The sequence below is a fragment of the Pinus tabuliformis genome, chromosome Q (assembly GCF_031772625.1).
Source record: "Pinus tabuliformis cultivar Carrire ecotype Pingquan chromosome Q, CPIR1, whole genome shotgun sequence".
Taxonomy (NCBI): Eukaryota; Viridiplantae; Streptophyta; class Pinopsida; order Pinales; family Pinaceae; genus Pinus; species Pinus tabuliformis.
Window position 1 is genome coordinate 1386429089 of NC_142296.1, and position 72089 is coordinate 1386501177.

Sequence of the window (72089 nt, forward strand, 5' to 3'; positions counted from 1 at the left end):
ATTATTTTGAATATTGTATTATAAAATATATTTAATGTGTGTATATAATTATTTAATAATATTAATATATAAATATAGGTTTTTATAATTATTTATGTTGTTGTATAAATATATGTTTTTACATTTATATATATTTTATTATTGTATTTGGATATAAATGGTGTGTGGACAAAAACAAAACCTAATATTTTGGGGGAACACTCTAGTAGTCATCCTCTAAGAAAAATAATAACATTAATATATAGATGCATGTTTCTACAATTATTCATGTTGGATTATTGCTTCTCCATGTAAACGGCATGTAGACCAAACACAATTTATATATATCTATATATGAATTATGTTGAAAATTGTTAATATAATTGAATTTTAAATTTATTTATTTTTCATAAGAATATATAATTATATTAATATTAAATAATAAATAACAATTATTTTTAAAAAATAATTATTTTCTTTTCCAATAAAATATTAAGTAGAATCTTAATTTTTAAGAAAAAATACTTAAAAAAAAATAATTAACTTTTTTTCAAATAAAATATTAAATAGAATCTTAATTTTTAGAAAAATATTTTAATTTAATTTCATAATTATGTTAGTGTTCACTAATAAATCATTATATGTATACTTAAGATAGAAATAATTTTTTATTTAACAAATTGACACACTTAAATTATTAATTAGCCTTTTACACTACATTACTAATAATTGGTTTTGGATCTCTAGTTATCAATCCATTATACTTATATTGTGTTTAAATATATATAAAAAGGTGTTTGAAACATATGAATAAATAAATGTAAAAAATATTTGAAGCAACTTCATAACTGCGGGGTTTCGTTTGGGGAAACATGGTCTAAAACCTTATAGGAGCGTTTTGAGGCATCAAATGACGTTTTTTGTGGTAAAACTTTGTTGCTTTAATGTCACGCATTTTCATGCTAGTCTACACACATAGACCTTTTCAATGACGCGAGAAGCATGTCAATAGAGTCTATATGAAAATTTTATGTCACTCAGAAGTTGACCTTCATGTTTTCACACCTATAGTTCAGGAGGATGTCGCATCAGCTCCCATTATTCATGGAAAATGGGCTAGCCATGTGTTTGTGATGTAAAAGGCTCTAGAAGAGTCTATATTGCAACTCTAGTTAAGAATTGATGTAGTCAAACTTATATACTAGTAGGTTATCGAGTTGTGTTATAGCTAGGCCACTAGGAGGAAGAGACATTCCATTCTTTCAAGAGACTTTTGTTCCATAGCTGAGAAAAGATAGTTAGTAGAGATAGGAGGTAGAGCACATAGAGAGGATATGTGCACTGTAGCAGCCCACAGGCCACAAACATTACTTCTTTCTACCTGCAGCCATATTTCTAGACAGAGAAAGAAAGTGAAATGACCTCACCTTTTAGTTAGGTTTTCTCCCGAAAGGGTTTCCCAGAGAACATATCTTGTGTCTTATGTGTGTGTGAACTTATTTTGTCATTCTCTACTTTTATGCATAATTTCCATTCGCATGCATGCACTAATTACAGTTAAATCCATAGATCTTAAAGTTTAATAAACTGTAATAGTGTAAAATTTTAGTATTTTAATATATTATTATTAGATTTATTGTGACGAACTGTCTAGTGGAATATCCATGGCAGTTTAAAGATCAATTAGTATCAGAGCGGGTTTCTTTGGGTATTTGTGGATATTTGCAGGGGATCTAGGTCGGCAGGGTCGAAAATCATAAAACCCTAATCATGGCCGACGAATCTGTAAATGAACCTTGTGATCCTGCAGAGGTGAGGTTTTCACAGATCGAACAACAAGTCGTAAATATAAAGTTCAATATAAACCTCCTCATGGTGGTCCTAAACAATAAGTTGGGGATATTTGGAGAAGATAAGGGTTTGAATGCAAAGGAAAAATCAAAATGGAGATTAGAGGATCGGGGATAAAGGAAGAACCAGTCGAAGAAAGGAGTGTCATTAATTCTCGAATCCTCCAGGATCCCAAACTTCGTTTTGTAGTTGTCCATTATTTGCTTTGTGTTGTTGTCTTACTGCTGCAGTTGTCTTCAAACTTCTGAGCTTCCAAATCTTATGTTGAGTCTCCCAATAATTTTGTTGATGTACAATCAATTGTATCATGTTGATGAGTGTCTCCTTCTTCCTACAATACCTCTTTTTATGTCTCTTCTTCATCAACATCCTTATTTATTCAATTTCAATGTCCAACTTATGCCTTTGCTAGAACACACTACTAACATTGCTTACTTGCATCGGTATTTTGGAATTTAAATTTTTTATGGCTGCCATTCCCATTTGATTATCTCCATAATCACACATTTTTTCAAAGATGTGTAAGACACTTGAATGCCTTCTCCATAACTACTTTATGAAAGACTGACTTCCATTTTCCAAACATTCACTACAACAAATACTTTGCTCATTAAATTCTTCTTGATCTTCCTATTTACCTTTTGTATCCTACTGATTATCCTCTTGATTGTCCTCCAAAACAATTTCCTAGTTTGTATCTTCTTATTGAAAATAAAATAAAATTTCATTTTCATGAGACAAACTTGCCTCATCTTCTCTCATCTCATCTTCTTTTGATTACCATTGTTGTCCTTTGTCTTCATCTCTAGGAAATAGCATAGATTCTATCTCCTTTATTACAACTTCATGTTCATCATCTTTCTTTGTACCTGCAAGCATATAATTAGTTTGAAAACTAAAATTCACCCTTGTTTCCTTAGATGTAATAGGCACTTCTTCCTTGCTAGACATTATATGAACACTTCTCCTTTGTCGTTGTAATATTAGGTTCTCTTAATAACCTTTCCAACAATTTTATTTCCTCCTCAAATTTCATGAGAATTTCATCTGAATGCTTCTCTTTGTCCTTGCTTTGACTATCTCCATGAACCAAATTTTCCCTGTTCTCTTCACTAACAAGTTCTTGCAATTGTGCACCATCAACTGTATTTACCCACCGTGAATTATTTCCATTCTAACTATCCTTATGAAACAATGATGTTTTATGTTCCTCCATAATAGAAATATGTTTATGTTCTTCTCTTGTGCTTTTTCTCTTGTTGGTCTAACTCACAGGGATTTGAACTTTAAATCTCATGCTTTACATATTACTTCATAACAAGGCAATTGGCAATTGAGCTACACCATGCAGGCTTCTTCTCTCATGCTTTCAAAAAGCATACCTCCACCTTATTTATCCTATATGATAGTTTGAGTGACTTTCCAACTTCATCAACACCTGTAACCATACAAAAATCATTAGTTTTAAAATTGTAAGACTTTATTGTCTCATTCGATGACTAAGTCATCAATGCTTCATACTCCTATGAATTTTCCACATAGTTGTAAAGATCATCTACATATCTCTTCTCATCATCCTCATCACATTCATCTTGATTTCCTTGACCTCCTCGCTCCTTTGTTGACTACTTAACCTATGTTTCATCTTCACTTGTAACTTGTGCCACTTCACCTTTTTATGTAGCACCCATATGAATCTTTGTTCTTCAACATCTTGTTGTAGTAGCTCCATAAGGATATTCAATTGTGCCTTCATCTCAACGAGTTCCTTATCAAACTCTTCATCACTCATCTTCCTCTTGATGTCTTTCACCTTGAAATATTATTTCCTTCTGTTGTGGATTTCCCATGAACCTTCTTTATGAACTTTTATAGTCATCTTCTCTTTCTCTTGTCTTTTGTGAATTTCTCCTTGTCCACTAAGCCTCTACAATAGCAAGTTTGTTTCACCCTGCTACAAGTACCTCACCAAGTTTCCTCCTCTGAACTTGGACTTTTGGTAACTTTAAGGTCCTTTCTCTAAAACATTCTCTCTGAGCTTCCTCTGCTCTAGGCTTCTGCACTTCTCTTGAGAATTTTCCTTTTTCTACCTCTTTCCAACCTCAACTAGAATTATCACAACTCTCTGTTGTAAGGTTCTTCTACCATAATATCCTTCCTGTTGAAATATGGCAACAAGATTATTCCAATTTAATTTGTCCTTGAATTAAATTGTGAATTAAGATCGAATTTAGTCTTAACAACTACTTGGAAATAATTGATTAATTCATTTTGAATTAATTAGTTGGAGAAATTCAAGTTAGAAGTCTTTCTGAAGTCATGCAAGAGTTATCCCTTAAATTAAGGAGATAAGCCTTAAATTAAGGAGATAAGATTGAGCTATATTTGAGTTGTAATTAGTTAACTCAGTTTACTGAGTTAAGTCCAGTTAAATTAGTTCCAAACTGGTTGAGGAACTAATAGAGAGTTCATAGTCAATTGATGCATGCATGCACTCAACTAATGCTACTCCAGTTAACAGAAGATTCCCTCATCAAAAACTCATGCATGTCTATTCTGAGAAAGACCCAGTTAAGTTAAATGTCAAGGACAATGTACTATCAGTTACATGTGTTTTCTTATAAAGAAAACTTATGCATGCAGTCAAGGATCATTCCTTGAGGATTGCACAGTTCTGACAGTGTGTGAGATCAGTGTTCCACTTGGTTGAAGGAGAATCATCCCAGAGGAATAGCGCAAGGAAATAGGAGCTTGGAGGGCAGAGAGGAAGGCTTGAGAGAAGCCAAGATTTCCTAGGAGCATCTGTGAGGATTGTACTGAGAGTTGTCTAGCTGTGAGAGCTAAGGATTTGTATAATTCCTATGTATTTCCACCTTGTATGATAATACAGAGAGTGGGGTTTTTAGCTGAGGCTTTCCCCAAAGTATTTTCATGTGTATTGTGCATTGATTCTTCTTCTTTTGGTTATATTGTTTAGCTTGATCTTTAAGCTTCCGCAAATTGATAGTAGAAGTAGGTTATAGTATTCTGCTTTGATTTATATTGCATTATCAGGTTAACCTGTACCAAATTTTCTACATGGTATTAGAGCTGTTTTTGTAGAGATTTTTCTACATGGTATCAGAGCCAAGTTTATCAGAGCTGTGAACAGTATACTGACAAGAGAATTGGAAGTTTGAAGTTCGGGGTTGCAGGTGAAAATCAAATTCATATCATACTTCAAGGTTGGCCAATGACATTCTATGGCTTGAGACTCGAGTATGCCTTGGAAGGTAGCTCGAATTACATAGCATGGAAAGATAGAATGGAGGCTGTATTAGAAGACAATGACTTGAAGGATTTCATTGATCAAGAAATCCCAAAGCTAGCTTCAACTAATGCACAAGATTTGGCTGAATGGAAGAAGTGTGTGGAGAAGGTGAGATAGATCATCCTTGAGGGAGTTTGAGACCATATTTTCTTAAGTCTCCATGGGAAGGATACTCCATTTTCAATGTGGAAGACATTGAAGGACCTCTACTAGAACAGTAGCGACCAGAGGAAATTGGCGCTCAAGGATAAGCTTCGAAGAATCAAGATGGATAAGGGTGATACTATTTCCACATATTTGAATAAGCTCACCACCTGCAAAGATGAGCTTAGTAGTGTGGGAATAACTACTGGCGATGATGATATGGTGAGCCTCACTCTCCTTGGCCTTCTAAAGAGTTGGAATAACTACCAAGACTCTGTGAATGGAAGGGAGAAACTGCCGAATTGGGAATGACTGTGGTCGGATCTCATGCAGGAGGAGATCAGGAGGAGCACACGAGATGGTTATTCATCCAAGGATGATGATGAAGAAAATCTGGCCTTAGCAAGTAAGGCAAGGAAGGGAAGGGGAAGGCTTCCCATTCCAAAGCCAATTCTTCTCATGGAGGGAAGAAGGGTGACAAGTCTAAAGTGAGATGCTTTAATTGTCACAAGATGGGACATTATGCGACTAATTTCCCATCGAAGAAGTCCAAGAAGGGATCCTCGGAAGGATCAGAAGGTGAGGCATTAGCCTCTTATTTCAAAATGGACTTTACCCTCATCGCATGCATGGTGTCATCGATGATGGGTTGTGTCTGGTATCTTGACAATGGAGCCTCATTCCACTTACCGGTAATAAAAGTTTATTCAGTGCCTTGGAGGAGAAAGACCTCAAGATGCGCATAGAGATGGGTGATGATGGAAAGTATAGTTTTTCAGGTGTGGGCACGGTTGCTTTTTAGAGGGAGCATGGAGCTCCTATCACCTTGATAGATGTGAAGTATGTGCCTAGACTGAAGAAGAACTTGGTATCGGTCGTGATGTTGGAGGACAAAGGCTACGATGTTGTCTTCAGTAAAGGAAAGGCATTCCTAAGACACATAGCCATAGGTCAGACCATGAGGATAGGGATTCGGGTGAAGAACCTCTATAAACTAGAGGTAGATGATTGTGCAACATTGAGTACGAAAGCAAAATTGGTGCAAAGCCAAGACATTGGCGAGTTGTGGCACAGGCAGTTGGTCCATTTGCATCATGGAGCTTTGAAGATAATGCAGTAGATATCTACAGGACTTCCCAAAGGTAAACTTGAGCAAGTTGACACATGTAAAGGTTGTACCTTGGGAAATTACACCAAGTCTTCCTTTCATGATCGAGACAGTCGAGCGAAGACTATCTTAGAGTGAGTTCATACTGATGTGTGTGGACCATTCTCGATGGCATCCACAACGAAGCAAATGTATTATGTGATTTTCATTGATGACTATTCTCATAAATGCTGGATTTATTTCATGCAAAAGAAGGACCAAATTTTCACAATTTTTGTGAGTTCAAAGCTTTGGTCAAGAAAGAGTCAGGGAAGAAGATCAAGGCCTTGAGAAGCGACAATGGTGGAGAATATGTCTCTCAAGAGTTTAAGGACTTCTGTGCAGCGGAAGGAATTAAATGAGAGTTGACGACACCTCATAACCCATAGCAGAATGGGGTGCCCGAGAGGAAGAACAGAACTGTTGTAAGGGTAGCACGAGCAATGTTGCATGACCAAGGCCTACTACTTCACTTGTGGGTTGAGGCATGCAACATAACAGTCTATTTGCATAATAGAAGCCCACATCGCATACTTGGGATGAAGACACCAGAGGAAGCTTTCTCCGGTAAGAGACCAAATGTGGGTCACTTCAAGATCTTTGGCTCATCGGTATATTTCCATGTGACAAAGGATGCACGGAAGAAGCTTGAGCTGACATTAGAGTTGGGGATATTTGTACGGTACACTGATACACCTCACAACTATTGGGTGTACTTGCCTACCAGTAGGAGGACAGTGGTTCGCAGAGATCTCAAGTTTGATGAGCAGAAGGCCATGTGAGTTTCCCTTGAGAGGGAGCTCCAACTACAGGCTATGGAGGAACTGTTGGTTCCTAAGGAGGAGGAGCCTCAGACTGATGCAGAGCAGCCGCATGCAAAGGTTCCAGGAGTGAAGACATCCACTCAAGTAGAGTCTTCCAGAGATGGACGAAAGCACACAAGAGAAGATAAAAGATTGTTGGAGGATGCGAGAGAGAATGTGGGAGAACCATTTTCTCAGCGTAGACAGAGGAGGTCACCTAAGAGGTACACTAGATACATGGTCCTTGCTGGGGAATGTGTTGAGACTAAGCCATCCTCCTTTGAGGAAGCAATTCAGCAGTCGATTTGGGTTGATGCTATGGTGGAGGAGTATGACTTCATAGTTCGTAACAGTGTTTGGGACATGGTTTCGAGACCATAGAACAAGTCAATTGTGAGTTCCCGTTGGCTTTACAAGGTAAAGCAAGCTGCTGATTATGGAAGGATCATGTTGCTACAATATATTTTGAGAGAGGAGAAAGATACTCACATTTTGACAAAGGCATTGTCAAAGTGTAAATTCAAGTTCCATAGAGACAGGATCGGGGTGGCAGATAATCCCTTTCTTGTTGAGAGGGAGTGTTGAAATATGGCAACAAGAATATTCCAATTTAATTTGTCCTTGAATTAAATTGTGAATTAAAATCAAATTTAGTCTTAACTGCTACTTGGAAATAATTGATTAATTCATTTTGAATTAATTAGTTGGATAGATTCAAGTCAGAAGTCTTTCTGAAATCATGCAAGAGTTATCCCTTAAATTAAGGAGATAAGTCTTAAATTAAGGGGATAAGATTGAGTTATATTTGAGTTGTAATTAGTTAACTCAGTTTACTGAGTTAAGTCCAATTAAATTAGTTCCAAACTGGTTGAGGAACTAATAGAGAGTTAACAATCAGTTAATGCATGCATGCACTCAACTAATGCTACTCCAGTTAGCTGAAGATTCCCTCACCAGAAACTCATGCATGTCTATTTTGAGAGAGACCCAGTTAAGTTAAATGTCAAGGACAATGTACTATCAGTTGCATGTGTTTTCTTATAAAGAAAACTCATGCATGCAGTCAAGGATCATTCATTGAGGATTGCACAGTTCTGACAGTGTGTGAGATCAATGTTCCACTTGGTTGAAGGAGAATCATCCTAGAGGAACAGTGCAAGGAAATAGGAACTTGGAGGGTAGAGAGGAAGGGTTGAGAGAAGCCAAGATTTCCTGTGAGCATCTATGAGGATTGTACTAAGAATTGGCTAGCTGTGAGAGCTAAGGCTTTGTATAATTCCTAGGTATTTCCACCTTGTATGATAATACAGATAGTGGGGTTTTTAGCTAAGGCTTTCCCCAAAGTATTTTCATATGTATTGTGCATTGATTCTTCTTCTTTTGGTTATATTGTTCAACTCAATCTTTAAGTTTCCGCAAATTGATAGTAGAAGTAGGTTATAGTACTCTGCTTTGATTTATATTGCATTATCAGGTTAACCTGCACCAGATTTTCTACATGGTATCATAGGTGTTTTTGTAGAGATTTTTCTACACTTTTGCCAATTGCTTCTATCTGCAAATTAATATTTGACAAAGTTATTTAAAAAAAAACATAGAGATCTTACATTATTAGACAATATATGATCTACACTTCTTTCAATTCTACCAAATTCACTCCTGGGATTGTTTCTTGTCTCTCTATAAATTTCATTTTGCAGAATTCACCGTCTTTCACATGTTTCTACTCCCAAAGTAGAAAAAATCCTTTCCCTGTAAAATTTTAAAGAACATAAGTGTTCTTATTCCTCTTAAAAAATGAGCAACTTGCAAATATCATCGCCTGCTCAAATTAATTACAACATCAAAACTTTACTTGTCATATCTCACCAATTCATATCCTATGCAAGTTTTGCAAGCTTTATCTTTCTTCGATCTTCCCACCAAGAGATTTCTAGCTCTGATACCACTTAATGCAAGAAAATTCACTTTTCATGCCAATTCTGACTCTCTATTTCTGGGATTTCAATGCAATACAGACATCAAGGTGCCCATACACCTTTAAACACTTTTTGATCTTGTTCTTTGTTCATGCAATAAAAAAACGCATAAAATATCTATGCACCCTCACTTGTGATATTTAAATCTCATATCATTTAATAACTTTGTACATACATATTCAAACTTTGGCTTCTCTCTTGGCCTAATTCTACATTCATTTGGCCATTCGCTTTGCCCTTCGGATTACAATGATTAAATACAAAGTTACAAGAAAAGTATATTTTTTATACATCCATAAATCCCTCGATTTATTCCCTAAAGGTCTCATGATTTATTTCCTAAAGCTCTCATGCTTTTCAAGGTAAATTAGTTTTTTCCTTATGGAAAAAATCTTACCTATCCATATATTTTCTAAACCTATGACTCATACATCCTATAATAATAAAATAAACAAAGATTATTTACAAATAAGGAATCCATATTCATTTTAAATGTTGAATCCCATTTTTGAGCTTTTTTTCAAAAAGCTTGATGGATTTGGGAAGCTTTAATGTTCTTGCATCACCTTGATAAAGATTGTTGTAATGACTTTGTGCCTATTAATATTGTTGTATTGAATTCAAGCCTTGTGAACTCTTAAGTGAGTATACCTGTGGGATGACCTTAAGTGAATATACATGAGTTAGCTTTAAGTGAGTATACCTATGAGTTAGCTGATGAGCCTCAGTATTGCAACAAGGATGATGCAACTCCTAGTGCTACCAACTTTACTTTATCAACTCGGCGTTTCATACAAACTTGGAGGTGACAGTGCTATATACAGAGTAGATGCATCATTCTACTCATGTCACTTCTCAACTGGGGCACTTGACCATTAGGGTTCCATACCAGTCCTCTATTGACTAAAAGGAGTCTGACTATTGACAATGAATGTAAAGCTAGTTCTAATGTAGGAAAGTAAATGATTGTCTATTCAAGAAATGAAAGCAACCAAATGGTAAATGCTATGTAATGGTATAAATCATCTGGCTATGGAATGACACAACTCGCTTTGCAGAAAGGAAACTATGCTAAGCTTGCAATTGATCATCTAACTATTAGGACTCCTTAGAAATGGAAAGTTACTCTATCGTCTCAGAATTCACACATGCATGCATTAACTATCTCATTTACATCTTCAAAGAAGAAGAGTCTTTAAGTGCTAACTTTAGAAATATAAATGCCAATGTTATCTGTTCTTTCATGAGGGAAAGGAATGGGAAGGCTGGTCTAGGGGGCACTCATGGGCATGGAATCCAAGCTGAGGGGTTAAACTACTCCTATACTAGGTTATCCTATCATTTCTAGTCAAAATAGGGTCAAAACAGTCTTCTAAAGGAGACCCTATAACCGCTACAAGAAACTGCTACAGGATGTCCTAATCTGCTACAAGATGTCCTGAACTACTAATGTTATGCTCTTAACCTGCAAAGTAATACCCAGACACAGAATATGCGAAGAAAAGATACCCAGAACATAGAATATGCAAAGAAAAGATACCCAGAACACATAATAGCAATGATTTTATTATTCAGAGAGAAATGTTCACAGGCCTCTTCGAGGGGAAACCTCCAATAGAGCAGAGCTCGATTACAAAAACAAGACATGATACTCCTCGCAGGGAGTCTCTATCCTTTATATATGACTCATACATGCAATACCACGGGCCAATACCGTGGGTTTTATTAATACCATCTATCTAATACTACCGCCCATTTGCAACTAACTGTGGTCCCGTCATTAATTGCGGGTTAACCACTTACAAATATTAATATGGGCTTTATTGACTCTTGACTATGACGTGATCCCATGACATAAATAAGGGGGTTATGGTGGGACCCTAACATGCCCTCCCCCTTAAGACTAGCCTTGTCCTCAAGGCTGAAGCTGCGGAAACTGCTGAAGAATAGTGGCTGGTTCCCAAGTTGCATCTTCCGGAGAGGTGTCTTTCCATTTGACTAGGACTTCCTTAATCATGCGGCCGCAGGTGCTTGTCTCGTGTGTCTAGAACCTGTTCGGGTTGAAGCCAGATTGACCCTTCTTCGTCTAATTCAGGTAGACTGGTTTGAACTCGGCAATTGTTCCCAATCACTTTCTTGAGGCACGATACATGGAAAACTGGATGGATTTTTGCTGTAGGTGGCAAAGCCAACTTGTAAGCCACTTCTCCAATGCGTTGAAGTACTTGGTATGGTCTGTAGAATTTTGGAGAGAGCTTTTGACAACCCTTATCTTTGAGTGATGTTTGCTTATATGGTTGCAGCCTCAAAAAGACCTGATCCCCTTCTTGAAATTGGCGCTCTGAGCGATGTTGGTCGGCCTGTTGCTTCATGCGGTTCTGAGCTTGATGAAGATTCTCGCGAAGATGGGCGAGCGTGGTTGCGCGGTGTTGTAGGAGTTGATCCACTGCTTGTACTTTGGAGCATCCCTTGAGATAAGAAGTAGGGGAAGGCGGAAGTTGACCATAGACTGCTTCATAGGGAGTCATTTTGGTGGTGGCATGATAGTTGGTGTTATACCACCATTCAGCCAGAGGTAACCACTGTGCCCAAAGGTGTTGCTTTTCTGAAGTGAAACACCTAAGGTAGGTTTCTAGACATTTGTTGACGGCTTCGGTTTGACCATCTGTTTGCGGATGATATGAAGTACTGAGTTTGAGTTGAGTGCCTTGTATTCTGAAGAGTTCTTGCCAAAAAATGCTGGTGAAGATCGGGTCGCGGTCGGACACTATAGAAGTGGGCATGCCATGTAATTTGAAGATCTGATCCATGAAAGTTTGAGCAACCAAGGTTGGTGTAAACGTGTGGGGTAGGGCGCAGAAATGAGCATACTTCGACAGTCGGTCCACAACCACCATGATGACTGACTTGTTCCCTGATTTTGAAAGACCTGTAATGAAATCCATAGAAACCTCCGTCCAAATTGAGGCCGGAATGGGCAATGGTTGTAAGGTGCCTGGTGTCTTGACGGTTTCTCCTTTGTGGCGTTGACAGACATCACATTCGGTTACGAAAGTAAGGACGTCCTTTTTCATGCCTGTCCAAAAGAATGATCTTCTGGTGCGAGCATACATCTTCTGGAAGCCCGAATGTCCTGCAATGGGAGATGAGTGCAATTCTGCCAAAAGGCGACTTTTGAGGGTAGATGTTGGTGATATTACGACTCTGTCCTTGTAGCGAAGAATATCATTCTGCCACGAGTAGCCCTTGCTGGAATTAGGATCTACCTGCAATTGAGAAGTGACTTGGGAGAGCCCTGGGTGTGAAAACCATTCCCTGCGAGCCTCTTCAATCCAGTCTGGAATGGGAAGGGAAATTGCGAGCAGAGTACTTTCCTCCTCAAATTGGCACGATAATGCATCTGCTACACTGTTGTCTTTCCCTTTCTTGTAAATGATCTCATAATCATATCCCAACATCTTGGCTAACCATTTATTTTGTTGTGGGGAGGAGAGGCGTTGCTCCAAAAAATATTTAAGACTGTGATGATATGTGCAGATTTGGAAACGTCGCCCCAATAAGTAAGGTCGCCAGGTCTCCACTGCATATAAGATGGCCATCATCTCCTTATCGTAGGTAGATTGGCCCAGATTCCTCCCACTGAGTTGTTGGCTTGTGAAGGCCAATGGTCGTCCTTCCTGCATTAAGACCGCCTCAATACCTGTACCTGAAGCATCACATTTAATGACAAAGGATTTGGTGAAGTCAGGTAGTGCTAAGACTGGAGTGGTACACATGGCATTTTTGAGAGCGGTAAATGCCTGTTGTGCTTCCTCGGTCCAAAAGAAGGAATTTTTCTTTAGGAGTTGAGTGAGGGGCTTCGCTATGCGGCCATAGTTGCGGACAAATTTACGATAATAGCCTGTGAGACCCAAAAATCCTCTCAAGCTCTTCAAAGTCTTAGGTTGAGGCCATTCTTGCATTGCCTGGATCCTTTTGGGGTCCACCTTGACACCTTCACGCCCCACAATGTGGCCCAAATACTCAACTTCTTCCATGCCAAACGAACACTTAGACATCTTGACAAATAATTTGTGCTTTTGCAAGAGTAGATCTACATGCTGAAGATGTGCCGCCCAAGTGCCACTATAGATGAGAATGTCATCGAAGAAGACAAGGACAAATTTTCTGAGATATGGTTTGAGGATGTGATTCATAAGACTCTCAAAAGTAGAAGGGGCATTACAGAGACCAAATGGCATGACCAGGAACTCATAATGGCCTTCATGAGTTCTGAAAGCCGTCTTGGGAATGTCGACTTCCTTCATGCGAATTTGGTGGTAGCCGGAGCGAAGATCCAACTTAGTGAAGAATTGAGCCCCATTGAGTTCGTCCAGCAAATCGTCAACCACCGGAATGGGAACTTTATCTTTGATTGTCAACTTGTTGAGGGCCCTGAAGTCGGGACACATACGCCACTCCCCATCTTTCTTGAGGACCATGACCACTGGGGATGAATAAGGACTAATGCTGGGACGAATGACACCTGCTTCCAACAATTCCTTGATGATTTTTTCTATTTCATTCTTTTGAGTGAACGGATATCTGTATGGCCGCACATTTGGGGGTTGGGCCCCTGGAACCAAGGTGATGTTATGATCATGTTCCCCTCGCGAGGGTGGAAGCTCATGAGGCTTGTCAAAGACCGTCCGATGGTTATTTAAAATCTGCTGCATCTCAGGATGAATTGGCAGAGACCTGGTTTCGACTACCTGGATGGCATTAAATTGAGCTACCACTCCATGATGGCCCTTTTTTAACAATTTTTCCATCCGATGCGAGCTGATGACGGAGGGGGCTCCCGCCTAGAGGCCACGGAGGGTATGTGTGGAGTTGTTCTACTTAAAACTCATATATAACTCCTGGAAATCCATTGTGATTGGCCCAAGGGTGCGGAGCCATTCAGCGCCTAGGACAATGTCGCATCCCCCCATGTGTATGGCAAACATGTGGGTTTTCAACTGATAATCCCCCATTTGAAGTTTGACATTTTCACAGTGGCCTTCACATTTCATTGTGCCCCCATCTGCAATTTGGACTTGGAAGTTAGAAACTGCCCGTACAAAACAATGCGCTGCTTCGGCGATTTTTTGATGGATGAAATTATGGGTACTTCCACTATCAATCAAGACTATTACTGGGCGATGTTTAAGAAAACCCCTGATTTTGAGAGTTTGAGGGGAAGAGATTCCTGCCAACGCATTGAGCGAAATAATTGGTTCGTCAGATACAATCTCCTTTTGGTTGTCTTCTTCGATCGCCTCCGGTTCCTCAAGAGGTGGATCTTCCTCGGTGGAGCTGTAGTCAGTGGCATCTATTTGAAAAAACTTGGGCTCCTTGCATTTATGACCAGGGGAATATTTTTCATCACAGTAGTAACATAGTCCTTGCTTCCTTCTTTCGGCCATTTCCTGAGGTGACACCTTTTGGACCTTAAGTGTCTGAGTTGTGTTGTGAGCTTGTGGGGGACGACCTTTAGTGGGGAAATTGGGGCGGCTATATTGGGCTGTTATGGCACGTTCCACCTTACGGGCTACCTGGAAAGCCTCCGTCCATGTGGGAGGGTGGTGGAGTAGAACTTGAGCTTTGATGGCTTCTTTAAGACCACTGATAAAACATTCCGTGTAGAACTCATCTGAGAGATGCTGAGTGCGGAAGGCTAAGGCTTCAAAAGCGGTGATATATTCATCCACTGTACCTGTCTGTCGGAGCTTAGTGAGACGGCCCAAAAAGGAGTCTCCCTGTTCAAAGCGATCTCGAAGAGCTTTGGCAAATTGGGCCCAACTCGGAAAAGGTCCATTGCGACGTTGATGCCATTCCGCCCATTGCCATCGTTCATTGTCCAAGTACATGGTCCCCACTCCAAGCTTAGTCCAATCATCTTGGAGACGATTCAATTTGAAATACTGGTCCATTTGTGCTAGCCATGTGGACGGGTGAGAACCGTCATATTTCTGCATATCCAACTTGGGAGGTCTCTGACTGGGTGGTGAATGGGTGTGCCAGACGTGAGGAGAGTGGCTAGACTCACCCTCATGGTGTTCATGGTCATTATACGGTTCCTCGAGAGCTGGCTCCTTGCCCTTATCGAGTGCTTGCCGCACTTGGCTAGTTAGTCCGCTAATCATAGTTTTGAGCTCGTTCATATCTGTTTCAAGTTTGTCTAGCCTTTCATTGGCCATTGCTTGAGCTCTAGTTTCTACCATACACCAACTTGATGAAAAATTGGGACCGCCAAATTTTTTTTCTTCTAATAAATTGAATGGTACCACCGTGCTCAGCTCGTCATCCTGATGCTGATGGGCTAGATCACAAATAAGCGCTTCGGAAGATCTCAGATTTTTTTTTTTTTGGAAAACTCCTAATGGAGTTTTACTCCTTCTTGATCAATACTGCAGTCGCCAAATCCTCAAAATGTCAATGCTGCCAAAAGTCCTGCGAAAATTATATTCAGGTACAGGAACCCTTCACAACTACTCCGATCTGGTGGATCTGAGAGATCTGAATGGTGGAACAACTGCTGCTGCTGATCTGATGGAGCTGCGGGACTGATGTCTGCTGCTGCTGCACTTGCTGATCTGGAATAGATGATGTGTGATCCCCAGATAGAAAGGGAACTATGGTCTTGAGGAGTGTCAGGTGCTACATATCGCAATATACATAAGGGTCTGACAGTATTACTCGGCCCAATGTTTCAGGGCTCTAACTAAGGAGGATCGACCGTACCCTTAGCCGTACAACCCGACTACCCTATCGTACGGGCGAGTAATCTCTCCGAGTGTTGTTCTCGGTGTACTGTAGCCACAAGACGACCGAAGGTTTATCTATGGCGAAGTTTCAAGGGAGCTAGGGGCTTCCTATATACCCAGAGGGTACGTGGAAGACAGTCCGTGCGCGGTTCTGTCTAATGCGCTACTACTCGAAGGGGTACCCACAGGGGTTACAAGGGAGTCCAACAGACGTGACCACCTCTTGTATTTCCTGCGTGCATGCCTCCCCAAATCTGCAGGTTTATGCGCTTAACGACAGATCCCGTGGTTTAAAGACGTCGGAACACGTCTCTAGCCAAATTTTTTTTTGCTAAAAATTGATGATCCCACCGAGCCCTGGAAAGTGCTCTGATACCATTTGTTATGCTCTTAACCTGCAAAGTAATACCCAGACACAGAATATGCGAAGAAAAGATACCCAGAACATAGAATATGCGAAGAAAAGATACCCAGAACACAGAATAGCAATGATTTTATTATTCAGAGAGAAATGTTCACAGGCCTCTTCGAGGGGGCAACCTCCAATAGAGCAGAGCTCGATTACAAAAACAAGACACGATACTCCTCGCAGGGAGTCTCTATCCTTTATATATGACTCATACATGCAATACCACGGGTCAATACGGTGGGTTTTATTAATACCATCTATCTAATACTACCGCCCATTTGTAACTAACTGTGGTCCCGTCATTAATTGCGGGTTAACCACTTACAAATATTAATATGGGCATTATTGAATCTTGACTATGGCGTGATCCCATGACATAAATAAGGGGGTTAGGGTGGGACCCTAACAACTAAAGGAAGTTAGTTGAAGGGTTTTGGAGGGCAAGAATAGTGCGATGAGGTGTTGGAGGGGTGTATGACAACTATAGAAGGTGTAGGGAAGGTGCACATTACGCAAGGCTAAGCCCATCACTCCAAGGAGGTTAGATTTGCCTAAGGTGGTTGCTCACGGTGGTGGCGTCTACACTGTTAAATTTCTATGAATATCTGGAAGATTTTTCGGTCTCCATTCTCCTTTTTCCGAGTCAAGATCAATAGGCCCATTTTTCCTTGCGTGTCTACACGGTTAAATTTCTTTAATGGAAATTTCTATTAAATTTCCATTGATATCTGGAATATTTTCCCGTGTCAAAGTCGAATGGCCCATTTTCCAGTTTCCCGCTGTCTTTTTTGCCAAAATCAAATCAATCAATACATCCATTTCTCTCTGTTTTCACGGTTAAATTTCTATCTCTGTTTTTCCTTGCGTGCCTTTGGCTTTGAAAGATATCTGGAAGATTTTTCGGTCTCCTTTTTCCGCGTCTACACTCCGTTGCCCCACTGAGTCAAGTCTTTACAATTTTCCAACTCGAATCATTTCATTTTTGTTGGCTTTTCCATCCGTCAATTTATCTTTTTGCATTTTGTCTCTCCCCTCAATTTGCAGTTCCATACTCTGTTTACCCTCAACTCAAGTTAAGTCAATAAATTTATGTTTCTCACCCTTTTCTCTTCTTTGTTTTAGAATTAGAATTTTATATGAATGGTTATTTCTTTATATGAATTTATATTTCTCACCCTTTTCTCTTCATTTACATGTTCATTTGGTAAAAAAAAATCTCGAAACTTTTTGGTGGAGTTTTGGGTTTGTTTTAATAGATGAACATTCAACTCTGAGACTTTCAGTATATCAAAACCTCGATGAATGCTCCATGATTTGAGATATATATAAAAATGTTCAAAGCTTCCTACATTAAAGTTGATTTTTGACCAATTAAATTCATACAAGTTTTCCCAACACCAAATGACCATGTTTTTTTACTTACTTGATATCTGGGTTCTAAAGACTCATGGGATTGATGTAAAGTTTGTAGAAATTCTCTAAAAAATGAATAGTTGATACATGTAATCTTCGTCTCTGGATTATTTAGACATACCCTAGGCCATTGGGTGATTTAATTTTCTGTCTTTACTCAATGGTAGATGGTCACATTTATTATTCTAAACTTGACTCTTATTTCTTAAGAGAATAAAAATGATGATTTAATATTTTAAAAAATAAAAATCTATGTACAGTGATATTGATTTTCTATTTATAAAATATGATAGATTTTGTTTCAAATGTAAACTATACTTTTATAATGTTTTAATTACAAGATTGACATAGCAAATGCTCATAAAATGATTTGATATTATTATTTTAGTAGTTTAATTGGTTTATATTTTTACTTTTGGATGAAAAAAAAAAAAAAAAAAAAAACTTATTTAAAATGTACAAATAAATTAAGTATTTTGCTTTTTTTCTTTCATATTCAACATATTCAATTTTTTGTTAGATGTTTTGAACTATGAAGTTTAATTGATTTCCAATATAAAATGACAACATTAGAATTTATTTTAATTAATTGTAAAAAATAGAATTCAAAGAAAAAGTTCCACTCATTATTCTTTTGCGTTTTCAACTATAAAGTTCGATTCATCTTCAATATGGAAAAAACAAAATTAGAATTTGTTTTAGTTAACTGTAAACTAGAGTATTCAAAGAGAGTTTCCCCTCATTATTTCAAAATTATGTGATTTGTAATGACTTAGAGCTTCTTCTAGGATTCATGATATTGAAATTAAAAGAGTTCAAAAAGATGAACCTTGTAAAGTGTTTATTTTCAGTATAAGGTTAGTGTTTCAAAATTCAGGTTTTGTGATTTAGAATAATTTGAAATTCTTTTTCTCAATTCAAATTAAAGGGTTCAAAAAGATGAGCCTTATAAAATGTTTATTTTAAGTGTTATAAGGTTAGTGTTTCAAAATTGAAGCCTTGTGATTTCAAATAATTTGAACTTCTTCTTCCCCATTCAATGTTTCCAAAATCTTTTCAATAAAAATATTTGTAATACATTCAAATTATATTAACTCCATAATTCAAATTAGCAATTTTCATGCATGCATATTGAGAATAACAACCGAAAATTAATTATATGGAGAAGATTGTTCATAAAAGTTGATGGGACCAGCCCGTGCTGTGTGATTTAATCAACCCAATAATTGTTGATTAACAATGATTTAAAATAATTAATTTATTAAACAGAGCTTAGCGCTGATATTTTGATTTGGCATTGATTGTTGTGTTAATGAGCCTGTACGCCGAGAGGACAGTTGTCCTGGCCTCGGGCTTCCGTCCCGCGTTTGGCTAAACCCTAGGTTATTGGTTTCTCCCAGTCATTTTCACTATGCTCTGTTTGGGTTGTGAGCTCTGCGGTTCTGTGGGTGACTGTCGCTGTTGTGTAACAATGTTCTGCTTGCACCGACTGTGGCTTCTCCATTGGTAAGTGATAGCTGTGCTTCAACCTTTCTCTTGGTTTACGCTCTTGCTGGCTTGGCTCTGTTATTCGTTGGTTGAACTGTTGTGAGGTTCTCTGCTCCTTTGGCGGCTCGAAGCTCACTGTCTCATCTTCATTGCTCGCTCGGTCTTTTGGGTTTGCTTATGGTTGCTCTGCTACTTGGATGGTTATATAATCGATTGATTTTGTATGCATGCGTTTGTGCTCAGGTTGCGGCCTCAACAGGACCCTTCCATTCGGCATTTGCTCACTCTGGCAAGGTAAGATTTCACTCCCTGAATAAGGTTATGCTCTCAGTTTTTCTGTGCACTAATAGGCTCGGCTCCTTGCGAGCAGGGTTTTATTTCGCGATGGCTGCGGTCAGTTATGAGTCCCCTTGTCCAACATTGCTGTCGAGTGGGTAAGTTCTTTCAGCGTTCTCTTCCCTTTCTGTTACTCTTCATTGTCTTTCTTGTTTTGCTTTAAATCGATGGTTCTAACATTGTATTGTATTGTCTATGCAGGTCTTTGGTCTCTAGCTGGAGTATCCCTTGGCTCCTACTTTGAATGGAACCGGTAGGGTCTTTCCTTGTTGTAACTGTTTGGTCGAAGGGTTTTTGGTTGTCTTTTCTTGTAGTCGACTTGAGTTCCGGTTGCAATGCCGTTCGGTTGTGAGCAATTTAGTTTTTTGGTTCGGTTGACTGAATGTTGTTGGTTCTCCTATGAACTGTAATGAATTTTGTTTAAGGGTTTAAACCCTAACCCTCTTCTCGCTGCTATGCTCCTGAAGGAGGGTTTTCTCACCTTCAGGGCTGCTGGACTTTGGACTTGTAATTGTATAGTTGGAAACACAATGTTTGCTACTGTAATTATTTTGAAAAATCAATGAAAATAATTTTGTATTAGTGCGCACAGGGTTACCTCTTGCTCGAATTTTGTTCTGTGACTGTATTTGTTAATGATGGCTCGCTGTAGCATACTCTCGTGCCTCTGTAGCTTCTTAATGTGCAAAGGAACTGCGTGCTCGGTCTTCGTTGTTTATATCTATGTTTGTCTTGTAGCTATGCTTCTGCTTGTCGTTTATTTTGGAAATTCGCCTCTGTTTTACAAGGAAGGATGTTGACAGATTGTTTAACTATCTTTTTATTACATATGGCAAGAATTAGATAATAAGAACATAATAGCTAGGTAGATGGATTCCAAAAAATGAAAAGAAAATATCTCTTTCTTGTATTATTCTTCTCTGCTCAGAATTGTCAAACCCCATCCATGCTGTGTACATCTGTTTTATAATCTTACAATATAGTTAAGCAAACTGTTGGCAGTTGCTTGTTTAGTTATGCAGATCTTGCTGTTTTGATTCTTTCGTTACGTAGAATATAAAGATAATATATTCTTTCCTGTTATTTTGTTTTTTTTCAAAAGTAAATAACTATGAAAATAAACTAAAACAAAAGACTAGACAACCATGTGTCTGCAACTACTTCTACCTGACTGTACTGTCCCTAACTACCTATTAACAGACAAAGACATAAAACAGGCTCCTAATACTGTTCTTAATTAACAAACACAAATGAAATTCAAATTATTGATGAACCTCTCCTCCTTAGCTGAGACCAACACCCGATCATGGCGCCCTTAGCTGGATGCTCTTGCATTAGGCTCCCGGGGTAAGAAAAATTCATGACTCTGGTCCATGAGCTTCTTGATTGAATAATCCACCTGCTCTATCTGTCTATTTGTCCACTTGTTCATCCTCCTTCTCTCTATTTGGACACTGTCCCACCACAAGGTTGCGTGTCCCTTCAGCTTTGTTGCAACGAACTTAACTCTCCGATATTCACTGACCTCTTCACACTCAAAATATTTGTCCAGTTTGCTGATCTAGTCCAACAGGACTTCTGTAGACAAGCTGCCATCATAATTTGGGATTTCTGGTTTAGGCTTGCTGCTCGCCAATAGGACCGACCTCAATAGTCTCATTTCCGGCCCTTCTTCATCCGATCCATATGTTGTCACTATGGATTCTTCTTCGTTGTCATCTCCTACCTCTGGATCCCTTCTCCTTCCTACTTCAACTGCCTCCAAATGGGCAATAAGGATCCCGATCTCCTCCCACAATCCTTCCTTTTCTATCCTCCGAGCACCTCTTCCATGACCTTGCCTTCCTACCTCCATTTCTCAAGCCAATTCAAAATCCTGGCTCTGATACCACTATGATGGGACTAGCCCATGCTGTATGATTTAATCAACCCAATAACTGTTGATTAACAATGATTTAAAAATAATTGTGTTATTAACCAGGGCTTAACACTGATGTTTTTGATTTGGCATTGATTTTTGTGTTAATGAGCCTGTATGCCGAGAGGACAGTTGTCCTAGCCTCCATGTTGCGTTTGGCTAAACCCTAGGTTATTGGTTTCTCGGGCTTCCATGCTGCGTTTGGCTAAACCCTAGGTTATTGGTTTCTCCAGGTCATTTTCACTACGCTCCGTTTGGGTTGTGAGCTCTGCGGCTCTGTGGGTGACTATCTCCTTTATGTAACAATATTTTGCTTGTACCGACTGTGGCTTCTCTGTTGGTAAGTGGCAGCTGTGCCTCAACCTTTTTCTGGTTTTACACTCTTGCTGGCTTGGCTCTGTTATTTGTTAGTTGAAATGTTGTGAGGTTCTTTGCTCCTTTGGTGGCTCGACACTCACTATCTCATCTTCCTTGCTCGCTCGGTCTTTTAGGTTTGCTTATGGTTCCTCTGCTACTTGTATGGTTATATAATCAATTGATTTTGTATACACGCGTTTGTGTTCAAATCGCGGCCTCAACAGGACTCTTCCATTCGGCGTTTGCTAACTCTGGCAAGGTAAGATTTCACTCCCTGATGAAGGTTATGCTCTCAGTTTTGTTGTGCACTAATAGGCTCGGCTCCTTGCGAGCAAGGTTTTGTTTCGCGATGGCCGTGGTCAGTTATGAGTCCCCTTGTCCAGCATTGTTGTCGAGTGGGTAAGTTCTTTCGCCGTTCTCTTCCCTTTATATTAGTCTTCACTATATTTCTCGTTTTGCTTTCAATCCACGGTTCTAATGTTGCATTGTATTGTCTATGTAGGTTGCTGGTCTCTGGCTGGAGTAGCCCTCAGCTCCTTCTTCGAATGGAACTAGTAGGGTCTTTCCTTGTTGTAACTATTTGGTCGAAAAGTTTTTGGTTGTCTTTTCTTGTAGTTGACCTGAGTTCTGATTGCAATGCCATTCGGTTGTGAGCAATTTAGTTTTTTGGTTCGGTTGACTGAATATTGTTGGTTCTGCCGTGAACTGTAATGAATTTTGTTTAAGTGTTTAAACCCTAACCCTCTTCTCGCTGCTCTGCTCCTGAAGGAGGGTTTTCTCGCCTTCAAAATTACTGGACTTTCGACTTGTAATTGTATGGTTGGAAACACAATGTTTGCTACTATAATTATTGTGAAAAATCAATGAAAAGGATTTTGTATTAGTGCGCACAGGGTTACCTCTTGCTTGAATTCGGTTCTGTGACTGTATTTGTTACTGATGGCTCGCTGTAGCATACTCTCGTGCCTCTGTAGCTTCTTAATGTGCAAAGGAACTGTGTGCTCGGACTTTGTTGTTTATGTCCATGTTTGTCTTGTAGCTATGCTTCTGCTTGTCGTTTATTTTGGAAACTCACCTCTGTTTTATAAGGAAGGATGTTGGCAGATTGTTTAACCGTATTTTTATTACATATGACAAGAATTAGATAATAAGAACATAATAGCTAGGCAGATGGATTCTGGAAAATGAAAAGAAAATATCTCTTTCTTGTATTATTCTTCTCTGCTTAGAATTGTCGAACCCCGTCCATGCTGTGTACATTTGTTTTATAATCTTACAATATAGTTAAGCAAACTGTTGGCAGTTGCTTGTTTAGTTATGTAGTTGTTAACTATCTTGCTGTTTTGATTCTTTCGTTCTGTAGAATACAAAGATAATATGTTCTTTCCTATTTTTTTTTTTTTCAAAAGTAAATAACTATGAAAATAAACTAAAACAAAAGACTAGACAACCATGTGTCTGCAACTACTTCTACCTGACTATACTGTCCCTAACTACCTATTAATAGACAAAGACATAAAACAGGCTCCTAATACTATTCTTAATTAACAAACACAAATGAAACTCAAATTACTGATGAACCTCTCCTCCTTAGCTAAGACCAACACCCGGTCATGGCGCCCTTAGTTGGATGCTCTTGCATCAAAAGTAGAGGTAGAAAATTTTGAATAAGCTTCAATTTGATTAGTGAGATTGCTAAATTCAATGCATTCTCAATTTATGATGTTAAGTGAATGGATGATTCAATATTTGACTTTGTCCATAGAAACTTTAGTAGACATTACTCATCATCTGTCTTTGTTTATAAATGTAAAAGTATTAGGGAAAAATATACTCTTAAATATCATAAAATTGTTTATTCTAAAAGTACTTCCATAATTTAATGGTTTCACTGTTGGTATAATGAAAGAAATTGAATTTCAATGCCTTTATTTTCTTTTTTCAATCGATATGACTAACATTTATTAGTCATATTAGTGATATTCATTGAAAATAAAATCAAAGTATCGATTCATTTTTCATTATACCAATATCTTAAAATTATTTAATATTAGTCATATTAGTGATAGTGATTGAAAATAAAATCAAGGTATCAAATTTTTATTATTATACCAATATCTTAAAATTATATAAAATATCCTTACTGAAAATGAAATGGATGATAACTCATATGCAAAACTTTGAACAACTAAGTATTTTGGGAATAAGAAATTTATGATATGTAAGTATATATTTTTAGTTAGTTATTATTTTATATTTATTGGAAAAAAAAAACCTAAATGATAAATAATCTTTTAATTAGCATTTTTTTTTTTTTTATTATTTAAAAGAAAAAAGAAAGTATAAACACTTTATTTTTTATTTTTATTTATTTTTTTAAATTTTATGCTTTTTTTTTTTTTTTAAATTATATTTTTGATATAAAAAGTGATTAATATGAAAACAAAATTCAACATTTTGAACCAATTATATAACATTAAAATTTCTTTAAAATTATATATATATATATATATATATATATATATATATATATATATAATAAAATAAGTAAAGCATTAACTAAATTTATTATTTTAATTTTAAGATATATTTTTCATGTATTTTATTAAAAATACTAAGTGAAAATATTGATGACGGGATATAGATATTTAATATATATCTATATATATATATATATATATATATATATATATATATATATATATATACTTTAAAATAAAAAAAATAGATTTCAAACACTTATAAATTTCTATATCATCAACACGTGTCAAATTTTATATCACTCGTCTTTTGTGTCACATATTTATTTCTCATTTTTTTTGTCATTTTGAGATTTCATAAATACAATCCTTCTCAAGTTTACATAACTGATAAGGGAAAGCTAGGCTTTGAAGTAGCCAAGAATATCTCTTTGTCTTACCTTCTTGCTTTTCAGTTTTCTTTTACATTCATATGCAAAAAAAACCATCAATTATTATTTATTATGGGATGTAAACATTTGCTTTTTTTTCTTTATTAAATTTTATGATACTATTTTTGTTAAAGCTATTTGAATAATATTTTTAATATAAATTTTAATGATAATGAGATTTGATTAGCTCCCTTTTTCATGACAGCAAAAAGAAAAAGGAAAATGTAAACACTTTATTTTTTTATTTTTATTTTTATTTAAATTTTATGATATTTTATTTTAATTATATATATTTTTTTGACAAATTCGGTTGCTATTATAAATCTAAAAAAAAAGAGGGAGATTGAGCTCCTGAAATACATGCTGAGGTGCCAAGAAGAGCTAGGGAAGAAGGAGTTACAGCTTAAACAAAATTCCTCCTTAATCCTGCCTTTTGGGCTTCTAAAAACCAAAGACCAAAGGTAAATCCTAACAAACTGTAGTAATAAATAACAACATTTACATATCATCAATCTATATTATTGTGGCTGATGTGCCGAGCAGTGGACTCTTCAGGTTTGTCATCAGTGCCGACTTGCTTCAAGCTTGACGACCTTGTTGGAGCTGCGTTTTTCTTTTCTGTTGTTCCTTTTCTGCGGTATTTTCTGCTGTTCCTTTAGATCGACAGAAGAGAAAACCAACGGGAGGAAAGCTCTGGAAGACCTGAGAACAAAATGATTAGGATAAGAGAGGAGTGTGAATAAATAAGATGGGAAGCGCAGAGGATTAAACAGGGAGGAGGAGTCACGGGAGGATGATAGCGAGTGCGGAACAGGAGTCATGAAATGAGATAAGCGGCGGGTTTCATGATTGCAAAAGAGGGGAATGTATTTTCTGAAAGAAGATGGATCATCAAGCAGATAGAGTCTTGGACATGGATCATGAGGATCTTGAACCAGTTCCAAGTGTCAGGGATTTCTGATTTGAGGACTATGATGATGGGCAACAGGATTGTTATCTGATCCTGGGCTAGACAGAGGCAAGACGCCTGAAGTAAAGGAATGAGGGGCCGCAGAGAGCTCACAGGCAAGCAAGCGGTGTGTGAAATCGGAAGAGCGGAGCAGGGAACTGAAAGATGCGGATAGGGATGAGAAAAGCGGCATAAACAAAATTCGAGAGGGAGATTGCTGAGCATGGGAGGAGAACTGAAAAGGGATAAGGAGAATCAGGGGAGCTATTCAGAAGCACAGAGGGGGGATGGCCAGGAGGTAGAAGGACGATTGGTCCACTGACAAGAGGTGAGGGAATGATGATTCCAATAAACTGCCAAATCCCTATGCGGATCTTAGTCACAGGCGGAATGAGGACGATTTTTGATCAAACTATCATATCGGATGTGCTGAGGTATTGATCGGATCCAGGAGGTCTCTTCATCAAGGTAAATACTGGAATGATTCCACACCATTGCAGACAAGGCAGCCCAATGGCCTGGCACAAGCTTTGTTGGCTTGACTGTGAGTAATTTTATTGAGCGAGCGCAAAATATGATAATAGCGCACGTCTTTTATGCTGCGTCCTATGATTTGGCACCATCTGATAATCTACTGAAGGAGAGCATTGGGAAGATCCCTGTTCTGAACCACTGCACTGACGACTATCGCCGAGTCTCCCAATATCGTGACTGTGTCTATACCAAGCTTCCCAAGTTGGATAAGGCCTTGGAAAAGGGCTGATGAGCCCAAAATTTGGTAACATTTTGGGCTCATTTGGCCTAATTACCCTTGCTCAATCCTTCATTTTTCATAACTTATGCATCATTTTTTAGTATGTTTATGTCATTTGTACGAATAAGGGTAGTCACTATTCCTAGGTGGCTAACACGTGCTCATTTCAGGTTTTTTGACACATGTTGGAGCAAAACCGAGCAGATAAGGGCTAGGAGACAGCCAAGATGGGGTTGAGGATTGGTAGGAGGGTTGTCCACGACATTAAATAGCCTTCCTCGGGATCTTCACCCCCCAACTCCGAGCTCCAAAAGCCACCACAACCAGATCTAGAAGGCAGCCAAACAGATTTTGTGGAAGCAGCTGTTCACTCCCAGTTTGGTCAGCCAAGTCCCATAGATTTAGGAGGCCAGCTTGGGGCCTCGTGATGTATAAATGATAAGGCTTTAGCCTTCGAAAAGGACTTTTGAAAAACTGTTGCACATTCTGCACTACGGGCTGCCAGCTCTGTTTTTGCTCTTTTGTAGCCATCATTGGCATACCTCTTGACTTATGATTATTATTTTTTAATGAGAAGCAGTCAGATTTGACCTCAGCTCTGAGTTTCTAGAGGAGCCATAGCTCTCGGGGTTGGGCCCAACTTGAGAGCCTAGGGCCTCCTTCTTTGTATTGATATCTTTTCTTTCAGCATTATGATTTTCTTTACATGCATGTGAAACGCAGTTTGTTGAGTTAGATTTCGTGGTGTGGTTAATTAGGTCATTGTTAAAAGATAGAGTTGCTTCGATGTCTAGAATAGAGTAAAGAGATAAGAATTGATAAGAGTTCCAGAAAAGGGTTGCCTGCACTCTCATTTTCACCTCTTTCTAGGGGCTGGAATTGCAGACAGTGCTACCCAACAAAAACACTAGTTTGCGTACTCATGCAATCTTTGGTGCAATGTTTTCATTCGTAAAAGTTATCCATGCGCTCAGACCTCTTGGAATGTTTCTTTGCTTCAGTACCATACATGGTTCTCTTTAGAAATAACGTTGCTGGTCATTGGTTTCATTAACAGTTAGGATAGATTAGTAATATTTTGATTATGTGCAGGACGTAGATGATTTGGTTCAGTTGACACTGTGCAGTGCATCTCCAACACTCTCTCGTCCATCTAAGCTTTGTCCAGGCCAACTGCTCATCTCCAAATTAGATCTCTCGTCTCACAACTCCTCTTCTGCCCACGTCACCCTACCTTCTTGGCTTTCCATTCCCTCTACCCTTTTTAGAAAAGCTAGCCTTCCACACCCTCTCATCACTTCATCTCTCCGTCACGAAGTCATTACAAATACTTATCCTACCTCCCTATCCATCCATGCATCCTCTTCCACTCATCCATCACCCAAAATCCAATCGTAGGACATCCTGTAGGAACTTCTGAACATCCTATAGAAATTCTGAAACATCCTGTAGAACCCCTGCAGAATTCTTGTAGAAGCTCATAAACGCGGTTTCTTGGCAGCCAAACTTTGTGAAACTCTCTGGAAGGATGTTAGGGACTCCTTAGACCCTCTCTGAACCTTCCCAACCTCTTCCAAGAATCTCTCCTCCGTGGTCCGCCTCTGCACAGTAAGAAGCCAGTTGCAAGCACATGCATGATAATTCTAAACAACTTATTCAAAAATACAAAAAGATGTGTTCTTCAGGTAGAAGTAGTCTAGACACATGCATCTTACCTTCATAGAAGTAATGGCATCTCTTTCAGTAGTTTGCATTCCCATCTTTGCATCAGTAGGACTAGCTGGTAGAATTAGGGTTTGCTAGGGTTTGCGTTTCTTTTTAGCTTTCAGTTTCTTCCCACAAGTAGATTAGCTTCCTTTGAGTTAGCTTTCGTCCATCAGTTAAAAAGCTTCTTCTAAGAGCTCATAGAAATTGGCTTAAGCCCCTAGCGGACTTGTGCCAGCTGACCAAGTGACAACTGCGGCAAGAGCTAGTACTTGTGCATACAGCACCGTCGTTTCCAAGTTTGTTACGAACTACCGGGTTGATAAAATTAAAGAAGGAAGTTCCAGGAGTTGTAGCATTATTGCTACAATACTGGAGCCCACCATCTTTTTGGCGCCGTTTCCGGGGAAGCGTCAGAGTATTGGTGATTGTTGCTTTTCTTCTATTTTCCTACTCTCGCCTTCTGCTAAGTAGTTTATTTCATTTCCATTCTGCAATTTCCTTTCCGCAAAAGTAGCATAGACATTTCCTGCTTTCATAGATTAGCATTTCAATTCCGCAATTTCATTTCTGCAAGCGTAGATTAGCATTTCAATTCCGCAAGCGTAGCCTAGCATTTCATTCCTGCAATTTCATTTGAGCAAAATAGATTAGTTCTTTCATGCTTTCATTTCAATTCCGCATTTCCATTTCAGCAAGATAGTTAGTTGCAGTTCAATCTATTTTAGTTTTGCAGGTACCAGAAAAAAGAACAAAAGCAATCAAAAGTCTTTCCATTTCATGCCTCGTAGAAATCGAGATAAAACAGGAAAATTCTTACCCCACACCCCCACCACGTCACTGAGTCACCCTTCTCTCTTCTTTAGTGACAGTGATCCAGAAGAACCTATAGGTGAGCCTCCTAAGATATACGAAGATCCTATAACAGAAGAAGAGTTAGAGAACACTCCATCTGAAGCCATGGTTGACAATGGGAGAGAAGATGAGAGAATAGAAGGTGCCTTCCCCATCCGAGAGACCAATGGAGACATGAAAATGAAAAACATAAGCCCCTCCGCTTTACCTCACTTCCATGGACTGACTACTGAAGACCCTGATACCTTCCTGTTTGAGTTTTCCATCCTTTTTCGAACCTATGACTATATCGAAGATGAGCAAAAACTGAAACTCTTCCCCTCTACCCTTAAGGATGCAGCATTACGCTGGTTCATGGGCTTACCTGGGAACAGTATCACCACTTGGGCCCAGATGCAGCAAGCTTTCAATACCAAATACCGGGACTACTGTAGGTCCAAGGAAGCCAAGGGAGAAATCTTTCGGATGACCATGGGGAATGATGAGTCCTTAGAAGATTACGAGGAAAGGTTCCAACTTAGCTATAAACGGGCCAGGTGCACACTTGACCTTGAATCTCTCAAGTTGGTCCTGCTCCGAGGAGTCCCTGAAGACCTCTTAGATACCCTTCACATGCTAGCTGGAGGAGATATTTACCAACTACCTTATGAGGATATAAAGACTGTGTTTAGAAACCACTCTAGGGCAGCCCGGAAAAGAGGTAGAGGAAACCTCCTCTCAGCTAGTATTCCTTTCTCCAAACATGAGTTTGCAAATCAATTAGAGGACCTCAAGAGTGAGGTGAGACAGACCATTGCCATGCAACTTGATACATTCCGAATCCAGCAGAAGAAAGAGGAAGCTGAGAGGGCTTTGGCTATCTTCTGCCCTAAGTGCACAAGGAAGCACCCTAAGAACGAGTGCCCACTACATTCGGTTGAGGTATGTTTCGTTTGTGAGGAGGACCACCCCACAAACCAATGTCCAACCTTACCTGGGCTTAAAGCCATGTACCAAGGGACAAAAGCGCCCACTGAACCTCTCTATTTCCTCAACCAAAGGAGGCCACATGGACCTAGACCTTACCAACAGGGGATGCAAGGGACACCCCAAGCTTATTATAGCCCCAACCAATCTGCTCCTATGCCTTCCTGGGGTCCCCCTGCTCATCCTTCCTGGTTTGTGCCTCCTCCATGGTCTTACCCACCTCAGTACCATACTCAGCCCACTACTCATTCGTTTCACTCACATGCCCAGCCGCAGCCTTAGTGGAATGCACCTCAACCGGGGTGGAGGCCCCAGTACAATACTCCTCCCGCCATTTTGCCTCCACCACCAGCTCAACCACAACCATTACCTCCTGCTCCTCCAAGACAACCCCAAAAGCCTGCTCAACCGAACCCGAACCCCAACAACCGACAGGCCCAACAGGTATATACTGGGAAAACAACATGCCCTACCTATGCTGTGGAGATCCAGGAGATCAACCTGCGATCTGGAAAGACTCTTCCGGATCGTCAACCTCCTCCCCCAGAGGACGAGGAAGATAAACAGGAAAGTGAACCAAAAGCCATTCCACCCTTTCCTGAGAGACTAACAGCAACCACACAACCCAACCCAGAGGAGGATGAGCTTCTGGGAGAACTCAAACAGTTGTGTGTGAGAATACCACTTCTCCAAGCCATCAAAGATGTACCGATATACAACAAACTGGTTAAGGAAAAGTGTTTCAGACACCCAGGCATGCGAAAAAGAGACGCCTCAACCATCAATGTCATAGGACAACTGTCTGATCTTATGTTGGGGCAAGTAATATGCCCAAAGTAATTGGATCCTGGGAGTCTGGTAGTTGATGTCCACATCAATGGCACCATCATACCACACACATTGATTGATCTGGGGGCTGCCATTAATGTGATGACCAGAGATACCATGCTCAAACTCAACCTTTAGGGTTCCTTGAGAAAGACCTCGATAGTCCTGCAACTAGAAGATCACTCCACTGTGACTCCCGAAGGGATTGTAGAGGATGTCTTGGTCTCTGTTGACTCTTGGGAATACCCTGCAGACTTCTTGGTTCTTCAACCAAAGGCAAAGCTTACTGGATACCCCCTTATTTTGGGAAGGCCTTGGTTAGCCACTGCGGATGCTTACATAAGCTGCCATGCAGGAAACATGACCATCAAAAATGGTCCTATGTCCAAGCCGCTAGTCCTATACCCTCCTGCCCAACCCTTATTAGAGAATGACTTACCACTTTGGTTGGAGGAAGGAGAAGAGGATGAGGTGTACTCTGCACCCTTGTGCACCCTAGACACCACTAGGGGAGGCCCCCCAACCGAGGATGATTTGATTGAGACCTTGATTCAAAATCCACCTCCCAGTGCATTGTCCTTAGAGGAATTGGTGGAGGATGCCCAAGCCAGCACCTTAGTGGACCTTTGTGTGACCAACCCAGTGGCTCCCAGAGTAAAAAATGTGGAGTTCGACCCCGAGAGAATGTTAAAGATCAGCTCCTCCCTATCTCCTTCCCAGGAAAAGGAGCTGTGTAGTCTGTTGGCCAGTCATCTAGATGCTTTTGCTTGGAGCTATAAGGAGATGAAAGGAGTCCATCCTTCAGTCTGTACCCATCACATCTACATCAAAGAAGATTGTAAACCGGTTAGGCAACCCCAAAGGAGAATGAATCCAGCCCTTAAGGACATCGTCAAGGAAGAATTGCAAAAACTGTTGGATGCCGGATTCATTTACCCCATCTCGGATAGCGAATGGGTGTCCCCTCTGGTGTTGGTTCCCAAGAAAAACAGGAAGTGGAGAATCTGTGTGGACTACCGAGAACTGAACAAAGCCACCAAGAAAGACCACTTTCCTCTACCCTTCATAGATCAAGTGTTGGATGGATTGGCGGGAAAGAAGTTTTTCTCTTTCCTAGATGGGTTTAGCGGGTATAACCAGATCCAAATTAGCCCGGAAGACCAAGATAAGACCACCTTCACTTGTCCTTGGGGTACCTTTTCTTACCGAGTTCTTCCTTTTGGACTATGCAACGCTCCTGCCACCTTCCAGAGAGCCGTCTTGAGCATCTTTTCTGAGCTGGTCCATGATTCGGTGGAAATCTATATGGATGACTTCACTCCTTATGGGTCCAACTTCCATGAAGCATTGTCCAATCTGGGAAAAGTCTTAACCAAGTGCATTGAGATGAACCTGTCCCTTAGTCCTGAAAAGTGTGAATTCTTGATGACTGAAGGGACCGTGCTAGGACATACCATTTCTCGCCAAGGGTTATAGGTGGATCCTAACAAAATTGCTCTCATCAAGAAGGTTCCACCTTCTCAGAAGGTAAGAGATGTTCGAAGTTTCTTAGGGTTAGCAGGGTATTATAGGAGATTCATTAAAGACTTCAGTAAGCTAGCCTTGCCATTGTTTAGCCTCTTGGCAAAAGATGTTGAGTTTAAATGGACTGACGATTGTGAGAAGGCTCTGAATGAATTAAAGGATAAGTTGGTGTCTGCCCCAATCTTGAGAGGTCCAAATTGGGCCCTACCTTTCCACATCCACACTGATGCTTCGAACAAAGCCATAGGGGCAGCCTTAGGACAAGTTGAACAAAAACTTCCATACGCCATATACTTTGTCAGCAAAAACTTATCCAAGGCAGAACTGAATTATACTGTAACTGAGAAAGAATTCTTGGCCGTGGTCCATGCATTGAACAAGTTCCGACATTATATCACTGGCTATCAAACATTTGTACATACTGATCATGCTGAAATTAGATATTTAATGAATAAACCATATGTGAATGCTCGTATTATTAGATGGTTACTTTTGTTGCAGCAGTTTGATTTGACTATCGTTGACAAACCAGGTAAAGAAAATGTTGTTGCTGACTTTTTGTCTAGATTGGATTTACCTGCAGGTGAGGATGGAACAGTGGATGACCAGATGCCGGATGAACATCTGTTTGCTATCTCAGTACTCTCTCCATGGTTTGCTGATATATCAAACTACCTTGTCTCAGCACAGTTCCCTCCACACCTATCCTCAAGAGAGAAGAGCAGAATTGTAAGGACGAGTGCCTCATTCACTTGGATCGGGGGCAACCTGTTCAAGCTTGGCCCCGATAAGATCTTAAGGCGTTGTGTAAGGGAGGAGGAAGTCTTTGATATCCTCCTAACCTGTCATGATGAGCCTTGTGGAGGACATTTTGCAGCCAAAAGGACTGCCTTCAAAATCCTACAGGCAGGCTACTATTGGCCCTTGCTTCATCAAGATGTCAGAAGGTATATCAACCAATGTGACCGATGCCAAAGGATGGGGAAACTGACTCCAAGGGACAAAATGCCTCTCCAACCTCAAGTGATTCTTGAGCCATTTGAGAAGTGGGGTATGGATTTTGTGGGTCCAATCAATCCTCCTTCGAGGCAAAGGTCTTACATCATTGTGTGCACAGAATACCTGACAAAGTGGGCAGAAACCAAGGAAATCAAAGCAGTGACAGAAGAAAAGGTGGCCGAGTTCTTAAGAGAAAACATCTTCTACAAATTTGGCTACCCAAGAGAGCTAGTCACCGATCAAGGAAGCCAGTTCACCTCCAACTTAATTGAAGACCTACTCGCTCATCACAAAATCAAGCATAGGACTTCCACCCCCTATCATCCTCAAGCAAATGGGCAGGTGGAAGTTACCAATAGAGCATTGGAGGGGATCTTGACTAAGGTGGTGAGCAGCAATAGAAAAGATTGGGCAGATTGCCTGGTTGAGGCCACTTGGGCTTACAACACCACTTGGAAGACCACAACCTGCTTCACACCTTATGATATGGTCTATGGGAAGAGAGCTTTGCTGTCAATTGAATTCGAGTACAACACCTTGAGGATGGCAGCTCAGCTGGACCTAGATCTCAGCCATGCCCAACATGAAAGGTTATTGCAGCTGAATGGGTTGGACGAGCACCGAATGCAGGCCCTTCTCCACTTAGAAGTGGTTCAACTTCAGAGGAAGGTATGGCATGACCAACACCTCAATGGCAAGTAATTCTAGCTGGGAGATTAGGCACTGTTGTACGATTCCAGACATAAGGATTTCAAGGGGAAGCTGAGAACCAGATGGCTGGGACCATATGCAGTGGAAAAGTGTAATGACAATGGGTCTGTTCTTATTCGGACCATTGATGAGGAAGCCATCCCCATGCTCGTCAATGGGCATCGACTAAAGATCTACAGAAAACCTCTTTCAAGGCAAGAATTCATCAAAACTGTGGAAAAATCAGTGCTGGTCATAGAGAAGGGTTCTGCCTCTGTTTTGGGCATACCCTGAACATTAAAAAGAAAAAAAGAAAAAAAAAAAAAAGAAAAAGAAAAAAATGTATATAATAAAGATCCTTGGGTGAAAACCTTTCTGAGGCTCCCAAGGCAGATGGTAGGGGTGAAAACCTCATTGAGGCGTCCCTGCTGTCTTTCTGAAAATTTTTGAAAAAAAAAAAAAAAGACCCTTGGGTGAAAACCTCTCTGAGGCGCTCAGGGTAGATGGTACGGGTGAAAACCTCAAGGACGCGCCCCTGCTGTCTTTCAAAAAAAAAAAAAAAAGGGAAAAGAAAGAAAAAAACGAACCAAGAAACAGGAAAACAGGTTCAAGATTTGACAATTCATGCAGGTTGCAGGTATTCCATGCAGAAAAATAGGTCCCTCAACTTAAGGACAAGGGTCCCTACTATGCTACCGGGTGACCTCACCAGCACTCCCTCCAGAAACACTCATCTCTTCCAAGGTCTGGGCATGATTTGATCACAGTTTGGCCTTCTACAGGAAACTACAGGACTTTCTACAGGAAGTTCTGTATTTCTACAAGAAACTTCCTGTAGAATCTTTGGACGGCCCAGGACCGACTGTGTGGGAGAATTTGAAGCCCAAAGTCCAATACGGAGGCATGCAAGCCAATGTTTTTCTCCATCACCCACTGCTGTCGCCTCCTTCTACCACCCCTGTTGCCATGCAATGGAAATACCTGCACAGTCAAATCAGAATGTTGGATTCTCAGAAGAAACAATTCTCAAATGGAATGAAGTATGCAGAGGCCCCATGCGCTACTTATCAAAGCCATCCGAGGACCCTGCGATCGTGACCGTGATGCCACCGTTTCCACCATTTCGGCATGCACCCGAGGAGGAGAAACGGCTACAGGATATCCTACAGGAATCCTGTAGCAGTTGATCTGGCTAGAGCATACACCATGAAGGCACCTGCAACACATAGAGCGGGCACATGCACCATCCGCAGCCAGGTAACAAGTCTCGTAACCAGCAGCAGTCGGAAAGAAGGCACCCCCATGCCTGTGCATGAAGCAGTAGCAAGCGGATCCGTCACCCTCTTCCTGAAGCCTGAAAATAACGTCGCGGCCGCACAGGTAAGTGCCTCACCCTTTTTCGTCAAATTACATGAACAATGCTCTAAAATGTGTGCGAGTATGAAAATGAATGGGTTGAGCCAGTCGGGTAGCCATTCAACTGGCCACCACGACCAGTCCGATGGTCTCGTCCGATTCAGAAAGTGTTGGTTGTGTCAAGCAAGACAGGAAATGGACACGTGGGAAGCGTCTAGTCGGGGAGAAGCGGCGATCTAACAGAAATGGCGGCGGTAGATATGCAGGGAATGATGCGGCGGTCAGGTAGACTTACAGTGGAATGATAATAGTTGACGTCGTCCAACGGTCCGGCAGGGACAGCTCACCCCCGTGCCACGAGTTCCGTAGGGATTCAAATCCACCGGCTAGATCGTGTATAGCACTCCACTCATTTATCATCAACCGCTTTGCAGTCGAGTAAGCGTCTGAAATTCCCTGAAGCCTGTTACTCCGAGTCCTCGGCTTGTTCAAACATCTGGTGGCTGCACAGAAGGCCCAGAACCACTGACGCGCTCTCCAGAACCCGTGCATGACTTCTACAGGAAGCTGCGCTACAGGAAGCTCACCGCTACGGTGGAAATTAATCTATTCACGTCAAAGGTGGCAAATTGGAATGAGGTAAGCCTGAACCTGGTCCTCCCGTGTAATTGGTTTAAAGGGTGGCGAAGTCGACATCCTAAAAAGTATAACTACAGTCTGCGCATGAATTTGCGAGCGTCGTCTTCCTTCTGCATGAGAATTGTCGTCGTAGTGTATATGCAGGGTTTTCTACAGGATTTGGTTCGTAATTGAGCCCCTGTCAAGGTTCACCTGTAGATAGCCGTGAATTCACGAACCGTGTGCTTGACAGAGGCGTAATTCTGCGCTCTGTCTAAGGAAATCCCAAAGGCCCATCTTTTGATACGCGCCAGCCACCTCCGGCTAACACAACAAGCTTTCACCATGCTGGGTGGGTTCATTAGGAAAGAACCGACAGACTCAAAGAAGCTACTGAAAAACCCTGAGGTGGTAGACCTGTTTTCTCATGCATGATGGATGTCGTTCTGCGACAAGCTTCAAGGTTACGATGACGAGGTGGCAGAGGAATTCCTGCGAGCTTTGAAGCCAAAATCAAAAACGCTGTTGTTGTCAATTTCAGAGGTTTGAATCTCAAACTCACCCCACAGTTCATCAGCAGAGTCACTGATCTCCCGATGGGGGTATCGTGGGATAAGGAGGAGAGAAAACTAGGCCAGAAGGCTAAGAAGGAGTTCTTTCTGCTGGAGGAGCAATTCTCAGAGGATAAGAACGGAGTTCGCAGAGCTAGCCTACAGCCGCTCTGGAGTGAGGTTAGCCTCCAAATTATGAAATATATCACGTGCGAAGGATGATTCAGCATCGTATATGGGTACCATTTCCGGCTGCTCACAGAACTTAGGCACCAAATGGACCTACCTTCAGAAAACAAGCTAAGTATTCCTTACTTCCTCCTGCAGTCCATGACTGAATGTGCCACCAAATTACGAGAGGGCACGCCAGACCAGGTAGCCCATCATGGGCTCATTAAGCTCCTCGTGGAGGGTGCACTCCACACATACACCGTCCCTCTCTCGTGGGAAGCCTTTCGAAATTTGACTAAGGATGCCGACATCAAAATGTTGGCCGAGGCGCTCACCTCCTCCAGTAGCGAGGAGAAGGAACCAATACAAACAGAGAAGAAAGGAAAAGGGCAAGAAACCATGGCCAAAGCACCAAAGAAAGAACAAAAGGGGAAACAAGAGAAACACCGGGTTGCCGAAACAGAGGATGACAAACCCACATTGACACCCAGGGAGAAAAGATTACAGAGCAGGGTGGAAAGGAGTGAACAAGTCCACGTCAGTGAAGGCACCTCGAAGGCAGCCTCAGCAAAGTCAAAAGACAAAGCACCCTCAGCCAAACCGGCTAAAACGGTGCCACCTGTCTCTACAGGAAAATCAAAAGCAGCTTCTACAGGAAGCCATAAATCAGCCGCTACAAGGCTTTCTACAGGAAGTCCTGAGAAAGGAAAACAAAAGGAGAAGACAGCCGAAATCCTTGCAAGGGAGGCAGCAGCTGTGCTGGCCACCCTTAGTACCCCTCCCAAGCCGAAGGAAAAACGAAAGAGGGAGATCCCTCTGTATTTCAAAGCCAGGAGAAGTGTGAGAATCAAAACAGGCAGGCCCCAACCTCCATCCAGCAGCCCAATTACCATAGAAGAAACCCCTACCTCGCCAAGGGAGAGGTCCCCCTCAAAATTATCAGTCACTTATGAGCGGGGGAGCCCGAAGACAACTGCCTAGAAGGAGAGAATGGACAGGTTGGCTTCAAAAACCCAGCTACAGGATGCTGAGGCCGTTCTACAGGAAACATTGGCCAGGCTCAAGGAGACCGAAAGAATGGAGGGAGAGGCAGCCACATCACCACTTAGGGAAGACGGAGTAGAGCCACCGAGGGAAGAAGAGGTAGAGCATATTCCGGAACCTAGCCCCCAGCCAAGCTTGAGCTCGTATTATAACTTTTTGGAGGCTGGAAAAATTATTCCATAGAAATTCACAGTGCCGCTTTTCTTTGTGTTGGAGGAAGAAAGAGTGAGAACCCACACGTGGATGAAGATAGCTAAATCTAAAGGAGTGGTAGATATAGGCCCCTTGGAGGAACAACTCAAGGAGGCACGAAGAGAATTAGCTATGACCAAACACGTGGGAAACTGCCAGTGGGTATTCCTACAGGAAGAGAATGAGAAACTCAAACTGCAGCTACAGGAATAGAGGAAAGAAAGGGGCACATCATCAGGGGACACTATAGCAGAACCTCAAGGCAAAGAAGGACTGCAAGTTGGTCTTGGGGAGCTAACCTCGCATCTACAGGAAAGGGAACTGCAAGCACAAATCGAGATACAAGCTCTCAAACAGCAGTTGCAGCAAAAAGAGGCACAACTAGCCTGCATGGCCAGTTGGGCCATGGATGCTCTACAATGTAGAAAACCGGACAAATCTTATGGCCTATACCTACGGGACCAGTGGCTGCAATTCCAAATTAATGCATTGGCACAGAGGGGTATCTCCCAAATCCAAGACCCCCATCAGTTCATAGAGTTATGCAATAGCAGTTCATCAGAGGACAAGGCCAAGCTATCGGAGTTCTATCTCCATAATTTGGCCCTTCCTAATGTGACTTCATGGGATCCCAACACAGTCGTAGGAGATATGCAGTTGATGGCATTTGCCTCATGGTTGAACCATGAAGAAAAGAGAGCAGCAGAGGTCAAAGAGGTCATGAACCGAGAGTTACATGAGCCACTGCTGATTAGAGCAGAGCCAGGGGACCCCACTGCATTGATATCGGCCCACCAACACTTAGCCACCAACTCTCAAGCTTTATTTAAATACATGGATCAGCAGGCTCAGGCTATAGCACATTTCGAGGATATGGAGCGACTATTAGGGGACAACTATGTTCATGCTTGCACCCACCGATGGAACACATTGTCCCACAGCCTCAAAATCAGGGAATATCACACTCCAACTCGAATGAGGGAAGCTCTAGTACGGGTGCCCCTCTACAAGAAGTCCATACAGAACCTCCAAGCCAGCTGGATTGGCCTCAAGCTAAGCCCACCTTTGCTTTTAGGATTGATGGAAGGCAGCACAGAAAAAGAAGAGCATAAGCAGTGGGAAGAGGTGGAAAGGAAGGCTGGGTTCCATGCCAGTGAGGAGGATACTACTTCAGAAGCCTGGGATGTGAGAGTGGCGGTGAAAGCAATGAAGGACGAGGAGCTGGATTAGTTGCTCAGGGATGAGCAATCATTTTAGCTGGGGGGTGATGATGAGCCCCAAATTTGGTAACATTTTGGGCTCATTTGGCCTAACTACCCTTGCTCAATCCTTCATTTTTCATAACTTATGCATCATTTTTTTGTATGTTTATGTCATTTGTACGAATAAGGGCAGTCACTATTCCTAGGTGGCTAACACGTGCTCATTTCAGGTTTTTTGACACATGTTGGAGCAAAACCGAGCAGATAAGGGCTAGGAGACAGCCAAGATGGGGTTGAGGATTCGTAGGAGGGTTGTCCACGGCATTAAATAGCCTTCCTCAGGATCTTCACCCCCAACTCCGAGCTCCAAAAGCCACCACAACCGGATCTAGAAGGCAGCCAAACAGATTTTGTGGAAGCAGCTGTTCACTCCCAGTTTGGTCAGCCAAGTCCCATAGATTTAGGAGGCCAGCTTGGGGCCTCGTGATGTATAAATGATAAGGCTTCAGCCTTCGAAAAGGACTTTTGAAAAACTGTTGCACATTCTGCACTACGGGCTGCCAGCTCTGTTTTTGCTCTTTTGTAGCCATCATTGGCATACCTCTTGACTTATGATTATTATTTTTTAATGAGAAGCAGTCAGATTTGATCTCAGCTCTGAGTTTCTAGAGGAGCCATAGCTCTCGGGGTTGGGCCCAACCTGAGAGCCTAGGGCCTCCTTCTTTGTATTGATATCTTTTCTTTCAGCATTATGATTTTCTTTACATGCATGTGAAACACAGTTTGTTGAGTTAGATTTCGTGGTGTGGTTAAGTAGGTCATTGTTAAAAGATAGAGTTGCTTCAGATGTCTAGAATAGAGTAAAGAGATAAGAATTGATAAGAGTTCCAGAAAAGGGTTGCCTGCACTCTCATTTTCACCTCTTTCTAGGGGCTGGAATTGCAGACAGTGCTACCCAACAAAAACACTAGTTTGCGTACTCATGCAATCTTTGGTGCAATGTTTTCATTTGTAAAAGTTATCCATGCGCTCAGACCTCTTGGAATGTTTCTTTGCTTCAGTACCATACATGGTTCTCTTTAGAAATAACGTTGCTGGTCATTGGTTTCATTAACAGTTAGGATAAATTAGTAATATTTTGATTATGTGCAGGACGTAGATGATTTGGTTCAATTTACACTGTGCAGTGCATCTCCAACACTCTCTTGTCCATCTAAGCTTTGTCCAGGCCAACTGCTCATCTCCAAATTAGATCCCTCGTCTCACAACTACTCTTCTGCCCACGTCGCCCTACCTTCTTGGCTTTCCATTCCCTCTACCCTTTTTAGACAAGCTAGCCTTCCACACCCTCTCATCACTTCATCTCTCCATCACTAAGTCATTACAAATCCTTATCCTACCTCCCTATCCATCCATGCATCCTCTTCCACTCATCCATCACCCAAAATCCAATCGTAGGACATCCTGTAGGAACTTTTGAACATCCTGTAGAAATTCTGAAACATCCTGTAGAACCCCTGCAGGCTTCCGGTAGAAGCTCATAAACGCAGTTTCTTGGCAGCCAAACTTTGTGAAACTCTCTGGAAGGATGTTAGGGACTCCTTAGACCCTCTCTGAACCTTCCTGACCTCTTCCAAGCATCTCTCCTCCGTGGTCCGCCTTTGCACAGTAAGAAGCCAGTTGCAAGCACATGCATGATAATTATAAATAAGTTATTCAAAAATACAAAAAGATGTTTTCTTCAGGTAGAAGTAGTCTAGACACATGCATCTTACCTTCATAGAAGTAATGGCATCTCTTTCAGTAGTTTGCATTCCCATCTTTGCATCAGTAGGACTAGCTGGTAGAATTAGGGTTTGCTAGGGTTTGCGTTTCTTTTTAGCTTTCAGTTTCTTCCCGCAAGTAGATTAGCTTCCTTTGAGTTAGCTTTCGTCCATCAGTTAAAAAGCTTCTTCTAAGAGCTCATAGAAGTTGGCTTAAGCCCCTAGCGGACTTGTGCCAGCTGACCAAGTGACAGCTGCGGCAAGAGCTAGTACTTGTGCATACAGCACCGTCGCTTCCAAGTTTGTTACGAACTACCGGGTTGATAAAATTAAAGAAGGAAGTTCCAGGAGTTGTAGCATTTTTGCTACAATACTGGAGCCCACCAAGGGCTAGGGCTTCTGCTCTGTTATTGGAAGTGTGGCCAAGACCCCACTCATAAGACAAGATGTTATCCCCATTAACATTAAATATAACTCCTCCCACCCCTGCTACCCCGGGATTCGACTTTAAGGCCCCATCGAAACAGAGATAATGCCTATTGCTGTTTTTAAGCCAAACTGTAAATTCTTCCTCTTTTAGCCTGATCTTCCAGTTAGGGGAAACATTGTTGTTTCTGTTGTTAGCAATGTTGCCCATCTGATTGCTGGTGTTTTTGTCTAACAGGTTTCCAATGAAAATGTGTTCTTCTATGCTAAGTTCACTGACATTTGTACTTCTTAGATTCTTAACTGAGATGATCTCGAGGGAAAGACTCCTTGCCTTGGTGCAAAGACTTCTAACAGTCGAATCCTTGTCCTTAAAAACCTTCCGATTTCGTGCCAGCCAAATATTCCATAGCATATTGTGGGGAAGAATATCCCAGACTCTCTTCACTATGTTATTTTTCTTGTGCTGCCAGGGGTAGTTTTTTTTCCATTTGTAAAGAATTTCTCCTATGGTGTTTTGGGTGTTCCATGGGATTTGATTGTTATGAGATAAGTTCCTCCAGTAGTCAATGGAAAAAGAGCATTCAATAAAGAGATGATGCATTGATTCTTCAGCAGCTAAGCAGTTAGGATAGCGAGAGGGACCATTGATTCCCCTCTTTTGCAAATTTTCGGCCGTAAGGACTTTCCCTTTGAGGAGGGTCCAGAGAAAAAAAATAATTTTTGGGATTGCCTCGGATATCCAAACCAACTTCCAGTGATTCCAACTTGGCATGGGGTAGCTGATGTTGCAAATGTAATGGTGAGCAGCTTGGATGGTGTAAGAGGATCCAGATGGGTCCCAACGAAACCCATCAAGATCGTTCTTTTTTACAGGGGCTATACTGTGCAAATGGGATTGAAAGGCAGAAATACTTGTGTTAAGGCCATTGGGTATGGCTGGGAAGGCCCAACCTGACCAAAGAAGGGTGTGAGGATCCCATTGAGAGATCTGGTCCAGGAAATGTATGCCTGTTCTTTCAAAAAAAGAAAGGATAGGGTGTACTCCCCAATGTTTGTTTATTGGCTGCTGACCCATGATTCTGTTAGCTCCAATGTTGATGCTTGCACCTCCCTTGGGGATTTTTGAAGTATTTTGAGCGATTAGAGGAATTGATCTATTGCATAATCGCCAAATTTTGGAGGAGTCTCTATTGGGAATATCTCGATCAAGAAGCTGCTGTCTAGGAAAATTAAGATATTTAATTTCCAGAACTTTTTTCCACCAGGCTGGGAGTCCAGTAATGAGTCTCCAGACAATTTTTCCTCCAAAGGCTAAATTGAGAAATTTAGGAGATCTAATTCCAAGACCTCCTCGGTCTTGGGGCTGGATCACTTGCTTCCAATTAATCAAGTTGAATTTCTTTTTATCATTTTTCCCCCCCTGCCGTAGGAATTGGTGGAGGACGATTTCCATTTTGTAGTGGAAGGAGGCTGGAGCTTGAAGAAGAGAAAAAAGATATAGGGGGAGAGAAGATATACCTGAATTAAGAAGAGTGAGGTGACTGGTTGGGTTGAACCAAATGGATCCCCACTGTTGCACTTTTCTTTTCATTTTGTCAACTACAATGTCCCAGACTTCTGCTCTCAAAGGTCCAGCACTTGCAGGCATGCCCAAGTAAGAGAAGTGGGTCCAATCATACTTGCATGTGACTCCAAAGATGTTGGAAATATTGTGAAGCACCTGTACTGATGTGTTCCAACCATATATGCAACTTTTCAAATGATTTACCATTCCACCAGAGTAGCTCATTTATTTGTCTAGGAGAGATTTGAAGCGCTTGGCTATTGTAGTGGAGGCCCCTCCAATCAACAGGGTGTCATTGGAAAAATGTGAATGATTTATGTTCTTGACCTCGTCCCCAAATTTTATTCCTGTGATTAATCCAACCCTCCGGTTGAAGTCCAATGCCCTACTGAAGGATTCAACCACTAAAATAAAAAGATAGGGTGAGAGAGGGAAACCTTGTCGGAGGCCTCTGGAGGATTGGAAAGCTTCTCCAGGTCTACCATTTATAAGAGGGGAGATCCATGGCCCCGAAATGCAGGTTCGAATGAGGTTGAGAAAGCGGTCATCAAATCCCATCTTCTTCAATGCTGCCAAAAGGAAGAAGTGTTTCACTCTGTCAAATGCATTAGCCAGATCAAGCTTGAGAATAAACCCTTTCTCGTTTCTGGTTTGACTCGAATGGATGGCTTCTTGCACAAGTAAAATGGAATCAGTTATTTGTCTGTTGGCTAAGAATCCCCCTTGATTTTCGGAAATGAGGGAGGGAAGCAAAGGCTTTAGGCGAGTAGCAATGATTTTTGTCAGGATTTTATAGGAGGAGTTACAGAGTGATATGGGCCTGAAACGAGCAAAGGAAGATGGCCTATTTTCTTTGGGGATGAGTGCTAGATGAGTGGCATTGGTATATCCTCCTATTTTGCCTTTTCGTTGGATCCAATTGAGCATTTTTGTCAAGTCATTTTTAATAATTCCCCAGAATGCTCGATAAAAGCAAATGGGAAATCCATCCGGTCCTGGGGCTTTATCAGGGTGAAGAGTCCAGATTGATCTCCTGATTTCCTCCTCATCTATCTCCTTGCTTAAGCTATCATTCATTTCCTTGCTTATCCTTGTTGGGAGATGCTGCAATAGGTCTATATAATCCTCTACTTCCTTTGTTTCAGTTAGCAGGTCCCGATAGTGATCTGTAGCAGCTCTTGGAATGGCCTCCGAGTGCTTTGTCTATCACCTTCAGCATCTAGGATGGAGCTTACATTATTCCTTATCTTTTTGGCTGTCGTTTGTTTGTGAAAAAAGGCAGAGTTCTTGTCACCCCCTTGCAACCATAATTGCCTCGATTTGAGCCTCCATTTTGATTCCTCTTCTATGTTAACTCGGTATAGCTGTAAGTAGAGTTCATTTTCCTGCTGTTTGTTCTCTTGGGAAAGGCCATTTTCCTCTATTGCTCTTTGAATACTCTCCAGATTATTCTTAATTCCTTTTTTTACCTTCTCTGGTTCTTGATACTTTTTTTTAGCCCATTCTTTTATGGCTTGTTTTGTTTTCCGTAATTTTGTTTCCCAAATTAAACCGGGAGATCCTTCCACGTGCTGGATCCAAGAGCTATATACAATTCCTGCAACTGCTAGTATATCATTCTAGAGGGAACTATATCTAAATGGGATGGGCCCAAGGGGTCTATGATTTTCCAGCGTTAGAGTTATTGGGAAGTGATCGGAGGCAGAGCACATTAGAATGTTAGCATATCCAACGGAGAAAGCAGAGAGAAGTGTAACATTGATGAGAATTCTGTCCAACTGCTCCATGGTGTTACCAGCACCCATCCTGCGGTTGTTCCATGTGTATCTACGGCTTTTTGGAGGGACTTCCATAAGATCATGCTCCTGCATGATATTTTCCAATTGTATTCTGTATGGATCAGGTGTAAAACTGCCTCCCCTTTTCTCATTGGCGTGGAGGATTAAATTGAAGTCACCTCCTAGAATAATGTTAGTGTTTTCTTCTGCGTCTAGACTGTCTTTTAGATCATGCCAACAACTCTCCTTATCTATGCAGTGATTCGACACATAGATGTTGTAGATGATAATGGCTTGCTGATCTGCTTTATTTTCCAGAGTTGTTTTGATCCAGTGTTGATTTATTATTTCCGAAATACAGTTCCATTTACCTTGATTCCAAATTGTTGCTACTCCTCCTGAGGCTCCTCTTGACTCACTAATGCTTCCTCTATACTGTCTTTGCTGCTCAATGACTTTACTCATTTCCTTGTGGTTTTGTTTTGTTTCTTGTAACATAATAATTCCTGGCTTCTAAAAAATGATAAGATTCCTTAGGGTTGCTACCTTAGAGGGGTGCCCAAGTCCCCTGATGTTCCAAGATAAAATTTTCCTCATTGGATATGTGGTCTGTGGGGAGGTGCTTGCCCCCCTTGGTCCTTGCTGATTGCTTCTTTGTCATACTGTCCCAGGATATAAGTTTCTATGGGTGACTGCATTCCCATTGCTATGTCCTTTTGTGCGTTCTCATCCCTATGCTTCTTGGCAGATTTCTTGCCTGGGCCTCGTTTCTTGGAGGGTTCACTAAAACCCCTGTGTTCTTTGGATGAGCTTCTAGTAATTCTGTTTAGGGGAGGATCAAGAAGAGGCTGAGAGGAAATAATAAGAGGCAATGAAAATTCGATAGATTCTTGGCATTGGCTTTTAGGGAGAGGGGGCTCCTGGGGATCAGGGGGGGAGAGGATTCAGAAGGGGTTAGATGAGGGGAGGGTCAAAGGACGGGAGAGGGGAGGTGGCTTAGAGGGAGCAAGGGAGGAAGGAGTGGGATGAGCTGCAAAAGAGGTCGAATGGCCAGTGTCAAGGGGAGCTTTTACTGAAGAGACCGTTTTCTTTTTTTTAACCATTTCCCATTGTTCTTCTTGTGATCCATTTTCTAAATCAATAAGCTTAGTGCATCTATTGGCAAAGTGGCCATATTCGTGACATACCTTACACTTAAAGGGGATCTGCTCGTAATCCAGTTGCTATATGTGGTTCCAGTCGTCCACTTTAAGCTTGATGGCTTCCGGGAGGCCTTTGCCGAGGTCCACTTCAACATAGATCCGCGCACAGGCTTGCATGTTTTCTTTTGGTTCACTGCGGTCAATATATTTGCTGATTGCATTCTCGATGGTGCGAACCGATTCATCTCCCCAACAATGAAGAGGGAGGTGAGGGAGCCGAACCCAGGCTGGGATTACACTAGGCACATCCAGATCTGGATCGAAATTTGGGGTCCATTTATTGAGATGCAGGCCCCTTGAGCCCATGAAATAGGACCCATTTCTGAAGATTAAATCATTATCTTCTTTAGTTTCAAAGTGGAAGGTGAAGTACCATTTCCTACAGAATCTGATGGAGATTTTCCCTTGTATTTTGTCGGACGAGTTCCTTTCAACCCATCTTTAAACAGTTTTTGGAGATGGCCAGAGGCCTGTGAATTGACCTATAAGTCCTCTTTCTGCCAGGGACAAGGCAGCCATGCATGGAAGAACTGGGGGCAGGCTGACCTCCTGAAGAACATCTAGCTTTTTGATGAATTTCGAAATTGCTAGTCGGGGGCGGTGTGGGGGCAACGATTTAATCAATGTCGAAAAGGCTGCTGAGGATCGATCTCCTCCGGTGGAGCTTCTGGAGGGGCCATGAAGGGAGGCCTAAGCTCAGTCTCCTGCACTGTGATCGCCTAGGTCAGTCGCACGGCTGCAGCTCGAGCGCCAATTTTTTTTTTTTTAATTATGTTTTTAATATAAAATTTGATTCATTATAAAAACAAAATTCAAAATTTTGAACCAATTATATAGCATTAAATTTCTTTAAAATTATCTATATATATATATATATATATATATATATATATATATAAAAAACAATAAAGCATCAACTAAATTTATTATTTCAATTTCAAGATATATATATTTTTATAGATTTTATTAAAAATACAAAGTGAAAATATTGATGACCAGGATATATATATATATATATATATATATATATATATATATATATATATATATATATTATAATTTTTAAAAATTATTATAATTTTTTTTCCTTTAAAATAAGAAAAGATTTCGAACAAACTTTATAAAATTTAAATTTTAGAAATTTTATAATTTAAAATTATATTATTTTAATAAAATTAATTAAAACTAATTAAACATAAACTAAATTTAGTATTCCAATTTTAGGTTATATTCTTTAGTGGATTTAAAAATATATATATTAAGTGAAAATATTGATAGCCAAGATATACATATTGAAAATATGTAAAACATTCTCAAATTCAGAGAAACCTAGAACATATAAAGAAAAATAGAATTTTTCTTTGTCTTAGCTTTTATGTCTTTTCAAGTAGTAACATAGTACACAAAGGAATTAAAAATTAATGGAATGAATATTTTAATTCCAATGAAAAAAAATATTAATATATATAAATAAGAATAATAATATTTGCTTTAATTGACAATAAAATTATTAATAAAAAATAAAATTTGAAAATTCTATTCATTTTAACAATATTAAAGATATTAGTATTAATATTCTTAATATAAAGTGCATTAATATTAACATTAATAATATTTACATTTTAATTATTTTAATCAAATGTGTTCAAATATTACTAATACTATCCATCATTCTTACTCATAGCCAACTATGGTTGAATGTTGCATTGTGACAAGGATTGTCTCACCATGAAAATAAACCATGTTTATTTTAGTGTTTGTAATATTTATATTCGGGTTTACCAATGTTTGATTTATAATATTAGTCCCTTGGATTTAATATTATTCCCTTGGGTTCATAGTCCTTTGGGGTTTTAGTATTAATCCCTTGGGTTTATGTTTCCCTTGGGTTCATAATATCAATCCCTTGAGTTTATTATTAACTTGGCTTTATAATATCAATCATGGTCAACCACAGTCAACCATAACCAACCATGGTCAACTGTGGTCAATGATGGTCTGATCTCACATTATGACAAAAATTGTCTCCACTTAGGGTTTATATACCTTGGGTTTATAATATTAGTCCCTTGGGTTTAATATTATTCCCTTAGGTTCATAATCCCTTGGGTTTATTGTTCCTTTGGGTTTATAATATCAATCACTTGGGTTTATTATTCCCCGATCGACCATGGTTTATTATGATGTCAACCATGGTCAACCACCGTACAACATGGAATTGTGATAAGGATTGTCTCAATATTACAATATATGATGGTCAATCATGTTTACTTTAGTGTTTATAATATTTATCTTAGGGTTTATATACGTTGGGTTTATAATATTAGCCCCTTAGGTTTAATATTATTCCCTTGGGTTCATAATCCCTTGGGGTATTAGTAATAATCCCTTGGGTTTATAATATCAATCCCTTGACAATGGTCAACCATTGTCAATCATAGCCAACCATGATTGAATGTCACATTGTTACAAGGATTGTCTCACTATGAAAATAAACCATGTTTATTTTAGTGTTTGTAATATTAATATTTGGGTTTACCAATGTTTGGTTTATAATATTAGTCCCTTGGGTTTAATATTATTCCCTTGGGTTCATAGTCCCTTGGGGTTTTAGTATTAATCCCTTGGGTTTATAATATCAATCATGGTCAACCATAACCAACCAGGGTCAACTGTGGTGAATGATGGTTTGATCTCGCATTATGACAAAAATTGTCTCCACTTAGGGTTTATAATATTAGTCCCTTGAGTTTATTGCTCATCTGGGTTTATAATATCAATCACTTGGGTTTATTATTCCCCGGTCAACCATGGTTTATTATGATGTCAACCATGGTCAACCATAGTCCAACATGGAATTGTGATAAGGATTGTCTCAATATTACAATAAATGAATGTTAATCATGTTTATTTTAGTGTTTATAATATTTATCTTAGGGTTTATATATGTTGGGTTTATAATATTAGTCCCTTGGGTATAATATTATTCCCTTGGGCTCATAGTCCCTTGGGGTTTTAGTATTAATCCCTTGGGTTTATTATTAACTTGGATTTATAATATCAATCATGGTCAACCATGGTCAACCATAACCAACCATGGTCAACCATAACCAACCATGGTTAGTTGTCATCAATGATGGTTCGATCTCGCATTATGACAAAAATTGTCTCCACTTAAGGTTTATATGCCTTGGGTTTATAATATTAGTCCCTTCCGTTTAATATTATTCCCTTAGGTTCGTAATCCCTTGGGCTTTTATTATTAATCCCTTGGGTTTATTTTTCCTTTGGGTTTATAATATAAATTTCTTGGGTTTATTATTCCCCAATAAGCCATGGTTTATTATGATGTCAACCATGATCCAACATGGAATTGTGATAAGGATTGTCTCAATATGACAATCAATGATGGTCAATCATGTTTATTTTAGTATTTATAATATTTATCTTAGGGTTTATATACATTTGGTTTATAATATAGTCCCTTGAGTTTTATATTGGGTTTATAATATAGTCCCTTGTGTTTTATATTATTCCCTTGGATTCATAATCCCTTGGGGTTTTAGTATTAATCCCTTGGGTTTATTATTCCTTTGGTTTTATAGTATCAATCCCTTGGATTTATTATTCCCTTAGGTTTATAATATCAATCATGGTTAGCCTTTGTCAATCATAGCCAACCATGGTTGAATGTCTCATTGTGACAAGGATTGGCTCACCATGAAAATAAACCATGTTTATTTTAGTGTTTATAATATTTATATTAGGGTTTACCAATGTTGGGTTTATAATATTAGTCCATTGGGTTTAATATTATTTCCTTGGGTTCATAATCCCTTAGGGTTTTATTATTAATCTCTTGGGTTTATGCTTCCCTTGGGTTCATAATATCAACCCCTTGGGTTTACTATTAACTTGGGTTTATAATATCAATCACAGTCAACCATGGTCAACAATAACCAACAATGGTCAACTGTCTTCAATCATGGTTCGATCTCGCATTATGACAAAATTTGTCTCCATATAAAAATCATTCACAATCATGGACAATCATGGTCAACCATGTTCAAACCATATGGATATGCAAATCAACCATGGTCAACCATGGTCCAACGTTGTGTTCTGACAAATATTGTCTCGATATGAAAATCAATCATGGTCAACCATGGCTAACCATGGTCGAAAGTTGCATTGTGACAACGATTGTCTCTATATGTAAATAAAAAATGGTCAACCATGGTCAACCATGTTTATTTTAGGGGGCTTCCCCCTTCAGTATTGAAATTACTAGCTACTACTCATATTTTCTCAATTTTGAAATAACGTAATTACATATATAATATAATATCTCTTTGTATACTATATTATTCTATTTTCGTTACCTCACCCTTGATTGATTTCTTCCCCTCAAAGAGCTATGTGAAGGCAAGGTTGATAAGCCTACTCCATAAAAATGATCCTACTCGGTGAAATCAATCACCTCGATCTCCCCTTTCAATGGATGGAAGAATGTGATTTTTTTATCGAAGGGGTTGACCCCTTTCTTCCAAGGAGTGAGTGGATAGCCTGCTCCCAATGCTACACATAGCTGGTTCGAGCTCTCTTATTTATATTTTAAGAACCCTCCCTCCCTTTGCTTCTTTCGAAAGTGTGTAAGAGACCGTTGGTAGAGTTCTGGGCCAGACTATAGTAGGCAGGGTAGTTAGAGGCTTAATTGCACTTTATTGGGGCACGAAAATGTGCTTAGGTGCCACTTTTAATACTTCGAAGGTTGGACCAGGGGCATTTGAACTCGATTTATTTCTTCGAGATGAGTCATCTCCTATAATTGGATCCGTATCAGCATTTCAATCTGGAACTATAGGATCTTAACTTACCCCATGGAATATTGTGGTTATACTTGTATAGAGACTCGTTTCATTTTGTGCATGCTCCCACCTTTACCATTGCACCTACCTATTCTCCCATTGCCTCTGGTTCTATAAAAATAAGATCAATGAGTATTCCCAGCTTGTGGTAATTTCCAATGTTTCCATCCATTTGAGATGTAGTTATAGTGGTAGCTTTTATTACCCAACAAGTAGGGTCAAAACCCATTAGCTAAAGCAGTAGGGTCAAAACCCATTAGCTAAAGCTCATAATGCCATCTCCTTCCCTTCCTTGGCTCATAGTCGAAGTTATTCAACGTTTAAATTGGTCGAAGTTTCATTGGGAGCTAGTGAGACCTCATTGGGCTCTTCTTTGCGCTTTCTTTCACACTTCAGCACCATTAGCTTTCGCTCTTTCTTTCCACCACCATTCCCTTTCAGGTTAGGTGGAAGAGTAACCTTCCATCTCGTTGAGTGTTCATTAGCAGCTATGACCTCTAGTGAATAACAACATTTGAACCATTAGATTTTGCTCTATCAAGGTTCCCTTCCCATTGAACCATTAGTCTGGTAGTAGATGGGGATGGAAATAGTTGATTGGTGGAAATATTATATTGCTCATATTGGTATTAATGGATTGGGTTGTTATTAGATTGGGAAGGTCTTAGTTGATGGTCCTTGTGAAATAGTATATGGGGAGTATATTGGGATTCAAATAGTTGATGGGATGGAACTAGTATAGTGGGATTGGAGATAGTATAGTGGTAACCGTACCATTATAATCATGACATGGTGGTATAAATGATATGGTTGAAACGATCTATTGGTAGAAACCCCACTGCTTACAACTTCCTCAAGGTGAGGTTGATGGGTATGATCTTAGTTGATTTCCATAGTGAAATAGTACATTGGAAATAGATTCGTCACAGTATTATGTTCAGTGTTAAGTCGAACCATTGGCTTCAGATCCAACCTTTTTTTTGTCCAACCAACACAATGGCTCAAGATCTATCTGATAATGCTCTCCTTGTTGACCCCACCGTCAGAGGGAATTATCGGTCGACTATTGAACCCCCACTCCCCAACCACCTGCGCGGACTCGAGCAAGTTACGGATGGCTTTCCCATAGCCTCATTAAGTGTAGAAACGATATCCCTTTTGCCCCACTTCCTCATATAGTTGTATAAACAATATGGTAGAAATGAGATCTATTTCCCACGAACTTTCTCATGGTGGAAGTGTAGAAACGATATCCAACCCCGTGCCTTCATAAAGTGACAAATGCCTACCCTATCCCATAGTGTTTAGTCCAAGTATTCCCATAGTTCCGTATCGTTCAATTTGCCATGAGCTAAAGAGATTAGCTGGTGAAACTTCAACCATTAGCTCTATTATTTTTCTTAGTTGATTAGTTAGTGTAGTGTTATTTCACTTCGTGGGCTCTTAGTTTGATTAGTTTCCTTCTTAGTTCGCTTAGTTTCCTTAGAGTTAGCATATGAGCTTATGTTCTTATTGAGCTTAGTGGGGTTATCTTTGTTAGTTCTTTCAAATTAGCTAGTGTAATTTGTTTAGCAAGTTGAGTTTTCTTGGTGAGCTTGTTGAGCTTAGTGAGTTCTATTGGGAACTAGCCCAAAAAGCTTCCGTCCAAGAATATAGCTCAAGTAGGAGTTCGTAAGTAAGTAAATCATTCCCGTTAGCTCATTCATTCATTCATTTTTTTCATTTCTTATTATATACATTCTAATGCACCATTAGTTGTGTTAGTTTTTCTCATTCGTTTTCTTAGTTGGATTTGTTTCCTCTAGCGTTATCATTCCTTTCACATACACTATTGAGTTAGCTTATTTGGTTCTATTATCAATGAAAACCAATAGTTTAATAGCAACAATTATATTTCGTTTGTCCAATCAATTTTTTTTTTTTTTTTTTTTTTTTTTTTTTTTTTTTTTTTTTTTCCACTGGAAAAATCAGTAACTTTCATTTATATTAGAAAATTACATAAGCAGATGCCTTGGCATTACTGTATCAATCATACAAAATTCACCTCTCAAGGTGTTGTTCAGTGAGTAGTTGCAAAATGTGCTGTGTACATTCATATGTCTGGCTGTTCAGCCTATTCGCTATCACAAAAGGATTCTGTTTTATAAACAATATGGCATTGTTCCAAACATTTCGTCAAAATAGTCTCCATTATCTGTCAGCTATCGGGACTATTGTCCCTTTGTTCTCTCTGATCTATGTATGGCCTGTGGTAAAATTGGTGCTCTTCTGTTCCATTCTGCTCCACTATTAGCCAATCGCCTCTGGGAAGTGTCGAGGCCTCTTTGGATAATTTGTCAGCCTCGCTATTGTGTTCTCTGTAAATGTGTAAACAAGAGAAATGATCAAAAGCTGCTTTGAGAGTGAGTGCATCATGTAATATATTGCTGAGTGTGTGTGTATGACAAGTAGTGACATTGTTAATCCAGTTAACAACCACCATTGAATCCCCAAATATATTGATCTTTGTGTGTTGATGCGATAATGCAAAGTGTAGAAGATTGTGTATAGCAGAAAGCTCAGCAAAGTTATTTGATCCAATTCCGAAACCCATTTTTGCAAGATATCGATGATGCTCGTTTATGTGCAGGACAAATCCCCCTCCACACCCGGCTTGATTTGCTGCCCCGTCGAAAAAGGCCCACGGGGTGGATCTGTCGATATCGGGCATAGGCTGTATGGTTCTGGGTCTGGGTGGTGGCGGATCAGGTAGCTCCTGATAAGCAGCGATGATGGTGACTTCAATTCGGCTCCATGATAACGGTCGATCCTCGAATATTGCCCGATTCCGAGCAAGTTAGATATGCCATGTGGCCACAGGGGGGAGGTTTTGTAGTTTTGTGCCCGGATGACTGTGTGACCAGGTATCCCATGCGCTCTGTAGATCAAGTCCAGTCCAAAGGCCCGCTATGCCCAATTGATTACAGATATTTCTCCATAGGTTGTGTATAGCAGGGCAGTGAAGGAAAATATGATCTGTGTTTTCTGACGCACCCTTGCAGAACGAACACCATGTTGGGCCGTAGATGGCTCTGTGGGTAAGATGATCACCAGTGGGAACAATACCATTGAGGGCGCACCAGAAGAAGAGTTTGGAGCGGGGTGGAGCCTTGAGCTTCCAGATTGTTTGCCACCACGAGTGTATCTGATCAGGTGTTCTGTAGGATATGAGAGCTTTGTACCCATATTTTGGAGCATACATACCATGATCCGCGATGCACCAAATAAGTTCATCCGGCCCTTGTTTGATGCGGATGTGGGATTCAGTTAATGCCACAGTATATTGTTCCCATTCCTGATGCCATTGAAGAGGGAGTTCCAGTTGCTGGGCAGTTTTCCAAGCTTGGGAGAAGATGTCCGTGCGATGCTGATCGGCAATCTGAGCGAAATGCCGGATGTCCCGGGTTTGAAGATGAGTGATAAGCTCCCGATTTAGTATGTGTCTGCCCCCACTGTTGATCCATGGGTCCAAGCCAATCCTGCCCGTCAAACCATCATTTATTCACCAAGCTAGATTGTCCCGAATGAGGGGAAGGGAATCTATCAAGGCCTTCCAGACTGATGAACATCCCTTAGATGACCAGGATGGTAGTCGGGCCCAATCCAGAATACTTTGGGGCCATATGTATTTATGATAGGTTACCTGTGTCCACAGGTTTTGGTCAGTAAGCAAAGTCCATCCCATCTTGGCGGCCAATGCCTTGGCGAAATCAGGGAGGTCTTTGAGGCCCCATACTCCCCATTTTTTGGGCAGAGAGATTTTCTTCCAGCTGATCCAAGCAAATATTCTTTTGTCCTGACTCCCGTTCCAGACGTATCGATTGCACAGCTGCTGTAACCTTCCCAGGATATTCCTTGGAATCCAGGCTAGTGCCATCCAGAAAACCGGGGTAGCCTCTAGCACAAATTTAATGAGCACCAATCTGCCAGCCCTAGAGAGATATCTGTAGCTCCAGCCCATGAGTCATTTTTCCAATTTGGCCACCAGCCAGACCCAATCAGCTATCCTTTGGCAGGTTGGCTTCAGATTGAACCCCAGGTATTTGAGGCCTCTATCCAGAGGGTGGACCGAGTAAGGGAAAGCCTGAAGGGCTGTCCGAGTCTCCTGAACAGAGGTGCGAGCGCAAGTGATGGTAGATTTCATCTGATTAGGCTGCATACCAGTAGCTGCAGAAAAACGTTGCAGGATCTTTGTGAAGGTCCGAGTGTCACGTACACTTCCATCTAGAAGTATAAGGACATCGTCCACAAAAAGTAGATGAGTAAGATAGCATAGGTTGGTTATGCAAAGACCCCCAATGTCTACATCCTGCTTTGCAGAATCCATGAGGCGGCTGAGACCTTCCATGACCAAGAGGAAGAGAAGGGGTGATAGGGGGCACCCCTGTCTCAAACCCCTTTCAGAGTGGAAAAAAGTAGAGGCCGAGCCATTTATGAGGATACTGAAGGAAGGAGAGGTGATGCAGGCCATGATCCAAGTGATGAAGGCGTGTGGGAACCCCAGATGAATGAGGATCATTTTAAGATAGAGCCAGCTGACTCGGTCGAAGGCTTTGGAAAGGTCAATCTTGAGGAGGATGGCTTTAAGGTTCTTCGACCAAATGGAGTGTAGAGCTTCTTGAGCGAGTCTGATGGCCTCGTGGATCTGCCTAGATTCAAGAAATGCAAATTGCTGCGGGGCAATGGATCTGGAGAGGATGGGTCTAAGACGGTTTGCAATGGTCTTAGATATGATTTTATAGAGGCAGTTACACAACGAGATGGGCCGGTAGTCCTCAAAGGATGCCGGGGAGTCTGATTTGGGGATGAGAGCAATGAAAGTAGAATTGATAGCATGATATATGGATCCAGTAATCCGGCTCTCCTCGACCACCCGCAGCAGATCCTGCCCCAATACTTCGAAGAAGGCTAAGTAGAATTCAATGGTCCAACCATCCGGGCCAGGGCTTTTGTCTTTTTTGAACCATTTCAGCACTCCTTCGAGTTCCTCAGCTGTTACTGGGTCAGTTAAAGCCTCCACATCTTCTTCCTCCACGAATCTCGGGAAGTGGTTTGCCACATTAATGATATCAAGTAGGTTGGCTTCCCGGGGACTCTTGTATAGATTCCTGAAATGGGTGGTGCCCAGGTGAGCGAGCTTGTTAAAATTGTCTACAATGTCGCCATCCAGGGAGGGGAGCTTCCAGATTGTATTAGATACTTTCCTACTCTTTGCAAAGTTATGAAAAAACTTTGTGTTTTCATCCCCAGCTTGTATCCATAAAGCTCTACTCCTTAATCTAATGGATTCCTCTCTTTCTTTGAGGATCTTAGCTTTTTGATTTTCTAAGTCAATTATCCTGCATTTGTCAGCAGCTGAGATGAACCCCAATCCTCGGTCGTTGGTGAGTGAACTTAAATCAGCTTCAATTTGGGTGAGCTGTGCTGTTTCACGCTCCAATTTCTCCTTTGCCCACTGAATAGAAATATGCTTTATTTCTGAAAGGTTCCTGCAGAAACCTTTGGCAAGAGATTCATTGTCATTGATAGGGTGTGCCATCCAGTAATCCTTTATCAGCTTGATATATGATGGATCCTTCAGCCAGATGTGATTAAATTTGAAGGGTGCCTTGGGTTTCTTGGAAGGACCCTGAATCTCCAGGTAAATAGGATTATGATCCGATAGCCCCCCCGAGCCAACCCATTGTCTGTAGAGATGCAGACGCTGTAGGAGAGTCCCCTTTAGGAGAAATCTGTCAAGTCTGCGAGCAAGAGCAGCATCCCCAACTCGTCGATTCCTCCAAGTAGGAAGGAGACGCTGCATTGGAATATCCGTGAAATTTGATTGCTCCAGCAGATTGGTCATGTAATCAGTAATGGGGTCAATTTGTGCTTCCGAGCCCCAAGAATCCCTGAATCCCAAAGAGAAATTGAGGTCTCCTCCGATAATAACATGGTCTTCATTCATTAATGGGAGGTGTAGAATATGCTGCCAGAACGATTCTCTCTGGGAGTAGGGAGCATATACATTGACAATTCTGAGATCCATGCCGAGTTCAACAGAGAAAAAGTCCAAACCAATGAACCCTGCCCCCCCCAGGTCGAAATCATTTTGATGGAGTGAGGGTTGATTCCAATGGCTAGACCCCCAGATCGTCCCACAACATCATTGGCATAAAAGCTCCATCCAGGGGCCAAGGCTTGCAAGGCTCGAGTAATCTGGTCTGCTGTGCAGAGTGTCTCTTGAAGCATGATAATGTCTATAGGCTCAGTTTCAATGAGCCGCTTCATGGCTAGTTTCTTGGAGGAACTAGCCAGTCCTCTACAATTAAAGGATAGGCACTTCATGGGGGAACACCTCTCGGGGTGTGTCCTGCTCTAAGGACCCCGTCAATGGTCGATTGCCGGCCAGAAACCACCTCTGCCCCAGCTTGTTTAATGGCCTTTGAGAGATGGGATTTTCTCCCTCTGGTATTCAATACACCCCCTTCTGGAATAACAATGCCCAGACCAGAATGTCCGGCTGGAGTCTCTTTGGCAGGGTTCCTAGACCGTAGAAAATATGAGTGTGGAGGGGAAGACGGGCACGGGGAGGAGCAAGCCTCAGGGGAAGTAGTGGATATGATGGGATCAGTGTTGCAGATTAGAGGAGATGATGTTAATGTGCATTGAATCATGGAGGAATGTGAAGAGGGACCAATGACATGATTAACATCAAACGAAGAAAGTAAATGAGAGGTAAAAGAACCTGAGATCATACCCGCTTCTGCCGCCGAGCGAGCCCTGGTAATAGGAGGCGATGGACGCCGGAGTCCTGTATCGACCGCGGGAGCTGAAGCCGTAGGGGGCGGGCCTGCAGAGGGAGGGCGAGAAGTGTTGGGTGATGCCGTCCTGGTAGGAGTCGGGGTACTCTTCGGAGTGTCTTCAGCTTTCTTGTTGAGTGGGCAGTCCTTTGCAAGGTGCCCGACTTTATGGCATCGTCTGCAATGGAAGGGGACTCCTTCATAATCCAGTAACTGCACTCTGATACACCTTCCCCACTGGAGCGTGATCTGCTCCTCAAGTCCTTCACGGGTGTCCAGATGAACCAAAATCCACGCAAGTGTTCGATTCCCAGATTCCACATATGTGCGATCATAGTCCAAATAAGTCCCCAGGGCATTTCCAACCTTAATGAAAACTTCTTCAGCCCAGAATGGTAATGGAAGACCTGGGAGGCGAACCCAGATTGGTCCGGCACCGAGCTGCTCCCGCTCAGGGTCGAATAGGGGTTCCAGTGCTTGAGGAGGACCGGGGCCATTTCGATATGCCAGTATCGGCCCAATACCAGGTTAGTCTGACTTTCCTTGGAAAATTTAAGGGAGAACCATCCTCTGGGGAGGACATGGACCTCTGGTAGGTCAAAAAGCACTCCGCCCCAGATCTCCTTTACCCATAGATTGAGCCTCTGCCTCGAATATGTTCTACCCCTGACGTGCCCTACCAACACAGTGTTTGCAATGTCCATATAATCACCGAGCGGCTTCGATTCGTCGAATTTGATGGAGATGTCCCTTGTCGTAGACCTAACACACTTTGCCTTCTTTTTGCCGGAACGGGGAGCCGACGGATGATCCACCAGTGGATTTGTAATGCCTTCCCGGGATGGGGGATTTGTGGGGTGAATAACGACCGCAGGAGTTTCAAAGCAACCAGATGGGCGGACTCCCGAAACGGAGGGATGTGATGCAGGTGTAGCTGCCGGCGGGGGGAAAGGCACCAAAAGGAGGGGCGGAGCCTGCAGATCAAACGAGGGCGAGGGAGGCGTATGTGAGGCCAAGAACTGCAGAGAGCCCGGCGAGAGCGGAGGGACTTCAAATGGCGGAGATTCAATGGGATATGCTCCTGCGGATGATGGAATGGAGTGATAAACTGCGGGCGAGGCGGAGGACGGGTAAGGTGTGCGCGCAGGAACAGTTGAAGATGTGGAAGGCGTGAACTGTGAGCGAGGGGCAAAACTGGGATTCCCAAAAATAGCTTTGTCCGGCGAGGGATCCGCCGAGTAATCCACCGCTTCATGCTCCAAGTCATCCATAACTGTCACTTTGTCGGCGACCGAAAATGACAGGTGAAGAAATCGATGGGGATGCTGCAGCTGTAAGGTTCCTGAGCCGTGACCGCAACGGTTGTGACCTAGACGAGGAGTGCTATCGAACCCTAGCCGCTACGAACCGCAGAGAATGCGCGAGAAGAAACCCTAACCCAGTCCTTTGCGCGTGCGATCCATCCTCCCCTCTCTCCTATTGATGTTGATCTGTCCAATCAATTAGTTTCTTTCCTAGTCCTATTATAAATTAACACTAAACAATTTTTTTTATAAGCTAATAGTTTGATATCAATTCACACTATCCACTATAGCTAGCATTCTTTCAATATCTCTATTGGATGTGTTGTCAAAGGTAATATTTTGTTAGTAGTCCCAGTGTCCCGTACCGTTCATAGAAGGCAGGAGGTGAGCTAGTAGGATTGGAGTTTCATACCGTTCATTGAAGGTAGGAGGTAAGTGTTAGTTAATATAGTGCAATATGCGTTGAATATAGCCCATGTAGTGACAAAATATATTAAAGCTTCATTTGTGTATGCTCTAAGCAGCTTCTCTCCAGTAGTGTGTCAAGGTTCGAAGCGTCATTCCAAGTGACAAGGGTAAACGATGTAGCTTAGTGAAAATCATATTGCTTGGAATCCACATCAAGGTATAGGTGGTAACTTGGCATTATATATGAGCATATATCCATTTTGTTTTTCTCTCTTTGTTCCCCACGTCCTTATGGTTTTCAATCTATATGTTGTTGTCTGTTGTGTGTTAAGAAGGGGCAAGGGTAGATGCGTATGTCCAGTTCACACAGGGTAAAGTGTTAGATCTTTCCTGGGTAGGAGAATGTAAGAATGTGAAAGGTGTAATGTGTGTCAAGACCTCTATTCCCAAGCCTCTATCGAGTGTTAGCGGTCTTAATCCTAATAATGTGGGCAAGTGTTAGTGATCAATCACCAACATGTAGGCAAGTGACATGGATCAAATATCTGGACTCATGCATGTGTAAGCCGATGTACTTCCCATGGCCTAATGCAGAAAGTGACTAATCCCTGTCCCACGACCTTATGATAGATGTGTAAGCCTCACATAGTACTCCATAGACTCCTAACTAACTGCCTCACCTCACTGCTACTGTAAGCTAACCTGCAGTAACCTGTTTCTTATTGGTAAGGAACCTTAAGGAGACAAGCGATATGATATTCCACCTCATGGAGTAAGATGTAGTAGCTCTCCAACCAAGATCAAGAAAGTTTGCTCATATTTCATTACCCTGTAGTAGCGCTCCAAGGTCAAAGGGGATTTTATTAAGCCCTTATTAAACCTGGGGCAAGTGGAAGCAATCATTACCCAACCTGGAGGCAAGCGTTCTCTTCTTTTTTGCTCTCAATATCAACCTTCTGGCAAGGCGGTAGTGCTATTCGCCAACCAGGAGTAACATGAACTATAAACCTAAATAACGAAGCTCAAAGCTGCTACTATTCTGTTTTTCATCCTGATAATTGTGGCAGAATCTATGGGTGTGAGGGGCCCTGTTAAGTGATGTTTTCTATTCTATTGGTTGAGCTGTTGGTTCCTTACGCCCTTCCATCCTGGGAAAGTAACAGTTCTGTATCTGGAGCAGACTGAAGGGGGAAAATGTCAAAGTGTAAGTGCTAATTACATGGGGTAAAGCACTAGAGTGTATTCCTCTCTTTTTAGTCGAGCCATCCTTTATATTCCTGGGAGGTTGAAAATAAGGTAACATGCGTTGTTCCTCTCTCATGTGTCAAGACTATAATTGTGTCCAGCCAAGCCTCTTCTTGCGAGTTTCAAGGCCTCTATTGTCAAGGATTCTCTCTTGTAAAGGCTTCTGTGGGTTCCAGAAATCAAAATGTGTGTATGAACCGAGAGCATCATAAATAACATAATGTTTCCTGAAAGCATAAAGGGCCATGCTGATTGACGTGTACTCAGAGGTGGCGGCTGTGATTTGTCCATCCATTGTACCAGCTAAGCTCAAACAAAGTTATTCTTCAATCGAATAAAACCTAATCGATTATAGAGAAAGTTTGAGAGAATCTGGTCTCCCCAAACTTCTTGCCTGCTCCCGACGTTGTTGCTGAAGATGCAATAAGTGACCAAACTTGAAGAAGTGGTGCGGTAACAAAATTTGTTTACATATTATATCTAAGAATATCCAAGGCCATATCATCTTCCTCTGGTGGTATTGACTAACTCACTCGGTCTCTTCCCGTCCCGTCCCATACCTTCTCATACTATACGGTCCATTGTACCACCCCAGCCCACCCCCAACAATATGTGTTCTATCAATCGAATCAATCAATCAGTCTCTGGTGCAACTTCTAGTGATGTGTGATGTTGTGCCCATTATATTGGTCCACCCCAACCCTGGATTCTATCTATCAATCTCACCAATCTCATCAAAAATTGTAGGCCCCACTCACTCATCCAATGTGGAAATCAAATAAGAAATAACTAGTGCTACTTGTTGCCATCATCGCTTACAGTAATTAGTTCACACATGCCATGAAACCTACCTCCAGGGCAGGGGTATTGAGAACTGGTAACATTGGGGTTTCTTTGTGCTATTGGTAAAGATCCAAACTTATTGACTAACTCACTGCCTCCTAACCTACCTCACCTGACTGACTACCTTCTCTCCAGGGATCGGGGGTAAGAGAACTGGTAACACAAATATAATAACCTCCAGTTAACGTAGAATTGGTCAAAAATGGAAAACCATCTCCATCCAGGGCACAGGGTATTGTAATAGGTGGGGACAACAACCCTCTTACGCCCAAAAGTGAACGCCGAACTGGGAAAGGGGGAAGATCACGTCGAACAATTCACTGCGTATAGGTTCATGCATGTAAGGTTCCTGACAATGACCACCACCTCCTCACTGGCAATGACAACCTCCTTCCTAGATCTAGCCCCCCCCTCCCTAGCTATAACTAGTTCATCATGGTTTGTGGTGTCCTTCATTATGCATCCTGGGTCACAAACCAAAAACACATGCCACAAGGTGGTTTTGCATGGCAATATATATCATACAATCTTTCTAATATGCCCCAAATATCCAAAAAATACCACTTGTGGAACCTCATGATAATCCCTTTGTATCCATGTTCATTGATAGTTCAAATCATTCCTCAAATTATGGGGTTCATTACATAAAGAAGGGCCATCTAACCAGGTGGACAAATGGGTTCATGTATCACCATTAGTTTGTCCTAGTCTAATGAATGGTGGTGGAGATATGAAAAGGTAGGCCAAGGGGAAGGGCTAGACACTATCTATGGACCATCACATGTGTGCCTGTCAGCTGGGACTAGGGTGTCATCGAGGTCCATTTTTTTTTCTTTTGGCCTTGCTTTTGACTTTGCCTTTCTCTATTAAGTCTTTTGGGATTTTTCCTGACTGGGGACACTACCATGGGCTCACATTCTACAAGGAAATGACAAGTAGCTTTTAATATCAAAGGGGCTTATTGTTCTAGCAAAAATTCGAGAGTCCCGACAACAGTCTCTACTCCCTCAATATTTCCCAGTCAGCGTTTCTTTTATTTTGCCAGAATATTGGACTAAACTAGAGTGATTTCCAAGTCATCAATTATTATGAGGAGAGCTATACCATCTAGACTCTAAGAGTTCCAATGATAGAATAGTAACCTCTACTAGGATAAGAGTTTAATCCTTCCCAAACACATTCCCTCATTCAGGTGTGCAATACCTGCCTTTTGCCTTCTTTTCTTTCCAATATCCCTTTCGTGATAGAGTCGCTCTCCTGTACAATAAAAAAAAGATAAGGGTCCAAGGGAGGGTATATAGCAGGATTGGGTCTTTGGATCTAGGTGGTGAAGGTTACATTGGAACATAAAATCTATGAGTTTCTTTCAGCGTATCAACCTAATATGGAGTGAAAAAAGCTCCCCCCTCACTCTCTCTATTTGGAAGTATACTTAAGCAAGCACCTAAAGAGCTACCGTAAAAAATGTTTCCTACAAAGGCTCTTTATTTAGGTGGAAAAATCACTCTATAAACTAGGCTATTGGGGTGGACAGTTGGTGACAAGGTAAGTTGGGTAGATGACTGACCGGTAAATTCAAATATTTGGGTCAAAATCTATAAACTGCCTACACAAGTGCCTTGAACTCTCCATCTTCATGTTTCCAACCTACAATGCAATGCCCCATAACCTTTTTTGAAGATCCATAGCTGGAACTACCCATACTAACCTAGGGTCGAATTCGGCGCGCTACCTAGGTAAAGTGGCTTCTACAATGTGCTTGTTTTTGCTTTACACATATTAGGTGGATATCAAGTTGTTGGGAGTAGCTATCGGTCACTTCTAGAGTTTCCTTAAGCAAGCGCCTACGAAGCTATATATATCAAGTGTATATGAAGCCTACCTATTGGGGTGGTAAATTCCTCTTTATAATGGTGGGTCACAAGCACGGTTCTACTAGAGTCCTAGCAATGGGAAAATATCCTTATCCATCACAATGAGTACGACATGAGTTTGATTCATGCATTTCCCTCTACAAGGTTGATTGTAGCATCTAAATAGTAAACTTAGTCTCCATCTTGATCTCAATTGATTGGATATGGAATGGGATCAATAACTTGAACCGGGTAACGAACTGTCTTCACCCTCATATTTCTATTACATTCCCATCAGGAAAATGAGGGGAGCAACACTAGCCCATTGCAACCTTTTGAAACACCTATCCCAATTTTTATAAGACCCACTCTTATTACCTATTTGAAACCAGAGGAATGAAACCTAGCATAGAGGGAGTAGGCCTAGTGAACTTGCGTCTCGTAACTTACCTGATATTCTTTAGGGTCTCCCCCTCACACACATATGATTTCGACCTACCTTATACCTCTTATACCTCCTATTATTACTATTGAACCCCCAACAATTTATACCATTCTCACACGGAAACCATCAACGCCTTACCAGACATTCATCAAGATAATTTAGCAATATCAAGTCAACAAGCACTTACATTCAACAAGCACTTTGACTAGTAGTTTGACCAATAATACCAACCTTAATACTATATCCATCTAACTACATGATTTATTAGGCAAAGGAAGATATAATTATGCAAATTCCTTTCCATCAGTTAGTAGTGAGACACCCTCCCCGGCTAACTTACTATACTGAACTGATCCATGACTATGAGGCAAGCTATTCCACTTCCTATTCCACTGTAGCTATGAGGCAATACAATAGTAGTGATGACTATGATAGCAAGGACCCCCAAAGAAATACAATATCCTAGGCATAGGTCGTTAAGGGTGATGCGGTAATAGAGAAGTGATCCGACCTATATGATTGATACAGTGTAAGTGTCCCTTTGGCCTGTGTAGTAATGGGTTAGTGGGTCTCGCTCCCACCTTGACATTTTCTTCGGTGACATTGTTCCTCTGTCCCGGAGATTGGCGATTTCCTTATGACTGTTATCATTATAGATGGGTAGTCTTAGTGGGTTGGTATCCCTTGTTGTAATGCATAGTAAGATATGGGTTATTAGCTCCTGACCTATGTAGTTGTATTATGGGACTTTGGGTCTTTGCTCAGAAATCGAATTAGTTAGCTATGGTTCCCGCCGTCTATCTGTATGCTAAGTGTACATGGGACCATTACGTAGGCATTATCTCTGTTCCTTTTATCATTTATACCCATACTGTTATAAGTACTTTCCCCTTCTAAGTATACCTTTACTGTTACTTAGTTGGTTTCCCTGATTTGTCTCATTGATCTGGTGACCACTGATCTAACCTTTATTGGTACCTTAAACCATTGATTAGTGCTTTCCAATCAACCCGTACCTATCATTCGTTGGTTGATTGTTACCCTTTCTCGTACTATGATGATTAGACCATGGACCTGTGCCTTTACCCTTAAACCAGTGACCATTGATTGCCCATCAACCATCCACGCGTGACACCTTGCTGCATCGATAAGCTGTGTTAGGTGCCTGAGATGTTAAGTTTCTGCTCAAAAACTGCATAAGCAACAACTACTGGCTTTACTGCTGGCGACTAACTATAAAACAGGGGGCGGTGTTCCCTTATTCTCCTGTGATCGGTCGGAACAGCAGGGAAACTAAGGGACTGTTCCTACCTACTCTACATGGTGTACAGACATCACCTTCGAACCTACTAGCTTGGAACTTCCAGCCTACTAGGATACAGGTATCATGCGCGCAACGCATACTAGTCACTTATTCTCTCTTGTCTCTTTGCTTCCCACTTTCAATAAAGGCTAAGTACACTTGTGAGGAAGACTAAGTACGAACGAAAATCATGTATAAATCATGCTTATAAGGAAATAAACCTTCCTTATCTCTTTTGAAGAGTGGATCATAGCAAACTGATACACTAACCTATTCCTTTCCCTCGAAGTTAAGATAATATTCATCATTACCATGATTCCACTTCCCGCTCGACCTACAAAACCTACCCCGTTACATCATAAATTCTTTCCTCCTTCGTCTGGTGGAAAACAATAGATTGTTACTTGCTTCATTACTGATTGCTACTACTTCCTTGCTTGCGAGGAGGTTTGACGAAGAAACCATGGGTCCAAACCGAACTAACATGATGAGGTGGAACCCATCACCCTCCTGAATGCTCAACATAGAGCATTGTTTGACGGGCCTTCAGACTACATTGCCAGGATATTCTTCGATGGATCCCAGTCAACATTTATATAATAGCCCAGCCAGACAACTTTGCCAGGAGATGCTTTTATCACACTTTCTTAATGAATTCTTAGGAGCCCTTGTCAAAACATAAGATAGGGTAAAACTTAGCTTAAAAGAGCTAATGTGTAAGGAGTAATCAGGGTTGAAAAGTCAAAAGAAAGGGTGATAAGTCATATTCGCTGTCTATACAAGGTCAAATATAGAGTTATTGAAGTATCTACAGTTATAGAAGTTAAGGGCTTGTATTCGTTCAGCTTCTTGCACCGAAAATGAATCAAATTCCTATAGTATTAGTGATTCAAGTAACGGTGATCAAAGAGACTAACTGAAGGTAAGGCTATCTAGATCAACTCAACAAATGAAAAAAGGGAAGCGATCTCGAATCCTATCCTCCCTGATCCAGTGTCTAGCGAATGAATGAACCAAGAGCTTTGGTCCTCTTTAGTGTCTTCTGTGGTCATGGGCTTTTCGCTTTCCTCGCGGTCTGTGGCTTTGGCCCATTTCAATGTCCTGTGGTACGAAATTATTTCTAGCCCTCCCGGTCGTTTCATTATTTTCCCGGATTAGATTAGATTGACAAAAGAATGTGGGTTGTAGAATGAAGGAACCATACATAATGACTATGGGAGATAAAGCATGCGTGGGTGTACGCTAACTCAATGGGAATGATGATTATGTCGGGTGTGATATGTGCAATAGCGATAATAGTATAATTTTGTCATGTGTAATGCCTGTCGTAGCGTAGGCGTTAGGTATCGATCCTGTATCAGTCAAAAGTATAAGTCAAAGGTGAAGGGATGATAAGGAAACATCTAACTAGAGCGAAGTGACCCCCTCCCTCTGTAGAACGTGGAAGGAGGAGTAGAAGGAGAAGAAGGAGTCGAAAGGAGTAGAGGTTAAAGTCTAGATATAAGAGGTGTATTATTGACCAAGCGAAATTGGTACTCCACAATCGGGGCTCTTGGGAATGCAGGTCCTGTTCGGTTCAGTGTCTTGGGAATTCGGGCTGCTCTCCATTGTCCCTTCTGGTCTCGTCCTATTTGGTTTGGTTCTTTTCGGTGTCCTGGTGTTGGGCATGGAATCCCCCAACAACATGTTTTGGGGCTCAAAGCCCAAGTTTTGAGTGATATTATTGTAAAGCTCCACGAATTGCGGGCGTGAAATGTATGTTAGAGTCATAGGGATGTCCGCCATAAGTTTGAATGTAATGTTGGCCTACCCATGGTCCAGGAACCATGGGATTGTATAAATAGAGTGAGGCTTTGAGTCGTAAAGAGATCATCATCAAAGAATCAAATGGATAGAATGAGATAGCGAAGCATAGAGGAAGAGTCTAAGTGCGTCTTGGGTCGTAGTAGTAGGAAGAGGCTCTGCAGCTGAGTGCGCAGAGGCCTAGTAGAGTCCGCAGACCCCTGTAGCTAAGTGCGCAGGGTAGAGTTGAGTCTGTAACCGGAGAATAGATTAATAAAGAAGGGTTTTTTTACCAATTCTATGCATATGTTCTGAGTTATTACAAGTTTAATGTCATTTGCAATTATACTGTTTATTTACTGCGCGCACTTGTATGAATTGTGAATATTGTTAAGTATAACTGAAAGCATACAAATAAGCTATGTTAATCAACAAATATTGGATGATTATTAAGAACTTGGATAATAACACTATTCGGCTCTCGATTAGGGCTGCACGAAGGTAGCATCTCAGGCTGCGAGGTACCGGGAAGTGCGCGTAGCCACGTGCACAACCGTTGACCACTTGAAAGCATTAGACATTTATAGGGTACTGAAACCTGGTTCTAGCACCCTCCCATACTAGTTCAGGTGAGACATCAGTCCATGCTCCGTGAACTGTTGCCGAAAGGGCCAGTAGTACCGAGATTTGTTTGGATAAATCACCTTTGAACTTGGCTCAGGCCCCAACAAGCCAACAAATGGTTTCGTTGTTGGGACCGGGATCTGCATAAGGGGTGTCTAATGTCGTGTCACTAGAATCCAACAAAGAAAGAAATTGAAGGGTGGTTGGACAGAAATATTCACGAGTTCACGGTGTAGGAAAAAAAGAATCCGCGAGTATCAAAGGAATAGTGGTTAGAGTGCTACTTATATATAGAAATCCACGAAATTTTCTTTGCATCCTTCCCCTCTGAGTTGTATGTGTGGATCATGAAGCTAGCAGAAAATCAGGGAAGGTGTAGGCTCGACAAACCAATTGTGTGGACTCCAAAATTGGTGCGCAGACTAGAAGCATCGGAAGATAAGATCGCATGCGCTGTGGACCATTGGCTCGATTGAATTATAGGAGAGTTTATCACTGAGTTCGCAATAGAAACAACTGTCAGCTACAGCGAGGCGGAATGACACTTCCTCAAAGGACCGTGAGGTAAGTACTTTAAATCATTGAATGCTTGGATTAAAATGCTATTGTCTGAAAAGCGGGTTATGTGAATAAATTGATGTTTATGGCTACGCGAAGTGGGAAGATCTATGGAAACGAAGGTAGCACAAAGATAGAAAATAGCCCCTTGATTTCGCCTCGGTGGGAAAGCGAGGAAGAGCTCACGAAAGTTTCTCTGAGAAGCACGGTCAGTCTGATAAGGCAACGAATCCCGTGCATACCCCCCCCCCCCCCCCCAACCTACACCACCACCGGTTTCACCATTGTCACCTCCATCTCCACCCACACCACCTCCGCTGCCACCACAGTTCAATATGGTGAGCGTGATAAAATTTCTGGTATTCAGAGGAGTAGAGAACGAAGATCCAGACCAATTTTGGTTCGTAGTAAAGGCTATATGGGAAGCACAAGGAGTCATGGATGACAATATAGAGAAGGCAATGCTGGTAAGCGCGCTGTAGGATTGCGCACTGACATGGTACATTAAGCATTCTAATGATCATCCAATCGTGGGGATCACAGATATCCAGGCCGCGCTAAACAGGAAATTTACCAGGCCAAAGTCGGAGACAAAATCAATAATCAGGTTTATTGGATCATGATGCTTCTAGGTGAGACCCCATGGGATCTGGATCAGAGACTGAAGAGTATGATTGGCGAAGCCAACATGAACTTGACGGATGGACAACACTACACATGGTTTGTAGCATCACTAACGTCGCATTTAAGGACGGCGTTGTCACAGCAAAAGTTATCCACCCAGGCCGAAGCTTCGGGGATTGCAATGAGACTACATGAGACCCCAATATAAGATCCTAGCCTACGAGTCCAAAAAATCCATGCGCTACTGCAAAATTTGTGTCTCGAAATGTAGAGTTTGAACCAAGATAGGACAGCTCGCCCAGAAGCGCGCGAGGAGGTATGGTGCATAAAATGCAAAGGCTAAAGGCATGACAAGGACCATTGTCCAGTCTTCGCGAACTACTTGGTGGGAGGAGGGCCGATGCCATTAAGACCAGAAGCACAAGTAAGACCGAGTGTGGCATCTGCATTATGGTACACGATTTGTCAGATAGGAGGAAAACACGCTACAGATAACTGTCACCTATTACAGAAGTATACGCAGACGTCCAATAATTGTTTTGTAATTTCTGTAGGTTGGTAGGCCATGATGAGTGCACCTACAGAAGTTATGAGCTGATGATGGATCAAACTCATGCCTATAGAGTGCAGACTGAAAGAAGAGCCCTCGATCCAAATGCAAGGATGGCGCGCGCTGGATTTTAGGGGCGTGGATGAGGTCGAGCTGGAATGGGACTAGGAAGGGGTTGCAGACAGCTGATTTGTTACAATTACAGAGGGTCAGGGCACAATGCCCATGATTGTACAAATCCGACAAGAGCATCATGTTTATATTGTACTCAGTTTGATCATGAGACAAAGGATTGCCCTACACTGTGTTATGAAACCAGCTCACAAAAAGATAGAAAAGATAGATCAACGCCTTAGAATTCAGCCTCTTCGAGGGGGAAACTTCCTTTACATTACATAAATGAATAATTCTTGTATGATGCAAATGAAAAGACCTCCTTTCTAGATATAGGAGTCTAATGGGTCATAACATAAATGAACAATTCTTGGATGATACAAATGAAAAGACCTCCTTTCTATATATAGGAGTCTAAGGGGTCATAATATAATCAGAGCCGACATAACAATAATAATGTAAGGGAACAATAATAATAGTGGGCTTCTATGGGGCACAATAGTAACAATATGGGCACTACATGGTGTCACACGGAATCAGTCAATAGTGTGGACACAACCGACCTTCCTAGAAGTCTAAGACATTCTAATGACAAACAAGACAAAAAAGAGCAATCCTTCTCTAAACATGCATTGGAATATGAAAAATCAAGTGTTTAGTTCTTACCTTTGACCAAACGCTGTTGTAGTAGCTTAGCTCCGTTGATCCGGATGAGCTCCTCCTTCTCTTCGAAACCTGCAATCACCAATAGTCAAACCATTAAATAGCACCTGATTATAACATAAAACAAAGCATATTCAACATATAGACCAAGCAGTATATGAAACAACTCATAAACAACAAGTTATTGAGAAGAATGGACTAATTTGTATTAAAGGTAACAAAAGGAACCATTACAACCTGAGCCTTGGTGTTGTGCAAGCTCCTTCCAGGGTCCACAAGAGTTCTCCTTTACTTTGACAAAGCTCACCCACCTCCCAATGGAAACAAGTAAATATGGTAATCTCTCTTCACAAGTTCTCACAAGGAAGTCCTAATTCCAGCAGCATCTACCCTTAGGAATGTTTAGCTTTCAGACTCCCCTCCTTCTGGCCCAATGCCTGTATTTATAGTGCTCTAGAGGAAGTTATTCAGGTCCACCATCAATGGGATAATCCCCTCTTTGGATGGGATAGCTCCCTTATTGATGGAATAAGTTCCTCTTTGGTAGGGATACATGAACCATCTGGAGGCGCTTCATACACGTCGAACAACCTTCTAGAATGCTCTAGAAATGACCACAAGTAACTTTTTAAAGATGAAACTTGCACATTTTGACCTTTACAGGGGGACGCACCTGCCCCTTTACATACAAAGCGTCTTTGGACGCAGGCATTGTGAACATTGGGTGCGTACCCGCAGGTAAGGTTGAGAGAACCTGCGTACCGAGAGATAAATAAATTTACAAAGACTTTCTCTCTTCTTGGAGTTTGACATGGAGAGCAGAGGCATAAGACTTGCCTAAGAGGATAGCATGACTGTTGATAGAGCCATACTAACTGTAAATAGCCATGGTGACATTTTTTAGTGTAACAGTTTGCCCCCTAAAGTGCGAAGCCTGTAGTAGATTAGGGTTTTGTATTATCTAGGAAGGGTGAAGCGCTTTATCATTTCAAGGATTATCTTGTGGAGAGCCTGGTCAGAACCTGCAATTTTCAACACAAAATACATGTATAAGATTATATCATCACTGAGGTAGGCATTCCCATACTCAGATCAAAACTTTAACTAATAGACTAACTACTCTGATACAGGAATGATCTTGCAGTACATCATAATCATAGACTTTTGTAGACACAATATGGGCGCAACCATCTGTTTATGATTAGTCTACTTAGATAATGAATACAAAACTCCTTGCAGCCTGGATGGTGGAAACTAGATCCAGGGTCTTCATTTCTACTTCTCGAATTGGTACGATTCTATCCATGCGAATAAATGAGTTGATGTCGAACATGGTAGAAACCACTTGATTACCAGTCGATGATGTAAACTGTTAACAAGTGTGAGAGAGACCACCAGTGATGTCAATGGTTCTCAAAGTACCCAGTACAATCCATGAGATGTGAATGAATGAGTTGATGTCGAACATTTCACGGAATCCTTTGATCGAAAGTCAATGATGTAAACTGACGTCAAAGGCGAGAAACCTGCCATTGATGCATGCAGACTTCAAGGTACTGATGATTTCTAAGTCATCTCTCTAGATAATGTGCTGATGTCGATAGAAAGCGACCCGTTGCAGGCAAGCCCACAACACGAAATCATTGATCAAGTTGAAGAAATGTTGCTGTAAGGACTGACTCAGGGATGGTCAAATGGATGACAAGTATTTTGCAGATGAAAGTTTTGTTTGCAGACCTCTTGAACACATAACGACACGACAGATGGCTTGGTGATGAATGACTCAAAGTTAATCCCCGGAACCCGGCTGAAGACTTTCAAAGTGGTTTGATCAACTGTGAGGTAAAGGATTTCCCAACCCAGGTGAATGAAAAGTGTCGTGTCCAAGAGTGGTAATAAAGTTTCTTCTGAGACAAAAGATAACAAATAGGCTCATTCTTCTCTCTTTTCCCCCACCATTTCTGGCAAGTACCTCTTTATTTTAACAAGCTTGAGGAGGATAACATATGCTTGATTATAAGCTCATCCTTCGGATGAGTCCAACCTAGTTTTTATTCGAACCCTAGGAAGGAGTGGTTCGTTCCTGTTTGTAATTGAACAGGTCCTTTACTG

At 41.2% G+C, this 72089-nt stretch overlaps 1 protein-coding gene across 1 annotated transcript; it reads right to left on the minus strand.

Annotated features, from left to right (window-relative positions):
• Positions 1 to 3261: 3261 nt before the first annotated feature.
• LOC149225094 (uncharacterized) lies at positions 3262 to 56907 on the minus strand. Its single transcript, XM_089388354.1, has 2 exons — positions 55844 to 56907; positions 3262 to 3268 (listed from the first exon to the last, which is right to left on the minus strand). The coding sequence occupies exons 1-2, from the start codon at positions 56905 to 56907 to the stop codon at positions 3262 to 3264; spliced, it is 1071 nt and encodes a 356-aa protein (XP_089244480.1).
• Between the last annotated feature and the right edge of the window lie 15182 nt (positions 56908 to 72089).

Excerpts from the sequence above, each read along its gene's own strand:
- LOC149225094 (XM_089388354.1), bottom strand. The coding sequence starts at position 56,907 with ATGGATCTCAGAATTGTCAATGTATATGCTCCCTACTCCCAGAGAGAA.